Source organism: Oncorhynchus keta, chromosome 24 (genome assembly GCF_023373465.1).
Source record: "Oncorhynchus keta strain PuntledgeMale-10-30-2019 chromosome 24, Oket_V2, whole genome shotgun sequence".
Taxonomy (NCBI): Eukaryota; Metazoa; Chordata; class Actinopteri; order Salmoniformes; family Salmonidae; genus Oncorhynchus; species Oncorhynchus keta.
Window position 1 is genome coordinate 5,491,988 of NC_068444.1, and position 72,089 is coordinate 5,564,076.

Genomic DNA, 72,089 nt, shown 5'->3' on the forward strand with positions numbered 1-72,089 from the left:
GATGTATCCTTACTGTTAGAGGGGTAGAGAATAGGAGGTATTCTTACTGTTAGAGGGGTAGAGAATAGGATGTATCCTTACTGTTAGAGGGGTAGAGAATAGGATGTATCCTTACTGTTAGAGGGGTAGAGAATAGGATGTATCCTTACTGTTAGAGGGGTAGAGAATAGGAGGTATTCTTACTGTTAGAGAGGTAGAGAATAGGAAGTGTCCTTACTGTTAGAGGGGTAGAGAATAGGATGTATCCTTACTGTTAGAGAGGTAGAGAATAGGAAGTGTCCTTACTGTAAGAGGGGTAGAGAATAGGATGTATCCTTACTGTAAGAGGGGTAGAGAATAGGATGTATCCTTACTGTTAGAGGGGTAGAGAATAGGAGGTATTCTTACTGTTAGAGAGGTAGAGAATAGGATGTATCCTTACTGTTAGAGGGATAGAGAATAGGATGTATCCTTACTGTTAGAGGGATAGAGAATAGGATGTATCCTTACTGTTAGAGGGATAGAGAATAGGAGGTATCCTTACTGTTAGAGAGGTAGAGAATAGGATGTATCCTTACTGTAAGAGGGGTAGAGAAGTGTCCTTAATGAAGGACCGACTGTAAGCTTCTAGAACTACTTCCCAGTGACACAGCACAAACATGGATGTTATTCAGCAGAAGAGAAGAGATATTCTCATCTTTTCTTCCTCAAGTCTTCCTTCACTCCTCCATGTTTCTTACACCTGTCCATTCCATGGTATGGAGTCAACAAGTACACACTTCTAAGGTAGAGAATTGGGACTCATTAAAAAGACTTCTATAAGATCCTGGATCAACCTAACCCTTTGGTCTGTTTGTCTGGTCATTAGGCCGATACCCACTAATTATCCAAATCCATAAAAGAGCTGTTAAGTTCTATAACCACCTAAACGGAAGCGATTCCCAAACCTTCCACAACAAAGCCATCACCTACAGAGAGATGAACCTGGAGAAGAGTCCCCTAAGCAAGCTGGTCCTGGGGCTCTGTTCACAAACACACCCTACAGAGTCCCGGGACAGCAGCACAATTAGACCCAACCAAATCATGAGAAAACAAAAAGATAATTACTTGACACATTGGAAAGAATTAACAAAAAAACAGAGCAAACTAGAATGCTATTTGGCCCTACACAGAGAGTACACAGCGGCAGAATACCTGACCACTGTGACTGACCCAAAATTAAGGAAAGCTTTGACTATGTACAGACTCAGTGAGCATAGCCTTGCTATTGAGAAAGGCCGCCATAGGCAGACATGGCTCTCAAGAGAAGACAGGCTATGTGCTCACTGCCCACAAAATGAGGTGGAAACTGAGCTGCACTTCCTAACCTCCTGCCCAATGTATGACCATATTAGAGACACATATTGTCATTGTCATTGTCATTGCCGGAATGCCTTTCTTTGGACTGAAAATGGAAAGCAACGGCTGGTGATCTGTAACCAGTGTGAAACGCTTGCCATATAGGTATGGGTGGAATTTCTTGACGCCCCACACTAGTGCCAGTGCTTCTTTGTCGATTTGTGAGTAGTTTTTCTTTGCATCATTCAATGTTCGTGCAAATGCAACTGGCCTCTCTGCCCATCTTTCAGTTTGTGACCTGCCATAAGGGGACCATCACAAGAAATTTCAGGGCAATGCATCAGAACCTGTTCAGATGTTATGAACAGAAATACATTTTCACATTGCTCTGTCCAATACATGTCCTATTCTTTTCCAGGAGCTGATTTAGAGGCTGGAGTACTGCTGAAAGGTTTGGGAGGAATTTTGTAGTAATTGTTCAGTCCCGTGAAAGATCTCACTTCTGTGATATTTTGTAGTCGTGGTGTGTAAAACTGCCTCGACCTGTGTTTTGTAATCCATATATCTCATGTCCACATAAGACAATCTTGTCTTTGAAGAACTCTTCTTTAAGTTTGCCTGTAGACTATACTCTTTCAGTCTTTTCAGGACCTCTTCCAGGTTAGCCAGGTGCTCTTTGTCAATAAGTGTCTGTTATGATCATGTCATCCAGGATACACTGGGTTCCCCGGGATTCCTTGCAAAATCTGGTCAATAGTTTGTTGCCAAATGGCTGATGCAATAAACACCAGGCAATACCTGATAGACCTTTGTGTGTGTTTATTGTCAGGTACATTTAACTCTCTTCAACTAGCTGCAGGTAAGCCTGTTTCAGATCGATTTTACTGAAGTGTTTCCCACCAGCCAGTGCAGCAAAGATGTCATCCAGGCGTGGTTGGGGGTATTGGTCCACATGCAACATTGGACAGTTACCTTGAAGTCCCCACATTCTAACAGACCCGTCTTTCTTCACAATAAACATCTTCACTTCTGTCCACTAGGATCCCTGTTCCTGCAGGCGATCGATTTCCGCTTCCATTTGGTCTCCGGGAGTATGGAACAGATCTGGCTTTGCAGATATTATCGTCATCTCTCAAGTTTTGCTGTGAAGCCTTTTACTGTTCTCATCTGATCACTGAAAACTGTTTGTATTTATTCAAGTGTTCCAGTGTTTGGTCTGTGCCTTTCTCTTTGGACTGGATGTGGAATTTTCAGCCCAGTTCAATTTTTGAAAGAGACATTTCAGAGATGATGGGGGAGAGAGTTCCAGGCACCACATACAGCTGAGAACTGCTGTGTTTGCCCCCATAATGCACTCTGACCTGCAACGCCCCATTGAGCTCAATCTCTCTCCTGAGTATGTCTTCAGTAACACATTGGTGTTCTTCAGAGATAGCCTTAAAGTGCTCATTGAGACGGTAGTGGAAATTATAGACACTGCAGATCCTGTGTCCAGCTCCATTTTGAGGGTTTGCATGGTTCACCCATATTATGCTACTGCTGGGAGAAGTCACTGGTTTAACTCCATTGTACCAATTAAATCATTCATCTGAATCACATGTTTCAGTGCATTCATAGAGACCCTTTGGCTTTGCATGCTCTTTGAATGGCCCCCTCTACTGCATTTGTGACCAATTTCGAGAAACGGCAGTCCTCTGCTCTGTGACCATCTCTGTCACATGTTGCATTTTCGGACACGGGGCGTTGTCGACTGCGTGGTTGTGCAGAAATTTGACAGGTCGAGAGCAACTCAAAAAAGTATCTTTGTCGATTTCCATAGCAACAGCAATTTCAACAGCCTTTGCAAACGTGAGCTCTGATTCTGTTCATGTTTCAGTCCAGAACAAATCATGGGTTCTCCCAACTGGCAATGTTCAGACAGTTTCTTCAACACTGAGATATGTACTAACACCCTCCCCTCATTCTGTCTCTCTTGTGGAGAAAACGTTCCGCGAGAGGAGAGTTTAGGTGATAGGTGATTTTGCAATATTTACATTTACATTTAGTCATTTAGAGACGATATCTCCACAATCTGTGTGAATGTTTTATTTGAGGGCTTCAGAGGGGCAGTCAGATCTCTTAGCAAACTTTATGTTTTTGAGAGACTCATGGTACTCTTTTTGTTAGAGAGCAATGAGACTGTTCCAGTCGTTCAATGTAAGTTGCCCAGTTTTCTGGTGTCATCAAACACATCTATTTTCCCGATGCTAGCCATTCTCTTTACCTCCGGCTCCACGGGTCTTTGATCTCAGCCTCGAGAGAGTCAGCTCTCCCCACGTCTTCACTGCTTGCCAGACATGGTGCTCAGGGTCAACATCTTCCTCTCTTCCCCTACGAACTCCATCTGTAGAGACACTGGTTCAGAGAGAGCCATTGAGTGTCTTAACACTTAGTACTTATTTATGTAATAAGAAAGACTCTGAATACAAGCAATTGAACTGGAGCTTCACATTTACTCAAACTAGTTAGTACCAGAATAACATAGAACAATACTGCGCATGACCAAGGGCGCTTCATCCTTAAAGGGGACATCAGTAATTAACAGAACATAACATCTACTGTTAATTTTTATTGTTTATTTCACTTTATATATTATCTACCTCACTTGCTTTGGCAATGTTAACACATGTTTCCCATGCCAATAAAGCCCTTGAAATTGAATTGAATTGATAGAGAGAGACATGGTTCAGAGAGAGAGAGAGAGAGAGAGAGAGAGAGAGAGATGGTTCAGAGAGAGAGAGAGAGAAAGCGAGAGAGAGAGAGAGAGAGAGAGACATGGTTCAGAGAGAGAGAGAGACATGGTTCAGAGAGATAGAGAGAGACATGGTTCAGAGAGAGAGAGAGAGAGAGAGAGAGAGAGAGACATGGTTCAGAGAGATAGAGAGAGAGACATGGTTCAGAGAGAGAGAGAGAGAGACATGGTTCAGAGAGAGAGAGAGAGAGACATGGTTCAGAGAGAGAGAGAGAGACATGGTTCAGAGAGAGAGAGAGAGAGACATGGTTCAGAGAGATATAGAGAGAGAGACATGGTTCAGAGAGATAGAGAGAGACATGGTTCAGAGAGAGAGAGAGAGAGACATGGTTCAGAGAGAGAAGAGAGACATGGTTCAGAGAGAGAGAGAGAGAGAGACATGGTTCAGAGAGAGAGAAGAGAGAGATGGTTCAGAGAGAGAGAGAGAGAGAGGTTCAGAGATAGAGAGAGAGAGACATGGTTCAGAGAGATAGAGAGAGAGAGACATGGTTCAGAGAGATAGAGAGAGAGACACGGTTCAGAGAGAGAGAGAGAGAGAGACATGGTTCAGAGAGAGAGAGAGAGAGAGAGAGAGACATGGTTCAGAGAGAGAGAGAGAGACATGGTTCAGAGAGAGAGAGAGAGAGAGACATGGTTCAGAGAGATAGAGAGAGAGAGACATGGTTCAGAGAGATAGAGAGAGAGAGACAACACACAGATACATCACACTGTCTCCACTAATGCTGTTCCTGAATAGATCATTGTTCCGTCTTTTCCGGGCCTTTCTAAAATAAATGGAAGGATAAAGAACTTAAAGGATGAGAACGAAAGGCAAATGATGGACAAACAGAAATGAATGTGGATTGATAGACAGCTCATCAATAAAGAGGACGGAGAGAGAAAGATGGAGGGAGAGATGTAATTATTACACATTATCAGAGCAGATGGACACAGTTGCCATGTAGAGAGGCACGAGTATTCTGTGTTCCGTTTCTGATCAACAGCAATACTGTGTCCTGTGGAGAGAGAGAATGAACGAGGGGATGAATTAGAGGAGCGAAGGGAGGCGAAGAGGTCCAGAGAAGAAAGGGATGAGAAGTTGAGGGTATGAGAGGACGAGTGACAGAGGAAAGGGGGGTTTGTGTGGATGCGTGTTGGTGGGGGGTGTCTTGTCTGGAACCAATCAGGTCAAGGTGAGACAAACTCCTGCTCACACCAAACCCTCATCTATATATACAGACTAGACGTCTATAGGAGGCTCTGGCACCTCACACACAGAGACAGACCGACACACCAAACCCTCATCTATATATACAGACTAGACGTCTATAGGAGGCTCTGGCACCTCACACACAGAGACAGACCGACACACCAAACCCTCATCTATATATACAGACAAGACGTCTATAGGAGGCTCTGGCACCTCACACACAGAGACAGACCGACACACCAAACCCTCATCTATATATACAGACAAGACGTCTATAGGAGGCTCTGGCACCTCACACACAGAGACAGACCGACACACCAAACCCTCATCTATATATACAGACAAGACGTCTATAGGAGGCTCTGCCACCTCACACACAGAGACAGACCGACACACCAAACCCTCATCTATATATACAGACTAGACGTCTATAGGAGGCTCTGCCACCTCACACACAGAGACAGACCGACACACCAAACCCTCATCTATATATACAGACAAGACGTCTATAGGAGGCTCTGCCACCTCACACACAGAGACAGACCGACACACCAAACCCTCATCTATATATACAGACTAGACGTCTATAGGAGGCTCTGCCACCTCACACACAGAGACAGACCGACACACCAAACCCTCATCTATATATACAGACTAGACGTCTATAGGAGGCTCTGCCACCTCACACACAGAGACAGACCGACACACCAAACCCTCATCTATATATACAGACTAGACGTCTATAGGAGGCTCTGGCACCTCAAACACAGAGACAGACCGACACACCAAACCCTCATCTATATATACAGACTAGACGTCTATAGGAGGCTCTGCCACCTCACACACAGAGACAGACCGACACACCAAACCCTCATCTATATATACAGACAAGACGTCTATAGGAGGCTCTGGCACCTCACACACAGAGACAGACCGACACACCAAACCCTCATCTATATATACAGACTAGACGTCTATAGGAGGCTCTGCCACCTCACACACAGAGACAGACCGACACACCAAACCCTCATCTATATATACAGACAAGACGTCTATAGGAGGCTCTGGCACCTCACACACAGAGACAGACCGACACACCAAACCCTCATCTATATATACAGACAAGACGTCTATAGGAGGCTCTGCAAACCTCACACACAGAGACAGACCGACACACCAAACCCTCATCTATATATACAGACAAGACGTCTATAGGAGGCTCTGCACCTCACACACAGAGACAGACTGACACACCAAACCCTCATCTATATATACAGACAAGACGTCTATAGGAGGCTCTGCCACCTCACACACAGAGACAGACCGACACACCAAACCCTCATCTATATATACAGACAAGACGTCTATAGGAGGCTCTGCAACCTCACACACAGAGACAGACCGACACACAAAACCCTCATCTATATATACAGACAAGACGTCTATAGGAGGCTCTGCCACCTCACACACAGAGACAGACCGACACACCAAACCCTCATCTATATATACAGACAAGACGTCTATAGGAGGCTCTGCCACCTCACACACAGAGACAGACCGACACACCAAACCCTCATCTATATATACAGACAAGACGTCTATAGGAGGCTCTGCAAACCTCACACACAGAGACAGACCGACACACCAAACCCTCATCTATATATACAGACTAGACGTCTATAGGAGGCTCTGCCACCTCACACACAGAGACAGACCGACACACCAAACCCTCATCTATATATACAGACTAGACGTCTATAGGAGGCTCTGCCACCTCACACACAGAGACAGACCGACACACCAAACCCTCATCTATATATACAGACTAGACGTCTATAGGAGGCTCTGCCACCTCACACACAGAGACAGACCGACACACCAAACCCTCATCTATATATACAGACAAGACGTCTTTTGGAGGCTCTGCACCTCACACACAGAGACAGACCGACACACCAAACCCTCATCTATATATACAGACAAGACGTCTATAGGAGGCTCTGGCACCTCACACACAGAGACAGACCGACACACAAACCCTCATCTATATATACAGACAAGACGTCTATAGGAGGCTCTGCCACCTCACACACAGAGACAGACCGACACACCAAACCCTCATCTATATATACAGACAAGACGTCTATAGGAGGCTCTGCAAACCTCACACACAGAGACAGACCGACACACCAAACCCTCATCTATATATACAGACTAGACGTCTATAGGAGGCTCTGCCACCTCACACACAGAGACAGACCGACACACCAAACCCTCATCTATATATACAGACAAGGCGTCTATAGGAGGCTCTGCCACCTCACACACAGAGACAGACCGACACACCAAACCCTCATCTATATATACAGACAAGACGTCTATAGGAGGCTCTGGCACCTCACACAGAGACAGACTGACACACCAAACCCTCATCTATATATACAGACTAGACGTCTATAGGAGGCTCTGCCACCTCACACACAGAGACAGACCGACACACCAAACCCTCATCTATTATACAGACAAGACGTCTATAGGAGGCTCTGCAAACCTCACACACAGAGACAGACCGACACACAAAACCCTCATCTATATATACAGACTAGACGTCTATAGGAGGCTCTGCCACCTCACACACAGAGACAGACCGACACACCAAGGGTCATCTATATATACAGACAAGGGTCGTCTATAGGAGGCTCTGGCACCTCACACACAGAGACAGACCGACACACCAAACCCTCATCTATATATACAGACAAGACGTCTATAGGAGGCTCTGCAAACCTCACACACAGAGAGACCGACACACCAAACCCTCATCTATATATACAGACTAGACGTCTATAGGAGGCTCTGCCACCTCACACACAGAGACAGACCGACACACCAAACCCTCATCTATATATACAGACTAGACGTCTATAGGAGGCTCTGCCACCTCACACACAGAGACAGACCGACACACCAAACCCTCATCTATATATACAGACAAGACGTCTATAGGAGGCTCTGCCACCTCACACACAGAGACAGACCGACACACCAAACCCTCATCTATATATACAGACAAGACGTCTATAGGAGGCTCTGGCACCTCACACACAGAGACAGACCGACACACCAAACCCTCATCTATATATACAGACAAGACGTCTATAGGAGGCTCTGCAAACCTCACACACAGAGACAGACCGACACACCAAACCCTCATCTATATATACAGACAAGACGTCTATAGGAGGCTCTGCCACCTCACACACAGAGACAGACCGACACACAAACCCTCATCTATATATACAGACAAGGGTCTATAGGAGGCTCTGCCACCTCACACACAGAGACAGACCGACACACCAAACCCTCATCTATATATACAGACTAGACGTCTATAGGAGGCTCTGCCACCTCACACACAGAGACAGACCGACACACCAAACCCTCATCTATATATACAGACTAGGGTCTATAGGAGGCTCTGCCACCTCACACACAGAGACAGACCGACACACCAAACCCTCATCTATATATACAGACTAGGCGTCTATAGGAGGCTCTGCCACCTCACACAGAGACAGATCGACACACCAAACCCTCATCTATATATAGCGAGGGTCGTACTGTGTGAGACGGAGGGTCGTGGTATGTGAGACGGAGGGTCGTAGTGAAACGGAGGGTCATAGTATGTGAAACGGAGTGTCGTAGTATGTGAGACGGAGGGTCGTGAAACGGAGGGTCGTAGTATGTGAGACGGAGGGTCGTAGGATGTGAGACGGAGGGTTGTAGTATGTGAGACGGAGGGTCGTAGTTTGTGAGACGAAGGGTCGTAGTATGTGAGACGGAGGGTCATAGTATGTGAGACGAAGGGTCGTAGTTTGTGAGACGGAGGGTCGTAGTGTCTGAGACGAAGGGTCGTAGTATGTGAGATGGAGGGTCATAGTATGTGAGACGAAGGGTCGTAGTGTGTGAGACGGAGGGTCGTAGTGTGTGAGAGGAAGGGTCGTAGTGTGTGAGACGGAGGGTCGTGAAACGGAGGGTCGTAGTATGTGAGACGGAGGGTCGTAGTATGTGAGACGGAGGGTCGTAGTATGTGGGACGGAGGGTCGTAGTGTGTGAGACGGAGGGTCGTAGTATGTGAGACGACGAGTATGTGAGACGGGGTCGTAGTATGTGAGACGAAGGGTCGTAGTATGTGAGACGAAGGGTCGTAGTGTGTGAGAGGAAGGGTCGTAGTGTGTGAGACGGAGGGTCGTGAAACGGAGGGTCGTAGTATGTGAGACGGAGGGTCGTAGTATGTGAGACGGAGGGTCGTAGTATGTGAGACGGAGGGTCGTAGTGTGTGAGACGGAGGGTCGTAGTGTGTGAGACGAAGGGTCGTAGTATGTGAGACGAAGGGTCGTAGTGTGTGAGACGGGGGGTCGTGAAACGGAGGGTCGTAGTATGTGAGACGGAGGGTCGTAGTGTGTGAGACGGAGGGTCGTGAAACGGAGGGGTAGTATGTTAGTATGTTAAACGGAGGGTCGTAGTTTGTGAGACGGAGGGTCGTAGTGTGTGAGACGGAGGGTCGTAGTATTTGAGACGGAGGGTCGTAGTGTGTGAGACGAAGGGTCGTAGTATGTGAGACGGAGGGTCGTAGTATGTGAGACGAAGGGTCGTAGTGTGTGAGACGGAGGGTCGTGAAACGGAGGGTCGTAGTATGTGAGACGGAGGGTCGTAGTATGTGAGACGGAGGGTCGTAGTATGTGAGACGGAGGGTCGTAGTGTGTGAGACGGAGGGTCGTTGTATGTGAGACGGAGGGTCATAGTGTGTGAGACAGAGGGTCGTAGTATTTGAGACGGAGGGTCATAGTATGTGAGACGGATGGTCGTAGTGTGTGAAACGGAGGGTCGTGAAACGGAGGGTCGTAGTTTGTGAGACGGAGGGTCGTTGTATGTGAGACGGAGGGTCGTAGTGTGTGAGACAGAGGGTCGTGTAGTATTTGAGACGGAGGGTCATAGTATGTGAGACGGATGGTCGTAGTATGTGAAACGGAGGGTCGTAGGATGTGAGACGGAGGGTCGTAGTGTGTGAGACGGAGGGTCGTAGTGTGTGAGACGGAGGGTGAGACGGAGGGTCGTGGTGTGTGAGACGGAGGGTTGTGGTATGTGAGACGGAGGGTCGTAGTGTGAGACGGAGGGTCGTAGTATTTGAGACGGAGGGTCGTAGGATGTGAGACGGAGGGTCGTAGGATGTGAGACGGAGGGTCGTAGTATGTGAAACGGAGGGAGAGGAAGGGTCGTAGTGTGTGAGACGGAGGGTCGTGAGTGTATGTGAGACGGAGGGTCGTGAAACGGAGGGTCGTAGTATGTGAGACGGAGGGTCGTAGGATGTGAGACGGAGGGTCGTAGTGTGTGAGACGAAGGGTCGTAGTGTGTGAGACGGAGGGTCGTGAAACGGAGGGTCGTAGTATGTGAGACGGAGGGTCGTAGTGTGTGAGACGGAGGGTCGTGAAACGGAGGGTCGTAGTATGTTAAACGGAGGGTCGTGAAACGGAGGGTCGTAGTTTGTGAGACGGAGGGTCGTAGTGTGTGAGACGGAGGGTCGTAGTATTTGAGACGGAGGGTCGTAGTGTGTGAGACGAAGGGTCGTAGTATGTGAGACGGAGGGTCGTAGTATGTGAGACGAAGGGTCGTAGTGTGTGAGACGGAGGGTCGTGAAACGGAGGGTCGTAGTATGTGAGACGGAGGGTCGTAGTATGTGAGACGGAGGGTCGTAGTGTGTGAGACGAAGGGTCGTTGTATGTGAGACGGAGGGTCGTAGTGTGAGACAGAGGGTCGTAGTATTTGAGACGGAGGGTCATAGTATGTGAGACGGATGGTCGTAGTGTGTGAAACGGAGGGTCGTGAAACGGAGGGTCGTAGTTTGTGAGACGGAGGGTCGTTGTATGTGAGACGGAGGGTCGTAGTGTGTGAGACAGAGGGTCGTAGTATTTGAGACGGAGGGTCATAGTATGTGAGACGGATGGTCGTAGGATGTGAGACGGAGGGTCGTAGGATGTGAGACGGAGGGGCGTAGGATGTGAGACGGAGGGTCGTAGTATGTGAGACGGAGGGTCGTGGTGTGTGAGACGGAGGGTCGTGGTGTGTGAGACGGAGGGTCGTGGTATGTGAGACGGAGGGTCGTAGTGTGTGAGACGGAGGGTCGTAGTATTTGAGACGGAGGGTCGTAGGATGTGAGACGGAGGGTCGTAGGATGTGAGACGGAGGGTCGTAGGATGTGAGACGGAGGGTCGTAGTATGTGAAACGGAGGGTCGTAGGATGTGAGACGGAGGGTCGTAGGATGTGAGACGGAGGGTCGTAGTATGTGAAACGGAGGGTCGTAGTGTGTGAAACGGAGGGTCGTAGTGTGTGAGACGGAGGGTCGTAGTGTGTGAGACGGAGGGTCGTAGTGTGTGAGACGGAGGGTCGTAGTGTGTGAGACGGAGGGTCGTAGTGTGTGAGACGGAGGGTCGTAGTATGTGAGACGGAGGGTCGTAGTATGTGAGACGGAGGGTCGTAGTGTGTGAGACGGAGGGTCGTAGTGTCTGAGACGGAGGGTCGTAGTGTGTGAGACGGAGGGTCGTAGTGTGTGAGACGGAGGGTCGTAGTGTGTGAGACGGAGGGTCGTAGTGTGTGACGGAGGGTCGTAGTGTGAGACGGAGGGTCGTAGTGTGTGAAACGGAGGCCACTTCTCTAATGCGTACTCCGTTTGTACATATTTTGAAGCATCAGTGCGTCAACAGGAAGTACGCACAGAAATATGACGCAACTACGTTAAAAATATATATATTTACACACACACACAGATGGACAAACAAACACACACACACACACAGATGGACAAACAAACACACACACACACAGACACAGATGGACAAACAAACACACACACACACAGACCAGAGCCCTATATAATGCACTACTGTTGACCAGAGCCCTATTTTGTGCACTACTGTTGACAAGAGCCCTATATAGTGCACTACTGTTCACCAGAGCCCTATATAGTGCACTACTGTTGACCAGAGCCCTATATAGTGCACTACTGTTGACCAGAGCCCTGTCTCACAGTGCTGTGGTTGACTAGAATCTGGTAAATTCAGACATGTCCATAATTATTGACACCTTTTATAAAGATGAGAGGATAAAATGACTGCATAGTTTAAATAATGCAAACACTCAGCTACAATCAGAAGGTTTTCAGACCTCTTGACTTGTTCCACATTTTGTAAACAGTATAGTTAGTATTTGTTGCTCTTCTTTGTCATGGGTGCCAATACTTCTGGACCTGACTGTACATCCACGTTTACATAGGGTTACATTCCATATAGCACCCTATTCCCTATATAGTGCACTACTTTAGACCAGAGCCCTATTCCTTATATAGTGCATTACTTTAGACCAGAGCCCTATTCCCTATATAGTGCACTACTTTAGACCAGAGCCCTATTCCCTATATTGTGCACTACATTAGACCAGAGCCCTATTCCCTATATAGTGCACTACATTAGACCAGGGCCCTCTAGAACCCTATTCCCTATATAGTGCACTACATTAGACCAGGGCCCTATGGCACCCTATTCCCTAATAGTGCACTACATTAGACCAGAGCCCTATTCCCTATATAGTGCACTACTTTAGACCAGAGCCCTATTCCCTATATAGTGCACTACATTAGACCAGAGCCCTATTACCTATATAGTGCACTACATTAGACCAGGGCCCTATAGAACCCTATTCCCTATATAGTGCACTACATTAGACCAGAGCCCTATTCCCTATATAGTGCACTACATTAGACCAGAGCCCTATTCCCTATATAGTGCACTACATTAGACCAGAGCCCTATTCCCTATATAGTGCACTACTTTAGACCAGAGCCCTATTCCCTATATAGTGCACTACTTTAGACCAGAGCCCTATTCCCTATATAGTGCACTACTTTAGACCAGAGCACTATTCCCTACATAGTGCACTACTTTAGACCAGAGTCCTATTCCCTATATAGTGCACTACTTTAGACCAGAGCCCTATTCCCTATATAGTGCACTACATTAGAACAGGACCCATAGGGAATAGGGATCCCTTTAGGACATATGTCTATATTTGAGCCGATTTGCCCTCCAGCACAATCTGCTCACCGTTAAAGTGATTGGCAGTTCTCTTAGAAATCGTTAGAGGAGTCGAGTGCTGCAGTTTTCACCGTGTCACTCGTACCTCAAGACGATTCATTCAGTAGTAGGTCAGCGAGTGTTGCAGGAGGCATTTTGTCACCCCGGATATAATATAAATAAATATATAATAATAATATATGCCATTTAGCAGACGCTTTTATCCAAAGCGACTTACAGTCATGTGTGCATACATTCTACGTATGGGTGGTCCCAGGAATCGAACCCACTACCCTGGCGTTACAAGCGCCATGCTCTACCAACTGAGCTACAGAAGGACTGATGACTTGCTTACAGATTCATGTATATTTATGAAAGTGGTTTATAGTTCATATTTCACGCCCATGTACTGGTGTGTAAGTGTTTGTATATAAGAGGGAGATTGATAACAAACATAGTGTCATTTACACTACCAACAAATGGAGCGCAAGCCTGGATCCCATCTGTTTTTGCTCTATTTGCCAACTCCTTAGGGAATGGTCATGACTGGCTGGCTAATTTCATAAGGAGTTGACAAGAGATCAGCCAATCATTAACAACATACTGTAGAATCAGCCAATCATTAACATCATACTGTAGAATCAGCCAATCATTAACAACATACTGTAGAATCAGCCAATCATTAACAACATACTGTAGAATCAGCCAATCATTAACAACATACTGTAGAATCAGCCAATCATTAACATCATACTGTAGAATCAGCCAATCATTAACAACATACTGTAGAATCAGCCAATCATTAACAACATACTGTAGAATCAGCCAATCATTAACAACATACTGTAGAATCAGCCAATCATTAACAACATACTGTAGAATCAGCCAATCATTAACAACATACTGTAGAATCAGCCAATCATTAACATCATACTGTAGAATCAGCCAATCATTAACAACATACTGTAGAATCAGCCAATCATTAACATCATACTGTAGAATCAGCCAATCATTAACATCATACTGTAGAATCAGCCAATCATTAACAACATACTGTAGAATCAGCCAATCATTAACATCATACTGTAGAATCAGCCAATCATTAACAACATACTGTAGAATCAGCCAATCATTAACATCATACTGTAGAATCAGCCAATCATTAACAACATACTGTAGAATCAGCCAATCATTAACAACATACTGTAGAATCAGCCAATCATTAACAACATACTGTAGAATCAGCCAATCATTAACATACATCAGCCAATCATTAACAACATACTGTAGAATCAGCCAATCATTAACAACATACTGTAGAATCAGCCAATCATTAACAACATACTGTAGAATCAGCCAATCATTAACAATACATACTAACAACAGAATCAGCCAATCATTAACAACATACTGTAGAATCAGCCAATCATTAACAACATACTGTAGAATCAGCCAATCATTAACATCATACTGTAGAATCAGCCAATCATTAACATCATACTGTAGAATCAGCCAATCATTAACAACATACTGTAGAATCAGCATCAATCAATTAACAACATACTGTAGAATCAGCCAATCATTAACAAATCATACTGTAGAATCAGCCAATCATTAACATCATTAACAACATACTGTAGAATCAGCATACAATCATTAACATCATACTGTAGAATCAGCCAATCATTAACATCATACTGTAGAATCAGCCAATCATTAACATCATACTGTAGAATCAGCCAATCATTAACAACATACTGTAGAATCAGCCAATCATTAACAACATACTGTAGAATCAGCCAATCATTAACATCATACTGTAGAATCAGCCAATCATTAACAACATACTGTAGAATCAGCCAATCATTAACAACATACTGTAGAATCAGCCAATCATTAACAACATACTGTAGAATCAGCCAATCATTAACAACATACTGTAGAATCAGCCAATCATTAACAACATACTGTAGAATCAGCCAATCATTAACATCATACTGTAGAATCAGCCAATCATTAACAACATACTGTAGAATCAGCCAATCATTAACATCATACTGTAGAATCAGCCAATCATTAACATCATACTGTAGTTTTTAAAAACTCATGTTTGTGTTGATGGGTTATTTGACCCGGCCCACAAGTGGCACCCTATTCCCTACCTAGTGCACTACTTACGACCCGAGCCCCAGGGGCCTTGGTGAACAGTAGTGCACTTTATTCGGAATAGGGTGCCATTTGCGACGCAGTTTTGTTTTCACACAACATGCAGAACAAAGAGCCGCATTAGCAGGTACATTAGGAAGAAATGACGCTGTAAATTAGCAGGTACATTAGGAAGAAATGACGCTGTAAATTAGCAGGTACATTAGGAAGAAATGACGCTGTAAATTAGCAGGTACATTAGGAAGAAATGACGCTGTAAATTAGCAGGTACATTAGGAAGAAATGACGCAGTAAATTAGCAGGACTGAAAGAAAGGTCCTCTCTCCAGCAACATTTTTGTTTGAGGTATGTTAATTAAATAACAACACAATTATATATATGAATGGGCATAGTATTTTTCTGAACCTATATTTGAAAGATAAATTGATAAAGATATCTAAGAGCAAGAGAAATAGGTAGTAGTTAAACACATTTAGAGTGACATGATATTACGTACTGTTTATATTTTAAATAAACCTTTTATATATTAACCACAAACTCCATGTTTATGTTTTCCTTTTCAAATGGAAAATTATTTTAAGTAATTTAAGCACTGAGTACATTATATTTTCATTTTGTCCAAGTTTTGTGAAACTTTTATTTTTCTGAGTTTATGAAGTCTCACTGTATGTTTTTTTGGGGGGGGGGTATTTTATTAGGATCCCCATTGGCTGTTGGTATTTTATAAGGATCCCCATTGGCTGTTGGTATTTCATTAGAATCCCCATTGGCTGTTGGTATTTTATTAGGATCCCCATTGGCTGTTGGTATTTTATTAGGATCCCCATTGGCTGTTGGTATTTTATTAGGATCCCCATTGGCTGTTGGTATTTTATTAGGATCCCCATTGGCTGTTGGTATTTTATTAGGATCCTCATTGGCTGTTGGTATTTTATTAGGATCCCCATTGATTGTTGCTATTTTATTAGGATCCTCATTGGCTGTTGGTATTTTATTAGGATCCCCATTGGCTGTTGGTATTTTTATTAGGATCCCCATTGGCTGTTGGTATTTCATTAGGATCCCCATTGGCTGTTGGTATTTTATTAGGATCCCCATTGGCTGTTGGTATTTTATTAGGATCCCCATTGGCTGTTGGTATTTTATTAGGATCCCCATTGGCTGTTGGTATTTTATTAGGATCCCCATTGGCTGTTGGTATTTTATTAGGATCCCCATTGGCTGTTGGTATTTTATTAGGATCCCCATTGGCTGTTGGTATTTTATTAGGATCCCCATTGGCTGTTGGTATTTTATTAGGATCCTCATTGGCTGTTGGTATTTTATTAGGATCCCCATTGGCTGTTGGTATTTTATTAGGATCCCCATTGGCTGTTGGTATTTTATTAGGATCCCCATTGGCTGTTGGTATTTTATTAGGATCCCCATTGGCTGTTGCTATTTTATTAGGATCCCCATTGATTGTTGATATTTTATTAGGATCCTCATTGGCTGTTGGTATTTTATTAGGATCCCCATTGGCTGTTGGTATTTTATTAGGATCCGCATTGGCTGTTGCAAAAGCAGCAACTACTCTTCCTGGAGTCCACGTGAAACATGACCTAATACAGAACATTAATAGACAAGAACAGCTCAAGGACAGAACTACATACATTTAAAACAAGAAAAATATAACTAAAATGTTCTGTACTGACTCAATACTGAGGAAAAAAACACAGAGAGACCAAGTATTCTAGTCCTGCATTTATCATTTACAGTTTAATATATGACATATAAATTCAGTAGCATCTATCAGTACATACACATATTTAGGTTAAATAGGGGAGAGGCATTGCGTTTCTTAAAGGTTTGCTGTTCACCTGAGCAATCTGAAATGAAAGGGATAACCATTTCCAATCATGGCTCTATATAATACTGTACGTTTTCTTGAATTCATTGGGGGATTTGGGGACTGTGAAAAGACCCCTGGTGGCATGTCTGGTGTGATAAGTGTGTGTGTCAGAGCTGTGTGTAAGTTGAGTACAGCAAACAACTTGGTAGATTCAACACCTCTTTGGGCTCTACTCAACATCTTCATAACGGTTATTTTGATGGTGTCCGAGGTGGAACTGAGCTGTTAAATCCACAAGTGGCTCCCGGCATTATAACTAAAGCGGACATTGCCATTGGCCGCATGGAGTTGCATTAACCGAAATCCCATGCAGATTTGTTAACAAGTGGGAACACTGCAGTGTGATATGTAATCTACACCTTGATAATAGAAATCCTTATTATTTTGTTTAATGCGTAATTATTTCTATGTCGCCTACACATTCTGAACTTCTAACGCAAGTGAGGAGGGTGTGGCTTCGAGAGGGGAGGGTGTGGCTTCGAGTAGGGAGGGTGTGGCTTCTAGTGGGGAGGGTGTGGCTTCTGGTGAGGCGGGTGTTGCTTCATGACAATGATTGCATGTGCAGCTGCTCACCGATTTGACGGCTCCAATGCAGTTCCACCTCAGATACCGCCGAAACAGCCGCTATGCATGTGTCTGCTATCGTTGGTTAACGATTGATCTGACTGAATCTAGGCTTAAATCAAGGACTGACCTCTCCCCATCTTTACAACCATTGAATGAATAGGTTTTGACCATGACAGTTTACAATCCAAGGTAATGCCAAGTAATTTAGTCTCTGCATCTTGCTCAACAGCCAAATGATTCATTATCAGACTCAGCTGAGGTTTTGAACTTAGGGAATCATTTGTACCAAATACAATGCCTTTAGTTGTAGAGATACTCAGGACTAATGTATTACTGGCCACCCATTCGAAAACTGACTGCAACTCTTTGTTAAGTGTTGCAGTAATTTCATTGGCCGTGGTTGCTGACATGTATAATGTTGAATCATCAGCATACATAGATAGACACACATGCTTTACTTAAAACTCGTGGTCGGTCATTTAGTCTGGGTTTCTGTATAGCACTTTGTGACATCTGTTGATGTAAAAGGGGCTTTATAAATACATTTGATTGATTAGTAAAAATAAAAAAAATTGTAGAGGGCCAAGAGAGCTGCCCTGCGGTACACCACATTTGACATGTTTGACATTAGAGAACCTTCCATTAAAGAAAACCCTTTGTGTTCTATTAGATTGATCACTCTGAATCCATGATATGACAGAGGTTGAAAATGGTTTATCTTGTGCTGGGTAGTGTAGTGTCCCAGGTTGGTCTAGTGCTGGGTAGTGTAGTGTCCAAGGTTTATCTAGTGCTGGGTAGTGTAGTGTCCCAGGTTGGTCTAGTGCTGGGTAGTGTAGTGTAGTGTCCCAGGTTGGTCTAGTGCTGGGTAGTGTAGTGTAGTGTCCCAGGTTGGTCTAGTGCTGGGTAGTGTAGTGTCCAATGTTTATCTAGTGCTGGGTAGTGTAGTGTCCCAGGTTGGTCTAGTGCTGGGTAGTGTAGTGTAGTGTCCCAGGTTGGTCTAGTGCTGGGTAGTGTAGTGTCCAAGGTTTATCTAATGCTGGGTAGTGTAGTGTAGTGTCCCAGCCTGGTCCTCTACAGCTCGTCCCTCTCCTCCCAGCTTTCTCTCGTGTTGAGTAGTGTAATGCCCCAGGTTGGTCTCGTGCTGGGTAGTGTAGTGTCCCAGGTTGGTCTAGTGCTGGGTAGTGTAGTGTCCCATTCTGGTCTAGTGTTGGGTAGTGTTGTGTAGTGTAGTGCTGGGTAGTGTTGCGTAGTGTAGTGTAGTGTAGTGCTGGGTAGTGTAGTGTAGTGTCCCAGGTTGGTCTAGTGCTGGGTAGTGTAGTGTAGTGTCCCAGGTTGGTCTAGTGCTGGGTAGTGTAGTGTCCCAGGTTGGTCTAGTGCTGGGTAGTCTAGTGTCCCAGGTTGGTCTAGTGCTGGGTAGTATAGTGTCCCATTCTGGTCTAGTGTTGGGTAGTGTTGTGTAGTGTTGTGTAGTGTAGTGCTGGGTAGTGTAGAGTAGTGTCCCAGCCTGGTCCTCTATAGCTCATCCCTCTCCTCCCAGCTTTCTCTCGTGTTGAGTAGTGTAGTGTCCCAGCCTGGTCCTCTACAGCTCGTCCCTCTCCTCCCAGCTTTCTCTCGTGTTGAGTCGTGTAGTGTCTCAGGTTGGTCTAGGGCTGGGAGGTGTAGTGTAGTGTCCCAGGTTGGTCTAGGGCTGGGAGGTGTTGTGTAGTGTCCCAGCCTGGTCCTCTACAGCTCGTCCCTCTCCTCCCAGCCTGGTCCTCTACAGCTCATCCCTCTCCTCCCAGCCTGGTCCTCTACAGCTCATCCCTCTCCTCTCCCTCACAGTGACATGCTTCCCTCTGGCTGTTCATGAAGGATCTGCAGCCCAGCGTCCACACTGTGTTGTACAGAGTATCTGCTACGGTCTCACAGGCTGGGAGGGGGAGAGAGAGAGACAGAGGGTTAGGGTTGAGGGAGGGAGGGTGGGTGGGGTTGGGGGGGGAGGGAGGGAGACAGAGGGTTAGGGTTGTGGGAGGGAGGGAGGGAGACAGAGGGTTAGGGTTGAGGGAGGGAGGGAGGGAGGGTGGTGGTGTGGGGGAGAGAGAGAGAGAGAGAGAGAGAGAGAGAGAGAGAGAGAATAAATGTAGATAAACTTGGATTCCTTAAGACTCGCTTACCTAAAACCTTTTGGACTAAATTGCCTGAATGGATTCTTACTTCCAAGGAATATAAAGAAATTGATAGGGGGAGGGAGAGGAACACACACATGGAACAGCTAACAGCAGTGAAGGAGGAGGGAGAGGAACACATGGAACAGCTAACAGCACTGAAGGAGGAGGGAGAGGAACACATGGAACAGCTAACAGCAGTGAAGGAGGAGGGAGAGGAACACACACATGGAACAGCTAACAGCACTGAAGGAGGAGGGAGAGGAACACATGGAACAGCTAACAGCACTGAAGGAGGAGGGAGAGGAACACACACATGGAACAGCTAACAGCACTGAAGGAGGAGGGAGAGGAACACATGGAACAGCTAACAGCACTGAAGGAGGAGGGAGAGGAACACACACATGGAACAGCTAACAGCACTGAAGGAGGAGGGAGAGGAACACACACATGGAACAGCTAACAGCACTGAAGGAGGAGGGAGAGGAACACATGGAACAGCTAACAGCAGTGAAGGAGGAGGGAGAGGAACACATGGAACAGCTAACAGCAGTGAAGGAGGAGGGAGAGGAACACATGGAACAGCTAACAGCACTGAAGGAGGAGGGAGAGGAACACATGGAACAGCTAACAGCAGTGAAGGACGAGGTCAGAAAGCTGAGGTTTGACAGAGAGCAGGACTCTCCCCCAGACAAGCCAGCAGAACAGCCCACCTCAGACCCGGACCACAACCTCAACACCACAATGGGACAGACAACACAGGACCCACCAACCCAACAGACCCCTCACCCTCCTAACAGACCCCACCCCCTACTAACAGACCCCACCCCCTCCTAACAGACCCCACCCCCTCATAACAGACCCCACCCCTCCTATCAGACCCCACCCCTCCTAACAGACCCCACCCCCCTCCCCCTAACAGACCCCACCCTCCTAACAGACCCCACCCCCTCCTAACAGACCCCACCCCCTCCTAACAGACCCCACCCCCCTCCTAACAGACCCAACCCCTCCTAACAGACCCCACCCCTCCTAACAGACCCCACCCCCTCCCAACAGCCCACCTCAGACCCGGACCACAACCTCAACACCGCAATGGGACAGACAACACAGGACCCACCAACCAAACAGACCCCACCCCTCCTAACAGACCCCACCCCTCCTAACAGACCCTACCCCTTCCTAACAGACCCCACCCCCTCCTAACAGACCCCACCCCTCCTATCAGACCCCACCCCCTCCTAACAGACCCCACCCCTCCTAACAGACCCCACCCACTCCTAACAGACCCCACCCCCTAACAGAACCCACCCCTCCTAACAGACTCCACCACCTCCTAACAGACCCCACCCCTCCTTAACAGACCCCACCCCTCCTAACAGACCCCACCCCTCCGATCAGACGCCACCCCCTCCTATCAGAACCCACCCCTCCTAACAGACCCCACCCCTCCTATCAGACCCCCACCCCCTCCTAACAGACCCCACCCCCTCCTAACAGACCCCACCCACTCCTAACAGACCCTACCCCCTAACAGACCCCACCCGTCCTAACAGACCCCATCCCCTCCTAACAGACTCCACCACCTCCTAACAGACCCCACCCCTCCTTAACAGACCCCACCCCTCCTAACAGACCCCACCCCTCCTATCAGACCCCACCCCTCCTAACAGACCCCACTCCCTCCTAACAGACCCCACCCACTCCTAACAGACCCCACCCCTCCTTAACAGACCCCACCCCTCCTAACAGACCCCACCCCCTCCCAACAGCCCACCTCAGACCCGGACCACAACCTCAACACCGCAATGGGACAGACAACACAGGACCCACCAACCCAACAGACCCCACCCCCTCCTAACAGACCCCACCCCCTCCTAACAGACCCTACCCCTTCCTAACAGACCCCACCCCCTCCTAACAGACCCCACCCCATCCTATCAGACCCCACCCCTCCTAACAGACCCCACCCACTCCTAACAGACCCCAGCTCCTCCTAACAGACTCCACCACCTCCTAACAGACCCCACCCCTCCTTAACAGACCCCACCCCTCCTAACAGACCCCACCCCTCCTATCAGACCCCACCCCTCCTATCAGACCCCACCCCTCCTAACAGCCCCCACCCCTCCTATCAGACCCCACCCCCTCCTAACAGACCCCACCCACTCCTAACAGACCCCAGCTCCTCCTAACAGACTCCACCACCTCCTAACAGACCCCACCCCTCCTTAACAGACCCCACCCCTCCTAACAGACCCCACCCCCTCCTATCAGACCCCACCCCTCCTATCAGACCCCACCCCCTCCTAACAGACCCCACCCCCTCCTAACAGACCCCACCCCCCCCTAACAGACCCCAACCCCTCCTAACAGACCCCAACCACTCCTAACAGACCCCACCCCCTAACAGACCCCACCCCTCCTAACAGACCCCAGCCCCTCCTAACAGACTCCACCACCTCCTAACAGACCCCACCCCTCCTTAACAGACCCCACCCCTCCTAACAGACCCCACCCCCTCCTATCAGACCCCACCCCCTCCTAACAGACCCCACCCCCTCCTAACAGACCCCACCCCCTCCTAACAGACCCCACCCCCCTAACAGACCCCACCCCTCCTAACAGACCCCACCCCCTCCTAACAGACCCCACCCCCTCCTAACAGACCCCACCCCTCCTAACAGACCCCCCTAACAGACCCCACCCCTCCTAACAGACCTAAACTAAACGTTTGCCTAAACACAGTGGCTAAACTCTGGTGCCCAAACACTAGGCATGTCCTGGAGCTGTTGTCAGAGGACAAACACTAGGCATATCCTGGAGCTGTTGTCAGAGGACAAACACTAGGCATATCCTGGAGCTGTTGTCAGAGGACAAACACTAGGCATATCCTGGAGCTGTTGTCAGAGGACAAACACTAGGCATATCCTGGAGCTGTTGTCAGAGGACAAACACTAGGCATATCCTGGAGCTGTTGTCAGAGGACAAACACTAGGCATATCCTGGAGCTGTTGTCAGAGGACAAACACTAGGCATATCCTGGAGCTGTTGTCAGAGGACAAACACTAGGCATATCCTGGAGCTGTTGTCAGAGGACAAACACTAGGCATATCCTGGAGCTGTTGTCAGAGGACAAACACTAGGCATATCCTGGAGCTGTTGTCAGAGGACAGACTAGGGACCCCCGGACACATCATCATTCACATGGGCACAAATGATCTGAGGGCACAGCAGGAAAGGCTATCAACAGCACTCAAGAGAGTGATTGAAACAGCTTCTTCCACTTTCCCCAACGCACAAGTGGTTACCTCCACCCTGCTAACATACAAGTGGTTACCTCCACCCTGCTACCATACAAGTGGTTACCTCCACCCTGCTACCATACAAGTGGTTACCTCCACCCTGCTACCACCAATAGACTATCATTCTGTCACAATACAGCGGGTGAATCCAAGTATTTCCCGAGACTGTGCCTCAAAACCTAATGTCTACCTGGCCCACCCACTCCACCCTGAACTTGAGCAGCCTTTACCCTAACTAGAAATGAGTCAGGAAATAATCTCAACAGAGACAAATGGCCACCTATATCTATATCCCCCTAATTTAACAGCTTCTCCATCCTAGATCGGGAGATCAACCATATTCAGGCCCAGGGACATGTACTAGTTTGTGGCGAACTAAATTCTAGAACTGGACAAGAACCTGACACCTTCAGCACACAGGGGGACAAACACCTACCTGGAGGTAACAGCATTCCCTCCGCCATATGCCCCCCATAGGCACAACTACGACAACATAACAAACAAAAACTTTATCACTGACCTCAACCCAGAGTCTCTCAGAGCGTTCACAGTCAGCCCACTGACCTCAACCCAGAGTCTCTCAGAGCGTTCACAGTCAGCCCACTGACCACAACCCAGAGTCTCTCAGACCTCAACGCAGGGTCTCTCAGAGAGTTCACAGTCAGCCCACTGACCTCAACCCAGTCTCTCAGAGCGTTCACAGTCAGCCCACTGACCTCAACCCAGAGTCTCTCAGAGCCTTCACAGTCAGCCCACTGACCTCAACCCAGAGTCTCTCAGAGAGTTCACAGTCAGCCCACTGACCTCAACCCAGAGTCTCTCAGACCTCAACCCAGAGTCTCTCAGAGAGTTCACAGTCAGCCCACTGACCTCAACCCAGAGTCTCTCAGAGCATCAGAGCCCACTGCCCTCAACCCAGAGTCTCTCAGAGCCTTCACAGTCAGCCCACTGACCTCAACCCAGAGTCTCTCAGAGAGTTCACAGTCAGCCCACTGACCTCAACCCAGAGTCTCTCAGAGAGTTCACAGTCAGCCCACTGACCTCAACCCAGAGTCTCTCAGAGCGTTCACAGTCAGCCCACTGACCTCAACCCAGAGTCTCTCAGAGCCTTCACAGTCAGCCCACTGACCTCAACCCAGAGTCTCTCAGAGCGTTCACAGTCAGCCCACTGACAACCCAGAGTCTCTCAGAGAGTTCAGTCAGTCCACTGACCTCAACCCAGAGTCTCTCAGAGCGTTCACAGTCAGCCCACTGACCTCAACCCAGAGTCTCTCAGAGCCTTCACAGTCAGCCCACTGACCTCAACCCAGAGTCTCTCAGAGCGTTCACAGTCAGCCCACTGACCTCAACCCAGAGTCTCTCAGAGCGTTCACAGTCAGCCCACTGACCTCAACCCAGAGTCTCTCAGAGCGTTCACAGTCAGCCCACTTGGCAGTAGAAAGCCTAACAGTATATTTGACCTTTCAGCTTCCCTTTCAAATCTAAAAATGTCAAGCAGACAATCGAAAAAAATGAACAACAATGACAAATGGTTTGATGAAGAATACAACAAGCTAAGAAAGAAATTGAGAAACCTGTCCAACCAACAACATAGAGACCCAGAAAACCTGAGTCTACGCCTTCACTACGGTGAATCACTAAAACAATACAGAAATTCACTACGGAAAAAGAAGGAACAGCACGTCAGAAATCAGCTCAATGTCATTGAAGAATCCATAGACTAACAACTTCTGGGAAAATTGGAAAACACTAAACAAACAACAACACGAATAATTATCTATCCAAAATGGAGATGTAGGGTAAACTACTTCTCTAATCTTTTTGGTTCTATAACAAAGAACAAAGAGCAAAAACATATACATGATCAAATACAGATCAAATACAGATCTTAGAATCAACTATTAAAGACGACCAGAACCCACTGGATTCCAGAACCCACTGGATTCCAGAACAAACTGGATTCCAGAACCCACTGGATTCCAGAACAAACTGGATTCCAGAACAAACTGGATTCCAGAACCCACTGGATTCCAGAACAAACTGGATTCCAGAACCCACTGGATTCCAGAACAAACTGGATTCCAGAACAAACTGGATTCCAGAACCCACTGGATTCCAGAACAAACTGGATTCCAGAACAAACTGGATTCCAGAACAAACTGGATTCCAGAACCCACTGGATTCTCCAATTACATTGAATGAGTTACAGGACAAAATAAAAACCCTCCAACCCAAAAAGGCCTGTGGTGTTGATGGTATCCTCAATGAAATGATCAAATATACAGACAACAAATTCCAATTGGCTATACTAAAACTCTTTAACATCATACTTAGCTCTGGCATCTTCCCCAATATTTGGAACCAAGGACTGATCACCCCAATCCACAAAAGTGGAGACAAATTTGACCCCAATAACTACCGTGGAATATGTGTCAACAGTAACCTTGGGAAAATCCTCTGCATTATTATTAACAGCAGACTCGTACATTTCCTCAATGAAAACAATGTACTGAGCAAATGTCAAATTGGCTTTAGTGAATCACTAAAACAATACACTACAAACAATACGCTACGGGAAAAGATGGAACAGCACGTCAGAAATCAGCTCAATTTCATCGATTCTAACCACTTCTGGGAAACAATAAGACACTAAACAAACAACAACACTAAGAGTTTATTTTTTACCTTTATTTAACCAGGCAAGTCAGGTAAGAACAAATTCTTATTTTCAATGACGGCCTAGGAACAGTGAGGGGGGGCAGAGGGGGGGGTTAACTGCCTTGCTGTTCTGGTGGTGGAGTTCAGATCATTGTAGCCTCGTTAGAGTGGTGGACTAGTAACCAGAAGGTTGCAAGTTCAAATCCCTGAGCTGACAAGGTACAATTCTGCCCCCCTGAACAGGTAGCTAAGAACAAATTATTTTCAATGACGGCCTAGGATTTGTTCTAAACTGCCTGTTCAGGGGCAGAATGACAGAATTGTACCTTGTCAGCTCAGGGATTTGAACTTGCAACCTTCTGGTTACTAGTCCACCACTCTAGCCACTAGGCTACAATGCCACCCCAGTTATCTGTCCAAATAGGAGATGGATAAACCACTTCTGCCAGGATATGTATATAATTGGTAACATTGGAAAAAAAAAAAAAATTGAAAACATTTGAACACTTTGAAGTTTGTAGAAATGTTAAAATAATGTAGGAGAATACAACACTATAGATATGGTAGGAGAAAATCCAATGGAAAACCAACCAGAATGTATTTTTTTGAGAGAGATCATCCTCTTAGAAATGCAAGAGATAGGTCATATTGAAAATTATCTCCCTGGATGCAATTCCACAGGGTGTCAGCAGTGTTCTAGGTTTCAGGCTTGTAACTTCAAAAACAAATAAGAAATATCAGTTTTAGTAGAAGGACACAGTCTTGGAAATGTGTATTTGCGCGTGCCATGAAGACATCACGCTAAAATTGGTTTCCTATTGAACATACTTCTTTCTGATATAAATATTATTTTTGATTACATTTTAGGGTGTCTGAGGAGTAAATACAAATGTATGTAAATGTATGTAAATGTAAATGTAAATGTATTTTGACTTGTTGAAACAAAGTGTAGAGGTGTAGAGATTTTCAAATTCCTTTGTCTGCATGTTGAACGAGTGGATTACTGAAATCGATGGCGCCAACTAAACTGACTTTTTGGGATGTAAAGAAGGATTTTATCTAACAAAACGACACTACATGTTATAGCTGGGACCCTTTGGATGACAAATCAGAGGAAGATTTTCAAAAAGTAAGTGAATATTTAATCGTTATATATGAATGTATGTGCCGGTTGATGTGGGGCGCCGTCCTCAAACAATCACATATTTTCGCTGTAATTGCTACTGTAAATCGGACATGCAGTTAGATTAACAAGAATTTAAGCTTTCAGCCGATATAAGACACTTATATGTACCTAAATGTTTAATATCTGTAATATTTATGACTATTTATTTGAATTGCGCGCCCTCCAGTATCACCAGAAGTTAATCCCGATGACGGGACGCCGATCCTTAAGAAGTTTTTTTAAAGACGACCAGAACCCACTGGATTTTCCAATTACATTGAATGAACTACAGGACAAAATGCAAACCCTCCAACCCTAAAAGGCCTGTGGTGTTGATGGTATCCTCAATGAAATTATCAAATATACAGACAACAAATTCCAATTGGCTATACTTAAACTCTTTAACATCATCCTCAGCTCTGAATGATAACCCCAATCCACAAAAGTGGAATTTGACCCCAATAACTACCGTGGAATATGTGTCAACAGCAATGTTGGGAAAATCCCAACGACTCACTTTCACTTTACTTTGAAGAATCTAAAACATATTTTTCCATATGTGTTATTTCATGGTTTTGATGTCCACTATTATTCTACAATGTAGAAAACAGTAAAAAAATATATTTAAAAAAACCTTGAATGAGTAGGTGTGTCCAAACTTTCGACTGGTACTGTACGTATTTAAGAAATATTAAAATACCCGTGACTTGTCGCAGAATTACAGGTTGATGTTGAAATATGGTTGGACAGGAAGTCAACATACATTCCAATTATTAAATGTCAGTGTACTTTCTGTTTTGACTGAATTAAACTGGAATTAACATCGACCAGGGTGTCTCAGTGAAATAATGTCATACTGTCCTAGCTAACTACATAGAGAACAGGACAGGTGAGGAGTTATACTGTCCTAGTTAGCTACATAGAGAACAGGACAGGTGAAGAGTTATACTGTCCTAGTTAGCTACATAGAGGACAGGACAGGTGGAGAGTTATACTGTCCTAGCTAGCTACATAGAGAACAGGACAGGTGAAGAGTTATACTGTCCTAGTTAGCTACATAGAGGACAGGACAGGTGGAGAGTTATACTGTCCTAGTTAGCTACATAGAGGACAGGACAGGTGAAGAGTTATACTGTCCTAGTTAGCTACATAGAGGACAGGACAGGTGAAGAGTTATACTGTCCTAGTTAGCTACAAAGAGGACAGGACAGGTGGGGAGTTATACTGTCCTAGTTAGCTACATAGAGGACAGGACAGGTGAAGAGTTATACTGTCCTAGCTAACTACATAGAGAACAGGACAGGTGAAGAGTTATACTGTCCTAGTTAGCTACATAGAGGACAGGACAGGTGGAGAGTTATACTGTCCTAGTTAGCTACAAAGAGGACAGGACAGGTGGGGAGTTATACTGTCCTAGTTAGCTACATAGAGGACAGGACAGGTGAAGAGTTATACTGTCCTAGCTAGCTACATAGAGGACAGTAGGGGGAGTGTTATACTGTCCTAGTTAGCTACAAAGAGGACAGTAGAGGGGAGAGTGGAGGACACATATACTGTCCTAGTTAGCTACAAAGAGGACAGTAGAGGGGAGAGTGGAGGACACATATACTGTCCTAGTTAGCTACAAAGAGGACAGGACAGGTGAAGAGTGGAGGACACTTATACTGTCCTAGTTAGCTACAAAGAGGACAGGACAGGTGAGAGAGAGGACAGGTCAGGAGTTATACTGTCCTAGTTAGCTACAAAGAGGACAGGTGGAGAGTTATACTGTCCTAGCTAGAGTTATACTGTCCTAGTTAGAGAACAGGACAGGTGGGGAGTTATACTGTCCTAGTTAGCTACATAGCTACATAGAGACAGTAGAGGGGGTCCTTGTTAGCTACATAGAGGACAGAGAGTGGAGGACACTTATACTGTCCTAGTTAGCTCCAAAGAGGACAGGAAGGGGAGAGTGGAGTCTGAGCCTACTCCTGTCGTCTTACCTTTTTTTTTTGCTTCATTTTTTATGCTTCATTACAAGACATTATAAAGGTTCATACAAGCTTATAACAAGTCAAAAGAGCATAACAACCTATGCGGTGCTTAATTTGTAAATCGGGAGGTGCCAGAACAAAAAGTGAGCGCGAGAGGGGGGTGACCTGGGGAGCTCTGAGGTACCAGAACATGCAAATCACCTTTATAATAAACCATCAACTCACCTTTATAATAAACCATCAACTCACCTTTATAATAAACAATCAACTCACCTTTATAATAAACCATCAACTCACCTTTATAATAAACCATCAACTCACCTTTATAATAAACCATCAACTCACCTTTATAATAAACCATCAACTCACCTTTATAATAAACCATCAACTCACCTTTATAATAAACCATCAACTCACCTTTATAATAAACCATCAACTCACCTTTATAATAAACCATCAACTCACCTTTATAATAAACCATCAACTCACCTTTATAATAAAGCATCAACTCACCTTTATAATAAACCATCAACTCACCTTTATAATAAACCATCAACTCACCATTATAATAAACCATCAACTCACCTTTATAATAAACCATCAACTCACCTTTATAATAAAGCATCCCCTGCATTATCATCGCATTTGTGGAATGGCATAGAGCAGTAGAGTAGAGGCACTTGCACATGGGGAACATTTTATTAGCTCCGGGAAAATTTTGACACTTTATAAACGTATTTCATGCAATTCTACATCATTTTACATGACTGGAGGCTTTGGCAGAATAAAAGAAAAAAAGAATACTGCACATATGATCAAACTGACAGGCTACTATGACAAGCTGAGAATCTGAGATACATAAAAACCACTTGTCTTGAATCCATCAATAGCCTACCTAGGCCAAGGTGTGTGGAGACACATATTGTAGGCTACGGTATATGAGGAGGAAATTATAGTCCTGAAAAATAATTATACGCAGCTCACTCGCCGGCGCGTTCTTGCCAAACTCCTACATCTCACTCTTGTTTTACTTTGTGCAATTTTTTGTTAGCCTATAGCAGACAGATTCGACTCTTCTCTTTTCAGCAGAAGCCATTCGGTTTCCAACCTGTGTTTTCCCGCAGTTGTATTTGAAATATTGCGAAACGCCTGTTTTTTTTTGTCTGCATACTGTTCATTGACAGATTAGCGGCACGTTCCCGACTGTAGACTATGCCTGGGTATTGGCATACACACAAATCCACAGCTAGGTCATTTAGTTGTTGTTGTTAAAACCTGTTGTAACAAGCCATCCCGGATCCGGGAGCGTAATCATCAACGGAAAACTACGTCACAATGCTGTAGACACCTTGGGGAATACGGAGAAAAGGGAATCTGGTTGATAGCCCATTCACTGCTCAATAGGGACGCATTGGAACGCAGAGCTTTCAAAAGATGAGTCACTTCCGGATTGGATTTTTCTCAGGCTTTCGCCTGCGATATCAGTTCTGTTATACTCACAGACAATATTTTTACAGTTTTGGAAACTTTAGAGTGTTTTCTATCCTAAGCTGTCAATTATATGCATATTATAGCATCTTGTCCTGACAAAATATCCTGTTTACTTTGGGAATGTTATTTTTCCAAAAATGAAAATTCTGCCCCCTAGTCACAAGAGGTTTTAAGAAGCTGTGGTAGGATCCGGCTCAAAGGAAGCACTGCGTCTACGGTCAAGTGTTACAGAGTATAATTCAGTAGCTATCTCACCTTTGACCTTTGACACAAGCCCCAGGCTCTTCTTCAGGTCAGAGCAAATAGCGTGGAGACACAAGCGGTACTTGGAGTCACAGCGGTTTTTGTCGGAGCCGCAGGTGTCATAGCAATTGTCCAGCTGGTTACAGCACTGAGTCATGGCTGGGATGCCCATGTCAAACTGTGTTGGGACAATAACAAAAATACAGAAAGATATACAGGTCATAGGTTAACATAACATCGGATTTATATACACTCACACAAAAAAGGTGCTTTCTAGAACCTAAAATAACTTCAGCTGTCTCAATAGGAGAACCCTTTGAAAAACACTATTTGGTTCCAGGTAGAACCCTTTTGAGTTCCGTGTAGAACCCTTTTGGTTCCAGGTAGAACCATTTTGAGTTCCATGTAGAACTATTTTGGTTCCAGGTAGAACCCTTTTGGGTTCAGTGTAGAACCCTCTCCACAGAGGGGGCTATATAAGGGCCCTTTAAGTATAGTATGTATTGTATGAGAAAACAGTCTGCGGTTTAGGTGTCGGGTATTAGTACATTATCATACGCTGTCTACAGTTAGCGATAGTTAAAACATACACTATCTGGTACCTGGAATCCTAGGAGGTCGGAGCTGCAACCATTGGGCTCTGGGGTCACATAACCAATGCGATGCACAGGTGTCTTACCTGAGAAGGAAAGGTGAACAACTCTAATTCAGTTAATTATGTAGGTTGACACAGATTGATCAATAGGTTGTTATCAATCAGCACAAATTGAACATTCAACACCCTATTGTGAAGTTCATTGACAAGAACCGAAACTGAAAAAAAGGTGCTATCTAGAACCTAACATGTTTTTTCTGCCCTTTGGAGAACCCTTTATGGTTCCAGGTAGAACCCTTTATGGTTCCAGGTAGAACCCCTTTGGGTTTCATGTAGGACCCCTTCCACAGAGGGTTCCAATGCACATGGAACCCATGTGGTTCTCCCTGGAACCAAAAAGGGTTCTACCTGGAATCATAAAGGCCTAGCCAGTCTCCAGATCTCAACCCCATAGAGAATCTTTGGAGGGAGTTGAAAGTCCGTGTTGCCCAACAACAGCCCCAAAACATCACTGCTCTAGAGGAGATCTGCATGGAGGAATGGGCTAAAATACCAGCAACAGTGTGTGAAAACCTTGTGAAGACTTACAGAAAACATTTGACCTCTGTCATTGCCAACAAAGGGTATTTAACAAAGTATTGAGATAAACTTTTGTTATTGACCAAATACGTATTTTCCACAATAATTTGCAAATAAATTCATTAAAAATCCTACAATGAGATTTTCTGGATTTTTTTTCTCATTTTGTCTGTCATAGTTGAAGTGTACCTATGATGAAAATTACAGGCCTCTCTCATCTTTTTAAGTGGGACAACTTGAACAATTGGTGGCTAACTAAATACTTTTTTGCCCCACTGTTTATAAAGAACATGACAGGGAACTCGGAGTGGCTCCTGTATAGATCCATAGGTTTTCGCTGTTCCAGTGTCCATGCAATCATATGGTACTACTGTACTAAGTATGGAGCAATATACTGGGCTTGTGTGGAAACTGGAATGTAATACGGTTGTGGTGTCATTATATATGAGCACATACCTTCACTGGGGTATGCTGGTGTGGATATAACTTTACTGGGGTATGCTGGTGTGGATATAACTTCACTGGGGTATGCTGGTGTGGATATAACTTTACTGGGGTATGCTGGTGTGGATATAACTTTACTGGGGTATGCTGGTGTGGATATACCTTCACTGGGGTATGCTAGTGTGAATATACATTCACTGTGGTATGCTAGTGTGGATAAACAATCAGTGTGGTATGCTAGTGTGGATATACCTTCACTGGGGTATGCTGGTGTGGATATACTTCACTGGGGTATGCTGGTGTGGATATACCTTCACTGTGGTAACCTAGTGTGGACATAGCTTCACTGTGGTATGCTGGTGTATATATTGGAATGTACCCTGTAAGCCATATTGTAATAACTATGATGTATTTGTACTGTATCTCAGGTTGATCTATATCACTGAGACTTTATAATGTTATGTTAACACTGACCCCAGTTGTAATTAGCCTGGTTCAGTTTATCAACCAGCTAATTATTATAATCAGGTGACTTCAGGGTTGGAGTTAAAACCTACAGGAGAGTATCTCTACAGGAACAGGAGTTAAAAACCTCGGAGAGCCCTGGAACAGGGTGTTAAAAACCTACAGGAGGGTTTCTGTCCAGGAACAGGGTTTGAGTTAAAACCTACAGAGGGTTTCTCCCAGGAACAGGGTTTGAAAACCTACAGGAGGGTATCTCTCCAGGAACAGGGTTTGGGAGAGCCCTGATAAAACCTACAGGAGGGTATCTCTCCAGGAACAGGGTTGGAGTTAAAACCTACAGGAGTCCTGGAACAGGGTTTGAAAAACCTACAGGAGGGTATCTGTCCAGGAACAGGGTTGGAGTTAAAACCTACAGGAGAGCCCTGATGTAAACCTACAGGAGGGTATCTCTCCAGGAACAGGGTTGGAGTTAAAACCTACAGGAGGGTCTCTCTCCAGGAACAGGGTTGGAGTTAAAAACCTACAGGAGGGTTTCTCTCCAGGAACAGGGTTGGTTAAAACCTACAGGAGCTCTCCAGGAACAGGGTTGTAAAACCTACAGGAGGGTTTCTCTCCAGGAACAGGGTTGGAGTTAAAACCTACAGGAGGGTTTCTCTCTCCAGGAACAGGGTTGGAGTTAAAACCAGGAGGGTTTCTCTGAACAGGGTTGTTAAAACCTACAGGAGGGTTTCTCTCCAGGAACAGGGTTGGAGTTAAAACCTACAGGAGGGTTTCTCTCCAGGAACAGGGTTGGAGTTAAAACCTCAGGAGGTTTCTCTGGAACAGGGTTGTTAAAACCTACAGGAGGGTTTCTCTCCAGGAACAGGGTTGGAGTTAAAACCTACAGGAGGGTTTCTCTCCAGGAACAGGGTTGGAGTTAAAACCTACAGGAGGGTTTCTCTCCAGGAACAGGGTTGGAGTTAAAACCTACAGGGGTATCTCTCTAGTTGGATCTCTCTAGGAACAGGGTTGGAGTTAAAACCTACAGGAGGGTATCTCTCTAGGAACAGGGTTGGAGTTAAAACCTACAGGACGGTATCTCTCTAGGAACAGGGTTGGAGTTAAAACCTACAGGAGGGTTTCTCTCTAGGAACAGGGTTGGAGTTAAAACCTACAGGAGGGTATCTCTCTAGGAACAGGGTTGGAGTTAAAACCTACAGGACGGTATCTCTCTAGGAACAGGGTTGGAGTTAAAACCTACAGGAGGGTATCTCTCTAGGAACAGGGTTGGAGTTAAAACCTACAGGACGGTATCTCTCTAGGAACAGGGTTGGAGTTAAAACCTACAGGACGGTATCTCTCTAGGAACAGGGTTGGAGTTAAAACCTACAGGACGGTATCTCTCCAGGAACAGGGTTGGAGTTAAAACCTACAGGACGGTATCTCTCCAGGAACAGGGTTGGAGTTAAAACCTACAGGAGGGTATCTCTCCAGGAACAGGGTTGGAGTTAAAAACCTACAGGACGGTATCTCTCTAGGAACAGGGTTGGAGTTAAAACCTACAGGAGGGTTTCTCTCTAGGAACAGGGTTGGAGTTAAAACCTACAGGAGGGTTTCTCTCTAGGAACAGGGTTGGAGTTAAAAACCTACAGGACGGTATCTCTCTAGGAACAGGGTTGGAGTTAAAACCTACAGGAGGGTTTCTCTCTAGGAACAGGGTTGGAGTTAAAACCTACAGGAGGGTATCTCTCCAGGAACAGGGTTGGAGTTAAAACCTACAGGAGGGTTCTCTCCAGGAACAGGGTTGGAGTTAAAACCTACCTACAGGAGGGTCTCTCTCCAGGAACAGGGTTGGAGTTAAAACCTACAGGACGGTATCTCTCCAGGAACAGGGTTGGAGTTAAAACCTACAGGAGGGTTTCTCTCCAGGAACAGGGTTGGAGTTAAAACCTACAGGAGGGTTTCTCTCCAGGAACAGGGTTGGAGTTAAAACCTACAGGAGGGTTTCTATCTCTCTAGGAACAGGGTTGGAGTTAAAACCTACAGGAGGGTATCTCTCTAGGAACAGGGTTGGAGTTAAAACCTACAGGACGGTATCTCTCTAGGAACAGGGTTGGAGTTAAAACCTACAGGACGGTATCTCTCTAGGAACAGGGTTGGAGTTAAAACCTACAGGACGGTATCTCTCCAGGAACAGGGTTGGAGTTAAAACCTACAGGACGGTATCTCTCTAGGAACAGGGTTGGAGTTAAAACCTACAGGACGGTATCTCTCCAGGAACAGGGTTGGAGTTAAAACCTACAGGATGGTATCTCTCCAGGAACAGGGTTGGAGTTAAAACCTACAGGAGGGTCACTCTCCAGGAACAGGATCGCAGAGCCCTGATGTAAAATCTACAGGACGGTATCTCTCCAGGAACAAGGTTGGAGTTAAAACCTACAGGAGGGTATCTTTCCAGGAACCAGATCGGAGAGCCCTGATGTAAAACCTACAGGACGGTATCTCTCCAGGAACAGGGTTGGAGTTAAAACCTACAGGAGGGTATCTTTCCAGGAACCAGATCGGAGAGCCCTGATGTAAAACCTACAGGATGGTATCTCTCCAGGAACAGGGTTGGAGTTAAAAACCTACAGGACGGCATCTTTCCAGGAACAGGGTTGGAGTTAAAACCTGCAGGACGGTATCTTTCCAGGAACAGGATCGGAGAGCCCTGATGTAAACCTACAGGACGGTATCTCTCCAGGAACAGGATCGGAGAGCCCTGATGTAAACCTACAGGACGGTATCTCTCCAGGAACAGAGTTGGAGAGCCTTGATGTAAACCTACAGGACGGTATCTCTCCAGGAACAGGGTTGGAGAGCCTTGATGTAAACCTACAGGACGGTATCTCTCCAGGAACAGGATCGGAGAGCCCTGATGTAAACCTACAGGGCGGAATCTCTCCGAGGAACAGGATCGGAGAGCCCTGACCTAACCGATGGTGTTTGTGTAAGATCCTAAAGTATCAGTATCTAGATTCTGTTACATTCAGGATAACACTCAGTATCTTTGTTATGTTACATTCAGGATAACACTCAGTATCTAGGTTCTGTTACATTCAGGATAACACTCAGTATCTAGGTTCTGTTTACATTCAGGATAACACTCAGTATCTAGGTTCTGTTACATTCAGGATAACAGTCAGTATCTAGGTTATGTTACATTCAGGATAACACTCAGTATCTAGGTTCTGTTACATTCAGGATAACACTCAGTATCTAGGTTCTGTTACATTCAGGATAACACACAGTATCAAGGTTCTGTTACGTTCAGGATAACACTCAGTATCAAGGTTCTGTTACATTCAGGATAACACTCAGTATCTAGGTTCTGTTACGTTCAGGATAACACTCAGTATCTAGGTTCTGTTACATTCAGGATAACACTCAGTATCTAGGTTCTGTTACATTCAGGATAACACTCAGTATCTAGGTTCTGTTACATTCAGGATAACACTCAGTATCTAGGTTCTGTTACATTCAGGATAACACTCAGTATCTAGGTTCTGTTACATTCAGGATAACACTCAGTATCTAGGTTCTGTTACATTCAGGATAACACTCAGTATCTTGGTTCCGTTACATTCAAGATAACACTCAGTATCTAGGTTCTGTTACATTCAGGATAACACTCAGTATCTAGGTTCCGTTACGTTCAGGATAACACTCAGTATCTAGGTTCTGTTACATTCAGGATAACACTCAGTATCTAGGTTCTGTTACGTTCAGGATAACACTCAGTATCTAGGTTCTGTTACATTCAGGATAACACTCAGTATCTAGGTTCTGTTACATTCAGGATAACACTCAGTATCTAGGTTCTGTTACATTCAGGATAACACTCAGTATCTAGGTTCTGTTACATTCAGGATAACACTCAGTATCTAGGTTCTGTTACATTCAGGATAACACTCAGTATCTAGGTTCTGTTACATTCAGGATAACACTCAGTATCTAGGTTCTGTTACATTCAGGATAACACTCAGTATCTAGGTTCTGTTACATTCAGGATAACACTCAGTATCTAGGTTCTGTTACATTCAGGATAACACTCAGTATCTAGGTTCTGTTACATTCAGGATAACACTCAGTATCTAGGTTCTGTTACATTCAGGATAACACTCAGTATCTAGGTTCTGTTACATTCAGGATAACACTCAGTATCTAGGTTCTGTTACATTCAGGATAACACTCAGTATCTAGGTTCTGTTACATTCAGGATAACACTCAGTATCAGGTTCTGTTAATTCAGGATAACACTCAGTATCTAGGTTCTGTTACATTCAGGATAACACTCAGTATCTAGGTTCTGTTACATTCAGGATAACACTCAGTATCTAGGTTCTGTTACATTCAGGATAACACTCAGTATCTAGGTTCTGTTACATTCAGGATAACACTCAGTATCAAGGTTCTGTTACATTCAGGATAACACTCAGTATCTAGGTTCTGTTACATTCAGGATAACACTCAGTATCTAGGTTCTGTTACATTCAGGATAACACTCAGTATCTAGGTTCTGTTACAGGATAACACTCAGTTATAACACTCAGTATCTAGGTTCTGTTACGTTCAGGATAACACTCAGTATCTAGGTTCTGTTACATTCAGGATAACACTCAGTATCTAGGTTCCGTTACGTTCAGGATAACACTCAGTATCTAGGTTATGTTACGTTCTGGATAACACTCAGTATCTAGGTTCTGTTACATTCAGGATAACACTCAGTATCTTGGTTCCGTTACGTTCAGAGCTCGATTCAGTATCTAGGTTCCGTTACGTTCAGAGCTCGATTCAGTATCTAGGTTCCGTTACGTTCAGAGCTCGATTCAGTATCTAGGTTCCGTTACGTTCAGGATAACACTCAGTATCTAGGTTCTGTTACGTTCAGGCTAACACTTCAGTATCTAGGTTCTGTTACATTCAGGATAACACTCAGTATCTAGGTTCTGTTACAGAGCTTCAGTATCTAGGTTCCGTAACATTCAGTATCTAGGTTCCGTTACGTTCAGGATTCAGTATCTAGGTTCCGTTACTTCAGTATCAGTATCTAGGTTCCGTTACGTTCAGAGCTCGATAGTATCTAGGTTCCGTTACTTCAGAGCTATCTAGGTTCCGTTACGTTCAGAGCTCGATTCAACACTCAGGTTCCGTTACGTTCAGAGCTCGATTCAGTATCTAGGTTCTGTTACGTTCAGAGCTCGATTCAGTATCTAGGTTCCGTTACTTCAGAGCTCGATTCAGTATCTAGGTTCCGTTACGTTCAGAGCTCGATTCAGTATCTAGGTTCCGTTACGTTCAGAGCTCGATTCAGTATCTAGGTTCCGTTACGTTCAGAGCTCGATTCAGTATCTAGGTTCCGTTACGTTCAGAGCTCGATTCAGTATCTAGGTTCCGTTACGTTCAGAGCTCGATTCAGTATCTAGGTTCCGTTACGTTCAGGATAACACTCAGTATCTAGGTTCTGTTACGTTCAGAGCTTGATTCAGTATCTAGGTTCCGTTACGTTCAGGATAACACTCAGTATCTAGGTTCCGTTACGTTCAGAGCTCGATTCAGTATCTAGGTTCCGTTACGTTCAGAGCTCGATTCAGTATCTAGGTTCCGTTACGTTCAGAGCTCGATTCAGTATCTAGGTTCCGTTACGTTCAGAGCTCGATTCAGTATCTAGGTTCCTTTACGTTCAGAGCTCGATTCAGTATCTAGGTTCCGTTACGTTCAGAGCTCGATTCAGTATCTAGGTTCCGTTACGTTCAGAGCTCGATTCAGTATCTAGGTTCCGTTACGTTCAGAGCTCGATTCAGTATCTAGGTTCCGTTACGTTCAGAGCTCGATTCAGTATCTAGGTTCCGTTACGTTCAGAGCTCGATTCAGTATCTAGGTTCCGTTACGTTCAGAGCTCGATTCAGTATCTAGGTTCCGTTACGTTCAGAGCTCGATTCAGTATCTAGGTTCCGTTACGTTCAGAGCTCGATTCAGTCCACATCGTGGAAGTTCAGTGGTATAGCTGTCGCGGAGACTGTAAAGGCTGCACACGTCGGCTCAATCGGAAATGATCTTTAAAATCTAGAACGCGTCATAGCCCTGAACTTCCGCAAATACGGTTTGAATCGAGCCCTAGGTGTCTATAGCCAGGCTTGACGTGGCAACACCATGGAGTCATGCTGACACGTTACTGTAATCACTGATAGACACACCCAACTCCTGTCCCATCCTTACCGTATTTGCATTTGTACTGACACAATCCGTTGCGTCCCCCCATCAACTCCACCAGGGAGTCAAAGTATCCATTGGCTGCCTGGAGGCTCTCTTTGATGGAAACCAAGCCCCAGTCAGAGTCCTCTTCCTGGGCTTCGACGACAGGTACCACAGGGCTGGCTGTATCCTCTGCTGGAGCTTCTGCCTCTGCTGCCTCTTCAATGGCCTCTGTCGCTTTTTCTAGTGCCTCCTGGTCAGCCAAATCTTTCAAGATGGCGTCCTGAATCTCAGTCTCTTTAGCGAAGTCTTCCTCCTCCACCTGGGCAGACAACTCTTTAATCATGGCTTCTGTTATCAGGGCCTCTTTAACAAGGGTCTCCAGATCCATGTAAGCAGGGTCTTCCACCACTGGCATGTCCGCCACGAGGGCCTCTGTGTCTGGGACTTCATCTGCCATGACAGGGGCGTTTACTAGCGGAGCATCAGCAACAGGGGAGTCCGCAACTGCTTCCTTGACTACAAATGCCCCAGCTACAACGGTATCTGCAACAGGCTTGTCGGCCACCAGGTCTTCGGCCACTGGGGTGTCTTCTACAGGTTCCTCCACTGCAGGCGTATCATCAACAACCAGGCTATCTGCCCCCTCGGTATCACCCTCCACCCTGATATCTACAGCAGTAGGCATATCATCAACAACCAGGCTATCTGCCCCCACGGTATCACCCTCCACCCTGATATCTACAGCAGTAGGCTTATCATCAACAACCAGGCTATCTACCCCCACGGTATCACCCTCCACCCTGATATCTACAGCAGTAGACTTATCATCAACAACCAGGCTATCTGCCCCCACGGTATCACCCTCCACCCTGATATCTACAGCAGTAGGCTTATCATCAACAACCAGGCTATCTGCCCCCACGGTATCACCCTCCACCCTGATATCTACAGCAGTAGGCTTATCATCAACAACCAGGCTATCTACCCCCACGGTATCACCCTCCACCCTGATATCTACAGCAGTAGGCTTATCATCAACAACCAGGCTATCTGCCCCCACGGTATCACCCTCCACCCTGATATCTACAGCAGTAGACGTTATCATCAACAACCAGGCTATCTGCCCTCTCGGTATCACCCTCCACCCTGATATCTACAGCAGTAGACGTATCATCAACAACCAGGCTATCTGCCCCCACGGTATCACCCTCCACCCTGATATCTACAGCAGTAGGCTTATCATCAACAACCAGGCTATCTACCCCCACGGTATCACCCTCCACCCTGATATCTACAGCAGTAGACTTATCATCAACAACCAGGCTATCTGCCCCCACGGTATCACCCTCCACCCTGATATCTACAGCAGTAGGCTTATCATCAACAACCAGGCTATCTACCCCCACGGTATCACCCTCCACCCTGATATCTACAGCAGTAGGCTTATCATCAACAACCAGGCTATCTGCCCCCACGGTATCACCCACGGTATCACCCTCCACCCTGATATCTACAGCAGTAGGCATATCATCAACAACCAGGCTATCTGCCCCCACGGTATCACCCTCCACCCTGATATCTACAGCAGTAGGCTTATCATCAACAACCAGGCTATCTACCCCCACGGTATCACCCACGGTATCATCCTCAGTATCACCCACGGTATCACCCACGGTGTCACCCTCGGTATCACCCTCGGTATCACCCACGGTATCACCCACGGTATCACCCTCGGTATCACCCACGGTATCACCCTCGGTATCACCCACGGTATCACCCTCGGTATCACCCTCGGTAGCAGCAGCAACGGTGTCATCCCCGAACATGGTTTCTGCTTCTGGGACTTCCTCTTCAGGAGTGATGTTCCTGACCAGAGAAGCAGACATCCCCCAGGAGAGGCAGAGAGAGAGCAGAAGGAAGGCTGAGGTGCGCAGCAGCATGGTGGCGAGACAGACAGAGAGGAAGTCACAGCACGGGGGGGGGGGGTCTAGACGGGTAGGTCTAAGAGGAAGACATCCACGTTTGGATCCAGGCAGACGGAGTCGAAGCAGAAGGGGGGTAGGCAGAGAAAGACGTCCACACTCCGCTGGAGGTCTGGGACAGCTGGACAGGAGAGGACCAGGGTGCCTGTTGTTGACAAGGTGTGAGAACGAGAGGCACTTGGGATCAATAGAGTACTGACTGAGACTGTATAAGAGGCAGAGAGGACTTTGGCTGCTGACTAGGCCAGGGAGACACCGAGGCACGGAGTATCGACACCGGGATCAAAGGTCTGTTGATAAGGAAAGGCCTGCCTGGACGGACTGTAGTGGGCTGGAATTGTGGGCTGTCCTGCATAACTGCATAGCCTAGACACTATGGTTTTTCCAGGTCTTTTTTATTCTTTATCTATACAGTATATTTTTACCCAGCAAGTTTGCGATGTGCATATCACCTTTTTTCATGTTTAGTCGTGTTCTCTCCCGTTGAGAGAGAGAACGTTCATGCTCACCATAGCTCTTGTCTCTGTCACATCCTCTCTTCTCCTCTGCTGGGAAACCTCTCTCCTCTCACCAAGTGCTCGCTCCATCTCATAAAAAAATTATTGAATTAATATAATCCCAGTACTCCTCCATCACTTAAACTTCATCAGAGGGAACTAAATTAAGATTCACATGTTTAGCTTTATCAGTGCTAAAAATCACATTTGTTATAAGGTGACCTCAGATCAGCTGAGCAGCTAATCATAACGTCTTTGAGAACATAGAGGTAGAATGACGAGATTATACACCGAGTGGACAAAACATTAGGAACACCTGCTCTTTCCATGACACAGACTGACCAGGTGAATCCAGGTGAAAGCTATGATCCCTTATTGATGTCACTTGTTAAATCCACTTTAATCAGTGTAGATGAAGGGGAGGAGACGGGTTAAAGAAGGATTTATAAGCCCTGAGACGATTGAGACATGTATTGTGTATGTGTGTTGTTCAGAGGGTTAATGGGCAAGACAACATATATAAGTGTCGTTGAACGAGGTACGGTAGTAGGTACCAGACGCACCGGTTTGTGTCCAGAACTGAAACGCTGCTGGGATTTTCACACTCAACAGTTTCCTGAGTGTATCAAGAATGGTCCACAATCCCAAAGGACTTCCAGCCATTTTGGCACAACTGTGGGAAACATTGGAGTCAACATGGGCCAGCATCCCCTGTGGAATGCTTTCGACACTGACGAATTGGGACTGTCCTGAGGGCAACTCGGTATCAGCAAGGTGTTTCTAAATGGTTTGGTAAACTCTGTGTATTTCTATGTTGAAGACACAGTCCTTCACTGCATTTGGTTTCAGCCATTCTGCAAACACGTGTTTTATTCTGTATTATATATACTTAGTATATAGTATAGTATATTATAGCATAGTATAGTATATAGTATAGTATAGCATAGTATAGTGCATAGCATAGTATAGTATATAGTATAGTATAGCATAGTATAGTATATAGTATTGTATATAGTATAGTATAGTATATAGTATAATATATAGTATAGCATATGGTATAGTATAGTATATATTATAGTATAGTACAGTATATCGTATTGTGTATAGTATAGTATAGTATATAGTATAATATATGGTATAGTATAGTGTATAGTACATAGTATAGTATATAGTATATAGAATAGTATAGTACAGTATAGTATATAGTATAGTATATAGTACATAGTATATTATAGTATATAGTATAGTGTATAGTATAGTATAGTATATAGAATAGTATAGCATAGTGTAATATAGTATAGAGTATATAGTATATAGTATGGTATAATATAGTATAGTATAGTATACAGTATATAGTATATCGTATAGTATATATTATAGTATATAGTATAGGATAGTATGTAGTATAGTATAGTATGGTATATCATAGTATAGTATAGTATACAGTATAGTATATATCATAGTATGGGATGGTATAGTATAGCATAGTATAGTATAGTGTATAGTATATAGTATATAGTATAGTATAGTAAATAGAATAGTATAGCATAGTGTAATATAGTATATAGTATAATATATAGTATAGTATAGTACATAGTATAGTATATAGTGTAGTATATAGTATAGTGTATAGTATAGTATAGTATGTGGCTTAGTATAGTATAGTATGGTATATCATGGTATCGTATACAGTATAGTATAGTATAGTATAGTATAGTATATAGTATAGTAGCGTGTATTATAGTATAGTATATGGTGTAGTATGGTATAGTATGGTATAGCATAGTATCGTATATGGTATAGTATATAGCATAGTATGGTATAGTATAGTATATATTATAGTATAGTATAGTATAGTATACTGTATAGTATAGTATAGTGTAGTATATTGTATAATATATAGTATAGTATACAGTATAGTATATATTATAGTATATGGTATAGTATTGTATAGTATAGTATAGTATATAGTATATAGTATGGTATGGTATAGTATATATTATAGTATATAGTATAGTACAGTATATAGTATAGAATAGTATATAATATAGTATTGTGTTGTATTGTATAGTATATAGTATATTATATAGTATAGCATAGTATAGTATATGGTATAGTTCGGTATGTAGTACAGTATAGTATAGTATATGGTATAGTATAGTACATACTATAGTATTGTATAGTATAGTATAGTATTGTATAGTATATAGTATAGTATAGTATATAGTATAGTATAGGGTATAGTATATAGTAGAGTATAGTATATAGTATAGTATATAGTATATAGTATAGTATATAGTATAGTATACAGTATATAGTATAGTATATAGTACAGTATAGTATATAGTATAGTATGTAGTATAGTATAGGGTATAGTATATAGTATAGTATGTAGTATAGTATGCAGTACAGTATAGGGTATAGTATATGGTATAGTATAGTATATAGTATAGTATGTAGTATAGTATAGGGTATAGTATAGTATATAGTATGTAGTATAGTATAGGGTATAGTATAGTATATAGTATAGTATGTAGTATAGTATAGGGTATAGTATAGTATATAGTATAGTATGTAGTATAGTATAGGGTATAGTATAGTATATAGTATAGTATAGGGTATAGTATAGTATGTAGTATAGTATATAGTATATATACTTTCTACTCCCCTTATGTATTATTTAACAAATGATTTGTAATTCCTTTGTAATTCCTACATTCTACAAGCAGCTTCCTTGGTGACAGAGCGTCAGATAGCAAACCTTTGACAACAGTACAGTATATCAAGATGCTGCTCCTGTGGAGAAAGATATGATATGGGAGGGTAAAGTCTGGGTGTGTGTGTGTGTTGTGTACAGTAGTAGGTTGCAGGTAATGATAAGTGTGGTGACGTGGACAGGTCAGTTCTGGAAGACAGACTGTGGTCGGAGCCAAGGAAGAGGATCTACTTTCTATATTAAAAGGAGAAACAGTCAAATCACATCAAATAAATTCAAGGCAGCCATTTTGTATATAAATATCAAATCATTTCTGGGTAACAAAGTACATTATCGTAATTGATTTCTATTTAAATTGGTAAAAGTAGAGACAAAAAAAAACGACTTCTCAAACAAGATCTTAGCTGGGACTGTCTGGGAGTGGTCTGAGTGAGGAGGGGATAACCGGAAACTAGCTGTTATTGGCCGAGAGAGGTTTGGAGCTGGAACTTTCTTATTGGTCTCTTAACCATGTTGACATCGCCATGGAAAGTCCTATGTAGACTGCATTTTCAACCAGCTGTCACGGTTTTCATAAGGTGAAGGAGAGTCGGACCAAACTGCAGCATGTATATTGTGATCCACGTAACGAACGTAACACAAATCCAAAACACAAACTCTACAAAACAATAAACGTAATGAAAACTGAAACAGCCTAAACTGGTGCAAACTAACACAGAATAAGGACGTCAAGACACTCAGGACAATCACCCACAATACAACCAAAGAATATGGCTGCCTAAATATGGTTCCCAATCAGAGACAACGATAAACACCTGCCTCTGATTGAGAACCACTCCAGACAGCCATAGACTAACCTAGATAACCCCACTAGCTACAATCCCAAATACATACACACCAAAACCCCAAGACAAAACACACCACAATACAAAAACTCCATGCCACACCCTGGCCTGACCCAATACACAAAATACTTAGACCAGGGCATGACACCAGCAGCTATCAGGAAATTACACTGATCAAATGATTTCACAATTTTACGGTGTTAGTTTCATCATATGATCTAAAACAAGGGAAAAACTGAATTTTGTTGTCCTGAATTTTGACTGCTCTGGGCCTTTAATGTGCCTCAATCCATATTTGGACTTCTGGTTGCTTATATTATAATCCTCACCATATTTAACAAATGCCGTGTTTATATCTTCATTATCACAACACTGGTAAATATTCGGATTAGTCAAATAAGATATTTAAATTATGTCATACAGCATAATTGACTCTTGGACGGGCTACGTTACATTTTAATGTGTGGTTGTTGCTGGTGTAACTAATGTCGTTGCACTTCTGTTACCATCAGAGGAATTAAAATGTCAGATTGAATAACAATGATTTAGACTTTAGAGTGATGACGTGCATCTTGGATAATGCTCATCATCCCGTCTTCCAGCATGAATGGAAGACGGGCTCCCGAGCGGCGCATGAATGGAAGACGGGCTCCCGAGCGGCGCAGCATCACAATGCAAGAGGCGTCACTACAGTCCCTGGTTCAAATCCAGGCTGCATCACATCCCACCGTGATTGGGAGTCCCGAAGGGCGGCTCGCGATTGGCCCTGCGTCGCCCGGGTAGGCCGTCGTTATAAATAGGAATTTGTTCTTAAACTGACTTAGTTAAATAAATATTATAATGTGTAGTAGTGGTCTTCAGATAAACTTGTCAGAGAGCACACCCTAGTGGACAAAAGGCAGAACTGTTCCAAAAATGACTTGTGTTGTAGGGTGTATATATATAAAATATATATCCAGATTTTGTCCCATCACCTCCATGTGAATAGAACCAGATCACAGAACAACAGTGAGAGACTGGCTCTGCTAATCATTTAGAACATTTTTAAAAATGTATTTATTTAACCAAGATAGTCTCAAGTAGAGACAATAAAGGTATTTGAGATACCTGGGCCGTATCCACAAAGCGTCTTTAGAGTGGGATCGTAATGAACAAGATTATCACCTCCTATACTGAGACGCTCTGTGAATACAGGCCAAGACAGCAACAGGTAGCGTATACAGTGCATTCCGATATTATTCACACCATTTGGCTGTTTCCACATTTTTTGTTACGCTTCAGCCTTATTCTAAAAAAGGATTCAAATGTTTTTTTCCCTCCACATCAATCTACACACAATACCCCATAATGACAAAGCAAAAACAGTTTTTTAAAAACATTTTTGTAACAAAAAAATAATAATAAATGAAATATGACATTTACATAACTATTCAGACCCTTTTCTCAGCATTTTGTTGAAGCACCTTTGGCAGCGATTACAGCCTTCAGTCTTGGGTATGACACTACAAGCTTGGCACACCTGTATTTGGGGAGCTTCTCTCATTCTTCTCTGCAGAGCCTCTCAAGCTCTGTCAGGTTCGATGGGGAGCGTTGCTGCACAGTTATTTTCAGGTCTCTCCAGAGATGTTCTATCGAGTTCAAGTCTGGGCTCTGACTGTGCCACTCAAGGACATTCAGAGACTTGTCCCAAAGCCACTCCTGTGTTGTCTTGGCTGTGTGCTTAAGGTTGTTGTCCTGTTGGAAGGTGAACCTTCACCCCAGTCTGAGGTCCTGAGCGCTCTGGAGCAGGTTTTCATCAAGGATCTCTCTGTACTTTGCTCCGTTCATCTTTCCCTCAAAGTTGTCTCGACTCCCAGTCCCTGCCGCTGAAAAACATCCTCACAGCATGATGCTGCCACCACCATGCTTCACCGTAGGGATGGTGCCACCACCATGCTTCACCGTAGGGATGGTGCCAGGTTTCCTCCAGACGTGACGCTTGGCATTCAGGCTAAAGGGTTCAATCTTGATTTCATCAGACCAGAGAATCTTGTTTCTCATGGTTTGAGAGTCTCTTAGGTGCCTTTTTAGCAAACTCCAGTTTTCTCTTAGTCATTATGGGGTATTGTGATGTCATTATGGGCTATTGTGATGTCATTATGGGGTATTGTGATGTCATTATGGGCTATTGTGAACACCCCTTTAAGATGATTGCAATCTTTCTGCAAAAGTGACTAGCATATAAAAGTAAATATTGCCTACTCAGGATATCTAGCCTATAACTTGCACATATTCCATTCATTGACCTTAGGGAGCGGTCGAAATTGACACAATTGTTACCTGGAGGAAAATGGGGGAGGGTCATGCTTTTTCAATTTCAGTCAAGGGGAGGGTTTAGTCTTTTTTTTGTATTCGGTTAAGGGGATGGTCATGTAAATTTGTAAACGATTAAATGCCATTACGCCCGGTGTTTGAAAAATTAGTTGCTTATTATATATGCCCCAATGCTGCCCCTCATCCCTGATTCTCTGCTGGGCGTGCAATATCAAGTGTGCCTAGTGTGGTCTCAATCATATGATCCATGGCCTGTACTATAGGCTATACCAATGTCCTGTTCAGATTGAGAGGGAGATGAGAAGGAGGAATATGCTTGCTACTGCTATATTTAATAAAACATATAGATGTTTTATTGCCCATTAATGAAGCTATTTATCAGTTATTGACAATAAGTCATATTCAAATCATTTCCATAACTTACATCACTATAAAGTGGTAGCCGCCGAGACGAGGGGCGTATGGGTGCTGAAAGTTAGCAAATTCGAGAAGGACTAATTAATGAATTAAACAGTCTTCATTTTTTATTTTACATTAGGCTACTAACAACAAGAGGGCTTTGTGTTGGTTCTTACTTCTTCCTGTTCAAGAAATAAGAGGTAGGACTTCCTGTTTGACAGACAGAATTAATATCCGTAGATTTAGTCTGCCAATTCCTTCAGTCACCAGCCACTCCTTAAATATCTCATTGTCAGTGAAGGGCTTGTTGTGAGGTTGTAATTTGAGGGTATGCGACTACTACTGTGGCTTTTGTTAAAGATAATGGCTAAATGCTTAGGCCTACCGTACCCTTTGTTAGCTTAAATGGATCAGACCTGGGTTCGATCCCAGGCTGTGTCACAACAGGCCGTGATCGGAAACTTGGTTCGTCGCGCTCTAGCGACTCCTTGTGGTGGGCCAAGCACCTGCAGGCTGACCTCGGTCGTCAGGTGAACGGTGTTTCCTCCGACACATTGGAGTGGCTTGCTTCCGGTGTTAAAAAGCACGGTTTGGCAGGTCATGTTTCAGAGGACGCATTACTCAACCTTCGCCCCGAGCCCATTGGGAAGTTGCAACGATGAAATTTGGCAGAAAAAGGGTCTAAAATAAAAAAATAAAAATAATAATAATAATAATAATATAATATATGTATTTTTTTTGCCCAATTTTTTTTTTTTTTGGGGGACAAATAAAAGCAACCGCAGGCCAAATTCGGCATGCTGGCCGACAGTTGGGAACCCTGCAATAAATAACTGTTTAATTTGAGAAACAATTGTTGCTGAATTCAGATATGTACTGTACCTATAGATGCACGTTATTGTACGCTAATGCTAAAAATACTTTTAAAGTATTTTTAATATAATAATAATAATAATATAATATATGCCATTTAGCAGATGCTTTTATCCAAAGCGACTTACAGTCATGTGTGCATACATTCTACGTATGGGTGGTCCCGGGAGCTGACAAGGTACAAATCTGTCGTTCTGCCCCTGAACAGGCAGTTAACCCACTGTTCCCAGGCTGTCATTGAAAATAAGAATGTGTTCTTAACTTACTTGCCTGGTTAAATAAAGGTAAAAAAAAAAAAATCCCCATTCTGTTATCCTGACACCCCATTCTGTTCTCCCGTGAACCTCATTTTGTCATCCTGTGAACCCCATTCTGTTGTCCTGTGAACCTGTGAACCCCATTCTGTTTTCCTGTGAACCCCATTCTGTTGTCCTGTGAACCTCATTCTGTTATCCTGTGAACCCCATTCTGTTGTCCTGTGAACCTCATTCTGTTATCCTGTGAACCCCATTCTGTTATCCTGTGGACCCCATTCTGTTATCCTGTGAACCCCATTCTGTTGTCCTGTGAACCCCATTCTGTTGTCCTGTGAACCTCATTCTGTTATCCTGTGAACCCCATTCTGTTATCCTGTGAACCCCATTCTGTTGTCCCGTGAACCTCATTTTGTCATCCTGTGAACCCCATTCTGTTATCCTGTGAACCCCATTCTGTTATCCTGTGAACCCCATTCTGTTATCCTGTGAACCCCATTCTGTTGTCCTGTGAACCCCATTCTGTTGTCCTGTGAACCCCATTCTGTTGTCCTGTGAACCCCATTCTGTTGTCCTGTGAACCCCATTCTGTTGTCCTGTGAACCTCATTCTGTTATCCTGTGAACCCCATTCTGTTATCCTGTGGACCCCATTCTGTTATCCTGTGAACCCCATTCTGTTGTCCTGTGAACCCCATTCTGTCGTCCTGTGAACCCCATTCTATCATCCTGTGAACCCCATTCTGTTATCCTGTGAACCCCATTCTGTTATCCTGTGGACCCCATTCTGTTATCCTGTGAACCCCATTCTGTTGTCCTGTGAACCCCATTCTGTCGTCCTGTGAACCCCATTCTATCATCCTGTGAACCCCATTCTGTTATCCTGTGAACCCCATTCTGTTGTCCCGTGAACCTCATTTTGTCATCCTGTGAACCCCATTCTGTTATCCTGTGAACCCCATTCTGTTATCCTGTGAACCCCATTCTGTTGTCCTGTGAACCCCATTCTGTTATCCTGTGAACCCCATTCTGTTGTCCTGTGAACCTGTGAACCCCATTCTGTTGTCCTGTGAACCCCATTCTGTTGTCCTGTGAACCTCATTCTGTTATCCTGTGAACCCCATTCTGTTATCCTGTGAACCCCATTCTGTTGTCCCGTGAACCTCATTTTGTCATCCTGTGAACCCCATTCTGTTATCCTGTGAACCCCATTCTGTTATCCTGTGAACCCCATTCTGTTATCCTGTGAACCCCATTCTGTTGTCCTGTGAACCCCATTCTGTTGTCCTGTGAACCTCATTCTGTTATCCTGTGAACCCCATTCTGTTATCCTGTGAACCCCATTCTGTTGTCCCGTGAACCTCATTTTGTCATCCTGTGAACCCCATTCTGTTATCCTGTGAACCCCATTCTGTTATCCTGTGAACCCCATTCTGTTATCCTGTGAACCCCATTCTGTTGTCCTGTGAACCTGTGAACCCCATTCTGTTGTCCTGTGAACCCCATTCTGTTGTCCTGTGAACCTCATTCTGTTATCCTGTGAACCCCATTCTGTTATCCTTGTGGACCCCATTCTGTTATCCTGTGAACCCCATTCTGTTGTCCTGTGAACCCCATTCTGTTGTCCTGTGAACCTCATTCTGTTACACTGTGAACCCCATTCTGTTATCCTGTGAACCCCATTCTGTTATCCTGTGAACCCCATTCTGTCATCCTGTGAACCCCATTCTGTCATCCTGTGAACCCCATTCTATTATCCTGTGAACCCCATTCTGTTATCCTGTGAACCCCATTCTGTTATCCTGTGAACCCCATTCTGTTGTCATGTGACCCTCATTCTGTTATCCTGTGAACCCCATTCTGTTATCCTGTGAACCCCATTCTGTTATCCTGTGAAACCCATTCTGTTATCCTGTGAACCCCATTCTGTTGTCCTGTGAACCCCATTCTGTTATCCTGTGAACCCCATTCTGTTATCCTGTGAACCCCATTCTGTTATCCTGTGAACCCCATTCTGTCATCCTGTGAACCCCATTATGTTATCCTGTGAACCCCATTCTGTTAAACCCCATTCTGTTGTCCTGTGAACCCCATTCTGTTGTCCTGTGAACCTCATTCTGTTATCCTGTGAACCCCATTCTGTTATCCTGTGAACCCCATTTGTTGTCCCTGAACAATTTTGTCATCCTGTGAACCCCATTCTGTTATCCTGTGAACCCCATTCTGTTATCCTGTGAACCCCATTCTGTTATCCTGTGAACCCCATTCTGTTATCCTGTGAAACCCATTCTGTTATCCTGTGAACCTGTGAACCCCATTCTGTTGTCCTGTGAACCCCATTCTATCATCCTGTGAACCCCATTCTGTCATCCTGTGAACCCCATTCTGTTATCCTGTGAACCCCATTCTGTTGTCCTGTGAACCCCATTCTGTTGTCCTGTGAACCTCATTCTGTTACACTGTGAACCCCATTCTGTTATCCTGTGAACCCCATTCTGTTATCCTGTGAACCCCATTCTGTCATCCTGTGAACCCCCATTCTGTCATCCTGTGAACCCCATTCTATTATCCTGTGAACCCCATTCTGTTATCCTGTGAACCCCATTCTGTTATCCTGTGAACCCCATTCTGTTGTCATGTGACCCTCATTCTGTTATCCTGTGAACCCCATTCTGTTATCCTGTGAACCCCATTCTGTTGTCCTGTGAACCCCATTCTGTTGTCCTGTGAACCCCATTCTGTTGTCCTGTGAACCTCATTCTGTTATCCTGTGAACCCCATTCTGTTATCCTTGTGGACCCCATTCTGTTATCCTGTGAACCCCATTCTGTTGTCCTGTGAACCCCATTCTGTTATCCTGTGAACCTCATTCTGTTACACTGTGAACCCCATTCTGTTATCCTGTGAACCCCATTCTGTTATCCTGTGAACCCCATTCTGTCATCCTGTGAACCCCCATTCTGTCATCCTGTGAACCCCATTCTATTATCCTGTGAACCCCATTCTGTTATCCTGTGAACCCCATTCTGTTATCCTGTGAACCCCATTCTGTTATCCTGCCCCATTCTATTATCCTGTGAACCCCATTCTGTTATCCTGTTCACCCCCATTCTGTCATCCTGTGAACCCCATTCTGTTATCCTGTGAACACCCATTCTGTCATCCTGTGAACCCCATTCTGTTATCCTGTGAACCCCCATTCTGTCATCCTGTGAACCCCATTCTATTATCCTGTGAACCCCATTCTGTTATCCTGTGAACCCCATTCTGTTATCCTGTGAACCCCATTCTGTTACACTGTGAACCCCATTCTATTATCCTGTGAACCCCATTCTGTTATCCTGTGTTCTGTCATCCTGAACCCCCATTCTGTCATCCTGTAACCCCATTCTATTATCCTGTGAACCCCATTCTGTTATCCTGTGAACCCCATTCTGTTATCCTGTGAACCCCATTCTGTTATCCTGTGAAACCCATTCTGTTATCCTGTGAACCCCATTCTGTTGTCCTGTGAACCCCATTCTGTTGTCCTGTGAACCCCATTCTGTTATCCTGTGAACCCCATTCTGTTATCCTGTGAACCCCATTCTGTCATCCTGTGAACCCCATTCTGTCATCCTGTGAACCCCATTCTGTTATCCTGTGAACCCCATTCTGTTATCCTGTGAACCCCATTCTGTTGTCCTGTGAACCCCATTCTGTTATCCTGTGAACCTCATTCTGTTATCCTGTGAACCCCATTCTGTTATCCTGTGAACCCCATTCTGTTGTCCCGTTCATTTTGTCATCCTGAACCCCATTCTGTTATCCTGTGAACCCCATTCTGTTATCCTGTGAACCCCATTCTGTTATCCTGTGAACCCCATTCTGTTATCCTGTGAACCCCATTCTGTTGTCCTGTGAACCTGTGAACCCCATTCTGTTGTCCTGTGAACCCCATTCTGTTGTCCTGTGAACTCATTCTGTTATCCTGTGAACCCCATTCTGTTATCCTTGTGGACCCCATTCTGTTATTTAACCCCATTCTGTTGTCAACCCCATTCTGTTGTCCTGTGAACCTCATTCTGTTACACTGTGAACCCCATTCTGTTATCCTGTGAACCCCATTCTGTTATCCTGTGAACCCCATTCTGTTACACTGTGAACCCCATTCTATTATCCTGTGAACCCCATTCTGTTATCCTGTGAACCCCATTCTGTCATCCTGTGAACCCCCATTCTGTCATCCTGTGAACCCCATTCTAAATCCTGTGAACCCCATTCTGTTTCCTGTGAACCCCATTCTGTTATCCTGTGAACCCCATTCTGTTATCCTGTGAAACCCATTCTATTATCCTGTGAACCCCATTCTGTTATCCTGTGAACCCCATTCTGTTATCCTGTGAACCCCATTCTGTTACACTGTGAACCCCATTCTATTATCCTGTGAACCCCATTCTGTTATCCTGCTGAACCCCATTCTGTCATCCTGTGAACCCCCATTCTGTCATCCTGTGAACCCCATTCTATTATCCTGCCCCATTTGTTATCCTGTGAACCCCATTCTGTTATCCTGTGAACCCCATTCTGTTATCCTGTAAACCCATTCTGTTATCCTAAAACCCATTCTGACCTGTGAACCCCATTCTGTTGTCCTGTGAACCCCATTCTGTTATCCTGTGAACCCCATTCTGTTATCCTGTGAACCCCATTCTGTCATCCTGTGAACCCCATTCTGTCATCCTGTGAACCCCATTCTGTTATCCTGTGAACCCCATTCTGTTATCCTGTGAACCCCATTCTGTTGTCCTGTGAACCCCATTCTGTTGTCCTGTGAACCTCATTCTGTTATCCTGTGAACCCCATTCTGTTATCCTGTGAACCCCATTCTGTTGTCCCGTGAACCTCATTTTGTCATCCTGTGAACCCCATTCTGTTATCCTGTGAACCCCATTCTGTTATCCTGTGAACCCCATTCTGTTATCCTGTGAACCCCATTCTGTTATCCTGTGAACCCCATTCTGTTGTCCTGTGAACCTGTGAACCCCATTCTGTTGTCCTGTGAACCCCATTCTGTTGTCCTGTGAACCTCATTCTGTTATCCTGTGAACCCCATTCTGTTATCCTTGTGGACCCCATTCTGTTATCCTGTGAACCCCATTCTGTTGTCCTGTGAACCCCATTCTGTTGTCCTGTGAACCTCATTCTGTTACACTGTGAACCCCATTCTGTTATCCTGTGAACCCCATTCTGTTATCCTGTGAACCCCCATTCTGTCATCCTGTGAACCCCATTCTATTATCCTGTGAACCCCATTCTGTTATCCTGTGAACCCCATTCTGTTATCCTGTGAACCCCATTCTGTTGTCATGTGACCCTCATTCTGTTATCCTGTGAACCCCATTCTGTTATCCTGTGAACCCCATTCTGTTATCCTGTGAAACCCATTCTGTTATCCTGTGAACCCCATTCTGTTGTCCTGTGAACCCCATTCTATCATCCTGTGAACCCCATTCTGTCATCCTGTGAACCCCATTCTGTTATCCTGTGAACCCCATTCTGTTGTCCTGTGAACCCCATTCTGTTGTCCTGTTGCTCTGTTCTGTCCAGGGAGTGAGGGTAAACTGCATATCTCAGGCTCTGGTCTGTGAGGGTAAACAGTATGCATGTTCTCTGCTATCCACTTGATGTTTGGGGTATAGGGGAGGGTCACTTTTTCTTTCCAAAGCATTCAGGGCGCGTCGGGTAAAACTATATTTTACTGAAAGGGAATACCATCCATTTTCATTTCAGAGAGTCAGGATTTCTTCCAGGTATCCCTAATTAAAAATAACGTAGCCTAACTTATTGAAAGCTCTACGTAGAAACATTATTATCATTTTGCTCTGACAATAAATCCAGTATCTTTCATGGTAGATGTTGCACCATGTGTATATTACTGTCCAGCACAGTAATTCAGGACATGTCAAATGTATTTGAGTTCACATCATTTAGCTACATTCTGACCATGTGGGTACAACTCTTTTACGCGTACGCTATCGTATAATCGTGTGTTTACTATTTTATTTGTGTGTCAATAATAAACGTTTCGAGAGATGATATGAACCCTGTAATTCACTAGAAATAGCCACACTGTCACGCCCTGACCTTAGTTCTGATCTTCGTTTTCTGTATTGTTTTGGTCGGGTCAGGGTGTGACGAGGGTGGGTATGTGTGTTTTCACCTTGTCTAGGGTTTTTTGTGTATTGTTTTGGTCGGGTCAGGGTGTGACGAGGGTGGGTATGTGTGTTTTCACCTTGTCTAGGGTTTTTTGTGTATCTATAGGGGTTTGGAATTGTCTAGGTAAATGTAGGTCTATGGTGGCCTGAATTGGTTCCCAATCAGAGGCAGCTGTTTATCGTTGTCTCTGATTGGGGATCCTATTTAGGTTGCCATTTCCCATGTTGGTTTTGGTGGGTTATTGTCTATGTGTAGTTGCATGTCAGCACTCGTGTTTATAGCTTCACGTTCACTTTGTTAGTTTGTTTCGTTTAAATAAAGAAGAATGTATTCATATCGCGCTGTGTCTCCTCGTTATGACGACCGTGACAGCTCTATGAAACAGATGGTTCTCAGAACGTTATGTGCTCGCTGGGTGGTTCTCAGAACGTTATGTGCTCGCTGGGTGGTTCTCAGAACGTTATGTGCTCGCTGGGTGGTTCTCAGAACGTTATGTGCTCGCTGGGTGGTTCTCAGAACGTTATGTGCTCGCTGGGTGGTTCTCAGAACGTTATGTGCTCGCTGGGTGGTTCTCAGAACGTTATGTGCTCGCTGGGTGGTTCTCAGAACGTTATGTGCTCGCTGGGTGGTTCTCAGAACGTTATGTGCTCGCTGGGTAAACTTTAACTTTAAAGAAAATCTATTTTCTTCCCTCCAGATGGGTGTCAGGGGACACCGTGCGTCAACAGACGGAGGCGGGAGGAACCCAATGCAACAAACTAGACAACAACAACACTTCCTCACACTAAGGTTTACACAACTATTGATTTGGCAGAGGATAAACTATTATTTATAATCAAGAAGTCAAATTATTGATATGATACTTAATGATGTCTTTCTGTATTTGTTCCTGGCAAACATAGAAAGAAATATTCCCCGACCCAAAAAGAGCAGCACCGTGATAAGCAATTCTGAAAATATAGATTTTTTTCTCTATTAGGCTACAATCAGCTTTTAGTAGCTAAAACAGACATACCGTGTCTACAATCAGCTTTTAGTATCAAAAACAGACATACCGTGTCTACAATCAGCTTTTAGTATCAAAAACAGACATACCGTGTCTACAATCAGCTTTTAGTAGCAAAAACAGACATACCGTGTCTACAATCAGCTTTTAGTAGCAAAAACAGACATACCGTGTCTACAATCAGCTTTTAGTAGCAAAAACAGACATACCGTGTCTACAATCAGCTTTTAGTAGCAAAAACAGACATACCGTGTCTACAATCAGCTTTTAGTAGCAAAAACAGACATACCGTGTCTACAATCAGCTTTTAGTAGCTAAAACAGACATACCGTGTCTACAATCAGCTTTTAGTAGCTAAAACAGACATACCGTGTCTACAATCAGCTTTTAGTAGCAAAAACAGACATACCGTGTCTACAATCAGCTTTTAGTAGCTAAAACAGACATACCGTGTCTACAATCAGCTTTTAGTAGCTAAAACAGACATACCGTGTCTACAATCAGCTTTTAGTAGCTAAAACAGACATACCGTGTCTACAATCAGCTTTTAGTAGCAAAAACAGACATACCGTGTCTATAATCAGCTTTTAGTAGCTAAAACAGACATACCGTGTCTACAATCAGCTTTTAGTAGCTAAAACAGACATACCGTGTCTACAATCAGCTTTTAGTAGCTAAAACAGACATACCGTGTCTACAATCAGCTTTTAGTAGCTAAAACAGACATACCGTGTCTATAATCAGCTTTTAGTAGCTAAAACAGACATACCGTGTCGAAACACTGTGACACAGTCATGGCAGCTCACACAGGTAGAATACATTGGTGTTTTTCAGGAATATTTTATAAAACTCATCATCATTAATACTCTCTTACATTTACATTTGAGACATTCCTCCGGTTATACCACGTCTAAGACCATTCGTATAACAGTTATACCACGTCTAAGACCATTCGTATAACAGTTATACCACGTCTAAGACCATTCGTATAACAGTTATACCACGTCTAAGACCATTCGTATAACAGTTATAACACGTCTAAGACCATTCGTATAACAGTTATACCACGTCTAAGACCATTCGTATAACAGTTATACCACGTCTAAGACCATTCGTATAACAGTTATACCACGTCTAAGACCATTCGTATAACAGTTATAACACGTCTAAGACCATTCGTATAACAGTTATACCACGTCTAAGACCATTCGTATAACAGTTATACCACGTCTAAGACCATTCGTATAACAGTTATACCACGTCTAAGACCATTCGTATAACAGTTATACCACGTCTAAGACCATTCGTATAACAGTTATAACACATCTAAGACCATTCTAATAACAGTTATGACGTGTCTAAGACCATTCTGCTTCTCTTCATGTTCACGTTGTACAAAACCGAAAAGGCCCGACATTTAAAACAATTTATTTGTATACAAAAATATAAATTAGTTGACATGTTTAACTCTAAGAAAAAGAACAGTCATAATAACAATAGCAATAATAATATAATAACATTGATAATAATGTTGTTTTAAAAAAAGAAACTGAACAGAAATAGGCTGTATCCCAAATGGAACACTATTCCCTACATAGTGCCCTACATTTGACCAGAGCCCTATGGGATAGGGTGTCATTTGGGACACACAGCCGAGGGTAGATGATGGTGCTGGGAAGCAAGGAGTCACAGTGCAGTGTAGTGAGGCCTCACCAACTTACAAAAAATGGGGGTGGAGGGAGGGAGTGAGGGAGTGTGGGAGGGAGTGTGGGAGGGAGAGAGGGAGTGTGTGAGGGAGTGTGTGAGGGAGTGAGTGAGGGAGAGAGGGAGGGAGTGTGGGGTGGGGGGCAGTCAAAAGCTAAAAACACACTTTTTCATGCACGCATGCTCACACACACACATGCTCATACACACACAAGCTCACACACACACACACACATGCTCACACACACACACGCTCACACACACACGCTCACACACACACACACACACACATGCTCACACACACACACACGCTCACACACACACACGCTCACACACACACATGCTCACACACACACATGCTCACACACACACACACACATGCTCACACACACACATGCTCACACACACACATGCTCACACACACACACATGCTCACACACACACACGCTCACACACACACACGCTCACACACACACACGCTCACACACACACACGCTCACACACACACATGCTCATACACACACACATGCTCACACACACAGACACGCTCACACACACACACGCTCACACACACACATGCTCACACACACACACATGCTCACACACACACACACACACATGCTCACACACACACACTCATGCTCACACACACACACACGCTCACACACACACATGCTCACACACACACACACGCTCACACACACACACACGCTCACACACACACATGCTCACACACACACATGCTCACACACACACACATGCTCATACACACACACATGCTCACACACACACATGCTCACACACACACATGCTCACACACACAAACACGCTCATACACACACACATGCTCACACACACACACATGCTCACACACACACACATGCTCACACACACATGCTCACACACACATGCTCACACACACACACATGCTCATACACACACATGCTCACACACACATGCTCACACACACACATGCTCACACACACACACACACGCGCTCACACACACACACATGCTCATACACACACATGCTCACACACACACACATGCTCACACACACACATGCTCACACACACACATGCTCATACACACACATGCTCACACACACATGCTCACACACACACATGCTCACACACACACACGCGCTCACACACACACATGCTCATACACACACATGCTCACACACACACATGCTCACACACACACACATGCTCACACACACACACATGCTCACACACACACACATGCTCACACACACACACACACGTGTACACAGAGTCAGAAAGTGCATGACCGCCGTTGTAAGTTAGCACCATATAGAGCATACAGCGGATTTGTTCCTAATTTAATTCTAGCATGTATGCATTATCATCATTTATACACGGATCACTGTGTAAAATCATTATCATTATACACGTATTACTGTGTAAAATCATTATCATTATACACGTATTACTGTGTAAAATCATTATCATTCTACACGTATTACTGCGTAAAATCATTATCATTATACACATATTACTGTGTAAATGTAAAATCAGATCAATAACAGGCCTGGGGTCAATTCCAAATGCAATTGCAGTCAATTCAGAATTTAAACAAACTTCCAATTCCCAAATGTTTCTATTTGAATAGCATTGAAAGACAATTGGAATTGACATTTCAGTTTGCTTCTTAAATTGACTGGATTTCAAATGGACTCGACCCCAACTCTGACAAATCAGTAGGAGTTCAGTTTATGTCTACTGGTGTGGATCTTCTTGGTTGAAAGGTACTGGAAGTAGTTCTGAAAGGTAACGCAGCTAACCTGGTTCCAGATCAGTTTTTGTTGTGTTCTTTTGTTGTAGCTCTTATCAATTCCACAAACTCATTGTCACATGACAACGAGTGACCAGGAGTTGGAATGATAGCACACACACACACAAAAAAAAAGACTGGCACAGACTGGCACTCAGGCTATAAACGCAGCAGGTTTCTGTAGTTGATGGGTGTCTTACCCCCTATTGCACATAGCCTGGTCCCAGATCTGTTTGTGCTGGTGTGACAACGGGAGAAAAAACGATTGGAGTAGGTAAGACAGCATAGCCGGTGAACGGATCTGGGATCAGGATATATAGACCACCTGGAATCATCGTAATAACATTCATTACAATGTACATTCAGTCACAGCTTTGGGTCAACAGTAGTACTAGTCTTTCCATGAGTACGTTAGCAGGTATTTCAGGGTTTCTGGAAGATGTACATATAGGAGGAACAGAACAGTGGCAACTGACTGGACACATAGTACTGACCTCCGCTTGTTTTCTTTCTTGGATTACCTGACATTTAGGGGCCTCCCTTCTACTGCCCCCATCTCAGCTCAACAGTCAAATTGTCCCCATCTCAGCTCAACAGTCAAATTGTCCCCATCTCAGCTCAACAGAGTCAAATTGCCGTCATCTCAGCTCAACAGAGTCAAATTTCCCTCATCTCAGCTCAACAGAGTCAAATTGCCCTCATCTCAGCTCAACATAGTCAAATTGTCCCCATCTCAGCTCAACAGAGTCAAATTGCCCTCATCTCAGCTCAACAGACTGAAATTGCCCTCATCTCAGCTCAACAGAGTCAAATTGCCCTCATCTCAGCTCAACAGAGAGTTAAATTGCCCTGATCTCAGCTCAACATAGTCAAATTGCCCTCATCTCAGCTCAACAGAGTCAAATTGTCCCCATCTCAGCTCAACAGTCAAATTGTCCCCATCTCAGCTCAACAGAGTCAAATTGCCGTCATCTCAGCTCAACAGAGTCAAATTTCCCTCATCTCAGCTCAACAGAGTCAAATTGCCCTCATCTCAGCTCAACATAGTCAAATTGCCCTCATCTCAGCTCAACAGAGAGTTAAATTGCCCTGATCTCAGCTCAACAGAGTCAAATTGCCCTCATCTCATTTCAACAGAGTCAAATTGCCCTGATCTCAGCTCAACAGAGTCAAATTGCCCTCATCTCAGCTCAACATAGTCAAATTGCCCTCATCTCAGCTCAACAGAGTCAAATTGCCCTCATCTCAGCTCAACAGAGTCAAATTGCCCTCATCTCAGCTCAACATAGTCAAATTGCCCTCATCTCAGCTCAGCAGAGAGTTAAATTGCCCTGATCTCAGCTCAACAGAGTCAAATTGCCCTCATCTCAGTTCAACAGAGTCAAATTGCCCTGATCTCAGCTCAACAGAGTCAAATTGCCCTCATCTCAGCTCAACATAGTCAAATTGCCCTCATCTCAGCTCAACAGAGTCAAATTGCCCTCATCTCAGCTCAACAGAGTCAAATTGCCCTCATCTCAGCTCAACATAGTCAAATTGCCCTCATCTCAGCTCAGCAGAGAGTTAAATTGCCCTGATCTCAGCTCAACAGAGTCAAATTGCCCTCATCTCAGTTCAACAGAGTCAAATTGCCCTGATCTCAGCTCAACAGACTGAAATTGCCCTCATCTCAGCTCAACAGAGTCAAATTGCCCTCATCTCAGCTCAACAGAGAGTTAAATTGCCCTCATCTCAGCTCAACAGAGTCAAATTGCCCTCATCTCAGCTCAACATAGTCAAATTGCCCTCATCTCAGCTCAACAGAGTCAAATTGCCCTCATCTCAGCTCAACATAGTCAAATTGCCCTCATCTCAGCTCAACAGAGTCAAATTGCCCTCATCTCAGCTCAACAGAGTCAAATTGCCCTCATCTCAGCTCAACAGAGTCAAATTGCCCTAATCTCAGCTCAACAGAGTCAAATTGCCCTCATCTCAGCTCAACAGAGTCAAATTGCCCTCATCTCAGCTCAACAGAGTCAAATTGCCCTCATCTCAGCTCAACAGAGTCAAATTGCCCTCATCTCAGCTCAACAGAGTCAAATTGCCCTGATCTCAGCTCAACAGAGTCAAAAAGTTCCTTACAGAACATTGATATCACTGTGATTCTACGTGAAGTTAATGTGATAACATGTGAAGCAACACGTGATAACATACAAACTACAGGTGATCACGTGTGAAAGCATGATCTCATGTTAAATACACGTGAAATAAATACGACAACGTGGAGCTTGCAAAATTTGAACACGTGATACCATGCCACTACACATGACAACATTAGAGCACGTCGAAACGCAGGGGTCAAATGTCATTTAGGATATTTTACCGTGAAAGTCACCATTTAAGTTATTTGAGTTTAAAGGTCCTGACCCGGCATTTTGAAAAGTACCTTTTTCTCTCACGACTAACTCCCAGGAATTTTTCAAAGACAGGCTGAGTGGGCGGGGAGCTCGTCTTGACTGACAGCTCAACTTAAAGCCACAGTGACCAGTGTTACAGTAAAATCATCTCAAACTAACTGTGCCAACTGGGTTCATATATTTTGTACAGTGCGTGAGTGCAGAGTTGGATGGTGAGACGGGCATTGCATGACGTGCAATCTTGTGTCGTTCTTATCAGAATAAAGCTACATGATTGGTGCTACATATTGGAGTTCCGTGTCGATGACTGATGTACACAACGCCAGAAGAGTACTGTTACAGTGAATTGGTTCTCTCAATTGGTTGAGAGAATGCCAATAGTGTGCAAAGCTGTCATCAAGGCAAAGGGTGGCTACTTTGAAGAATCTCAAATAACAAAATACATTTAGATTTGTTTAACACTTTTTTTGGGTCACTACATAATTCCATATGTGTTATCTCATAGTTTTGATGTTTTCACTATTATTCTACAATGTAGAAAATAGTCAAAATAAAGAAAAACCCTTGAATGAGTAGGTGTGTCCAAACTGTTGACGGGTACTGTCTATAACTTGAAGGTGGCGTTTCTATAAAACGCTATAAACTGCTGTCATTCTGATTCAAGTACTGTAAAATCTTCCGCTGTGACAACAATTGGCACTCAGCCTAAAATGGGAGCTAAAACCACCAGATTTATGAGCGAGAAAGTGATATGGCCATAGAAAAACTGCTAAAAGCTAAAAATGGACATTTCTGCACTGCTAAAAAGCTGCCCAGAATCAAGTAAATCATTGTCCAATTCAGGACACTTGATCACGTGTAGGTAGGGCGTTGCCATACCTCCATAATCATTTTGTTATCGCGCCTCCTTCGAAGGTCAGGAGAATTTTGTTTTGCAAAAACAGTTTAAATAGGCTGCTGGCTCCCAGAGGCAAGATTTTGATTGGATGATACTCTTCAAGAACCCTCGCCCCCACACTCCCGTAGAAGGGGTGCTGTGTTTCATGTGCGCCACTGTTTTGCGTCAGGGTAGTTGTTGCCTATGCTGGTTTCAAGTGCTCGTTTTCAATTTTATCAAGTGTGGTCGACAGTCTGCATTTTTTTTTATTTAATACAATTTAAAGTGGATTACGCTGGTGAAGTCAAACGTCTCAACTTGTTTTAAACCACTCTGGTGACAAACATACTTTTCTTAATTTGTCCACATGGCTGCTGGCTGCACTTTGCTACCACCAAAAATATTCTGAATATTACACGTAATTTTGTTTTTTGTAAGGACCCCAAAAAAACAGAGGCAGTTATTATTAGCCAGCTAGCTTGTTGGCTACAGTAGGCCACTTTGTAGGCAAACTGAGCTGCTAGCTAGCTAGATAACTTTAGTAGTGATGGTGGTAGTGGTGGTGGTAGTAGTGATGGTGGTGGTGGTGGTAGTGATGGTGGTGGTGGTAGTAGTGATGGTGGTGGTGATGTGGTGATGGTGGTGGTGGTAGTAGTGATGGTGGTGGTAGTAATGCTGGTGGTGGTAGTGATGGTAGTAGTGATGGTGATGGTGGTGGTAGTAGTGATGGTGGTGGTAGTAGTGATGGTGGTGGTGGTAGTAGTGATGGTGGTGGTGGTAGTAGTGGTGGTGGTAGTAGTGATGGTGGTGGTGGTGGTAGTGATGGTGGTGGTGATGGTAGTAGTGATGGTGGTGGTGGTAGTAGTGATGGTGGTGGTGGTAGTAGTGGTGGTGGTAGTAGTGATGGTGGTGGTGGTAGTAGTGATGGTGGTGGTGGTAGTGATAGTGTGATGGTGGTGGTGGTAGTAGTGATGGTGGTGGTGTAGTGAGTAGTGGTGGTGGTAGTAGTGATGGTGGTGGTGGTAGTAGTGATGGTGGTGGTGGTAGTAGTAGTGATGGTGGTGGTGATGGTAGTAGTGGTGGTGGTAGTAGTGGTGGTGGTGGTGGTAGTAGTGGTGGTGGTAGTAGTGATGGTGGTGGTGGTAGTAGTGGTGGTGGTGGTGGTAGTAGTGATGGTGGTGGTGATGGTAGTAGTGATGGTGGTGATGGTAGTGGTGGTGGTAGTAGTGATAGTGGTGGTGATGGTAGTAGTGATGGTGGTGATGGTAGTAGTGATGGTGGGAGTGATAGTGGTAGTGGTGATGGTAGTAGTATTGATGGTAGTAGTGATGGTGGTAGTAGTGATGGTGATGGTAGTAATGTTGGTAGTAGTGATGTGGTAGTGATGGTGATGGTAGTAGTGGCAGTAGTATTGATGGTAGTAGTGATGATGGTGGTAGTGATGGTGGTAGTAGTGATGTAGTAGTGATGGTAGTAGTATTGATGGTGGTAGTGATGGTGGTAGTAGTGATGGTGGTGATGGTAGTAGTAGTGATGGTAATAATGATTGTGGTGGTGGTGATGGTGGTAGTAGTGATGGTGGTAGTAGTGATGGTGGTGATGGTATGAGTGGTGGTGATGGTAGTAGTTATGGTGGTAGTGATGGTGGTGGTGGTGATGGTAGTAGTGATAGTGGTGATGGTAGTAGTGATGGGGGTAGTGATGGTAGAAGTGATTGTGGTAGTGATGTTGGTAGTGATGGTAGTAGTAGTGATGGTGGTAGTGATGGTGGTAGTAGCGATGGTGGTAGTGTTGATGATAGTAGTGATGGTAGTAGTGATGGTGGTAGTAGTGATGGTGGTAGTATTGATGATAGTAGTGATGATAGTAGTGATGGTAGTAGTGATGGTGGTGGTGGTAGTAGTGATGTGGTATTGATGGTAGTAGTATTGATGGTAGTATTGATGATCACTACTTGATGGTAGTAGTGATGGTAGTATTGATGGTAGTAGTGATGGTGGTAGTAGTAGCAATGGTGGTGGTGGTGGTCATAGTGATGGTGGTAGTGATGATGGTATCAGTGATGGTGGTAGTGATGGTAGTAGTGATGGTGGTGATGGTAGTGATGGTGGTGGTAGTAATGCTGGTGGTGGTAGTGATGGTAGTAGTGATGGTATTGATGGTAGTAGTATTGATGGTAGTAGTGATGGTGGTAGTGATGGTAGTAGTAGTGATGGTAGTAGTGGTGGTGGTGGTGGTGGTAGTGATGATGGTAGTAGTGATGGTGGTAGTGATGGTGGTGGTGGTAGTAGTGATGTGGTAGTGATGTTGGTAGTGATGTAAGTAATAGTAGTGATGGTGGTAGTGATGGTGGTGGTAGTAATGCTGGTGGTGGTAGTGATGGTAGTAGTGATGGTATTGATGGTAGTAGTATTGATGGTAGTAGTGATGGTGGTAGTGATGGTAGTAGTAGTGATGGTAGTAGTGGTGGTGGTGGTGGTGGTAGTGATGATGGTAGTAGTGATGGTGGTAGTGATGGTGGTGGTGGTAGTAGTGATGTGGTAGTGATGTTGGTAGTGATGTAAGTAGTAGTGATGGTGGTAGTGATGGTGGTAGTAGTGATGTGGTAGTGATGGTAGCAGTATTGATGGTAGTAGTGATGGTGGTAGTAGTGATGGTGATAGTATTGATGGTAGTATTGATGGTAGTAGTGATGGTGGTAGTAGTGTTGGTAGTAGTGATGTTGGAGGTTGTGATGGTGGTAGTGAAGGTGGTGGTAGTGATGGTAGTAGTGATGGTGGTGATGGTAGTAGTGATGGTGATGGTAGTAGCGATGGTGGTGGTGGTGGTAGTAGTGATGGTGGTAGTAGTGATGATGGTAGTGATGATGGTAGTGATTATGGTAGTGATGATGGTAGTGATTATGGTAGTGATGATGGTAGTGATGGTGGTGGTAATGCACCTATTTTGCTTCAAATCATCCCCTCAATATTTAATGGTCAATTACCATTTGTGATCAAGTAGCCTACCAATTATGTTTTTAAAGGCGCAATCTGTAATTGATACATCCATTTTTGGACATTTAAAATATTGATATGCAGCGCATTCAGACATTATTCAGACCCCTTTACTTTTTCCACATTTTGTTACGTTACAACCTTATTCTAAAATGTATCAAATTGTTTTTTCCCCTCATCAATCTACACACAATACCTCATAATGACATCACAATACCCCATAATGACATCACAATACCCCACAATGACATCACAATACCCCATAATGACATCACAATACCCCATAATGACCCATTTTTTTGTTGCTAATTTAAGTATATAGAAAAATGAAATATCACATTTACATAAGTATTCAGAACCTTTACTCAGTGCCTTGTTAAAAGCGATTACAGCCTTGAGTCTTCTTGGATATGACACTACAAGCTTGGCACACCTGTATTTGGAGAGTTTCTCCCCATTCTTCTCTGCAGAACCTCTCAAGCTCTGTCAGGTTGGATGGGGAGCGTTGCTGCACAGCTATTTTCAGGTCTCTCCAGAGATGTTCGATCGGGTTCTGGAGCAGGTTTTCATCAAGGATCTCTCTGTACTTTGCTCCGTTCATCTTTCCCTCGATCCCGACTAGTCTCCCAGTCCCTGCCGCTGAAAAACATTCCCCACAACATTTTATTTTATTTTTTACCTTTAACCAGGCAAGTCAGTTAAGAACATATTCTTATTTTCAATGACGGCCTGGGAACAGTGGGTTAACTGCCTGTTCAGGGGCAGAACGACAGATTTGTACCTTGTCAGCTCGGGGGTTTGAACTCGCAACCTTCCGGTTACTAGTCCAACGCTCTAACCACTAGGCTACCCTGCCGCCTCTACATGGATCTGCCACCACCATGCTTCACCGTAGGGATGGTGCCTGGTTTCCTCCAGACATGATGCTGCCACCACCATGCTTCACCGTAGGGATGGTGCCTGGTTTCCTCCAGACATGATGCTGCCACCACCATGCTTCACCGTAGGGATGGTGCCTGGTTTCCTCCAGACATGATGCTGCCACCACCATGCTTCACCGTAGGGATGGTGCCTGGTTTCCTCCAGAAGTGATGCTTGGCATTCAGGCCAAAGACTTCAATTTTGGTTTCATCAGACCAAAGAATCTTGTTTCTTATGGTCTGAGAGTCTTTAGGTGCCTTTGGCAAACTCCAAGTGGGCTATTATGTGCCTTTTACTGAGGAGTGGCTTCCGTCTGGCCACTCTACTATAAAGTCCTGATTGGTGGAGTGCTGCAGAGATGGTTGTGCTTCTGGAAGGTTCTCCCATCTCCACAGAGGAACTCTAGAGCTCTGTCAGAGTGACCATCGGGTTCTTGGGCACCTCCCTGACCAAGGCCCTTCTCCCCCGATTGCTCAGTTTGGCCGGGCCGCCAGCTCTAGGAAGAGACTTGGTGGTTCCAAAATTCTTCCATTTAAGAACGATGGAGGCCACTGTGTTCTTGGGAACCTTCAATGCTGCAGAAATGTTTTGGTACCCTTCCCCAGATATGTGCCTTGACACAATCATGTCCCTCATGGCTTGGTTTTTATTCTGACATGCACTGTCAACTGTGGGACCTAACAGTATAGACAGGTTTGTGCCTTTCCAAATCATGTCCAATCAATTGAATTTACCACAGGTGGACTCCAATCAAGTTGTATAAACATCTCAAGGATGATCAATGGAAACAGGATGCACCTGAGCTCAATGTTGAGTATCATAGCGAAGGGTCTGAATACTTATATAAATAAGGTATCTGTTTTTATTATTGATACATTTTCAAAAATGTTTTTTTTTTAAGTTTTGGGTTTTCATTATAGACTATTGTGTGTCGATTGCTGACAATTTGCTTTAATTTAATACATTTTAGAATAAGGCTGTAACATATCAAAATGTGGAAAAAGTTAAGGGGTCTGAATACTTTCCGAAGCGACTGTATATGCATTGATCCTTTACGAATATTACTTGTAAATGGCTCATGAGCTTAGTTCAACTGTAAGTACCCTTATCAGAACCAACATTTTAGCTTATCTTACTGTATAGCCTCAAAACATGGCTAATGCTATCCTTTTGATATCATGGGTGGTCAGTCCCTTGCATATATAGCTGTCTTTGCTTATATTGAGAGTGGTTTCATTTCTACAGACCCATCCCTCAGCTCTTCACAAAAACAGTTTGAATTGCAGAGAATTGCAAACAACTTTGCAAAAAAAAGTGGGTAAAAAATCACATCTTGACATTTTATCCACTGGGGTAAATCATATTAAATATTAAATCATATTAAATCATATTAATTTACTGTATCTCAACGGCTTTATGAATACAACAGGAAGTAGTCAGGGAAATATCAAAGAACATGACTGTCGATCTCAGGTTATTGAGGTATATACTATTTTTCACAAAATATTTGTTTTCAAGTTATAAATGATACCTGTATGTGAATGGCATAATGGGTAAAGCAATGAAAAGAAAGATCGCACTCCTTATGTCGGCCATCTTGACAATGTTCTGGCTATCAATCGATATCTATAGATTTTTTATAAATACTGTATCAATGTGTGTCTGTCCTGCTCCTCCTGTGTGTTAAGAACTCTGTGCAGAGAACAGCCATTGGACTTGACTCAGGAGCTGTTCTAGTTGGTAAGATAGTGCAAACAGATCTGGGACCAGGCTACAAGGAAAGCCTAAAAACAGACTAAAACTGATTGCCCATGGTTCTGTGTTCTAGAACCTAAAGACTGATTGCCCATGGTTCTGTGTTCTAGAATCTAAAAGACTGATTGTCCATGGTTCTGTGTTCTAGAACCTAAAAGACCAATTGCCCAAAGTTCTGTGTTCTAGAACCTAAAAGACTGATTGCCCATGGTTCTGTGTTCTAGAACCTAAAGACTGATTGCCCATGGCTCTGGGTTCCACTAATCAGACAAAAGACTGACTTGTAGTCAGTTGCAGGTTCCTGTGGCAACACCCGTGGCTGATAGCACGGTGGTGGGGTGCAGACCTGGGTTCAAATACTATTTGAAATCTTTCAAATACTTTTAGTGATTGCTTTAGTCTGCATAGATGGGCGGGGTTTAAACTTGCAACTCCTCAATTTATTCCATTATGCCAGGCAAGCTCAATCAAGCCCAGATAAAATATTTGAAATTATTTGAAATGTTGTTTGAACCCAGGTCTAGGGGCCAATTCTGCATGGAACATTGTGACTTTCGTGTGACACGGCCAGCTAAGTGTTAACATTATCTAACTCAGCCCCGCTGGGTCACATTTAGTCTGTCTGTGCTTTGATAATAAGACCCCGTGAGGGGATTTCTGCTCTGTTTTTCCATCTCTGAATAGAATAATATGTCTGTTCTGTATGTCTTCATTCAAGTACTCCAAAAACATTATTTTTTTGCTCAAAGTGACAAAAAACATTCTAGAAGACATTCTGGAGGCTTCTTTTCGACAACATGATAAACATTCTAGAAGACATTCTAGAGGATTCTTTTCGACAACATGATAAACATTCTAGAAGACATTCTAGACGATTCTTTTCGACAACATGATAAACATTCTAGAAGACATTCTAGAGGATTCTTTTCGACAACATGATAAACATTCTTTCTTGTCTCTCTTTTTTTTAAACCTCCTTCCAAGTAGTTTGGTATGGAATAAATCATTCAGTCTACCAGAGCAAGCAAACAAACAGTACCATTTCAATAGGCTGCGACCCCAACTGGTATCATATCTCCTCCAGAGTGCACTACCTTTGACCAGGTCCTACAGGGAGATCATTTGTCCAGAAGTGAACAGGAATTTGTATTAGTTATGTTGGGCCCTGGTCAAAAGTAGTGCTTTATGAGATAGGCTACTGTTTCATAAAGTCAGAACCAACAAACACAACAGTCCACATTTCACCTCTTGCCTTTTTATATAAAGGTCTAGAGTGTAAAGACTAAGGCCTCTGCATATCCAGAACATAAAACAAACCAGCCAAAATAAACAATCAAATTGGATTAACATTAAAATCAAATCAAAACAAACAAAAACGCAGACATACAGATCGATTCAGAAAGATCTGGACTGGTTCCCAAGAAGTGGAGTGGATCAGGTGACTGGTTCCCAAGAAGTGGAGTGGATCAGGTGGTTGCTGGATCAGGTGGTTGGTGGATCAGGTGGTTGCTGGATCAGGTGGTTGGTGGATCAGGTGGTTGGTGGATCAGGTGGTTGGTGGATCAGGTGGTTGGTGGATCAGGTGGTTGGTGGATCAGGTGGTTGGTGGATCAGGTGGTTGGTGGATCTGGTGACTGGTGGATCTGGTGACTGGTGGATCCGGTGACTGGTCGATCCGGTGATTGATGGATCAGGTGGTTGGTGGATCAGGTGGTTGGTGGATCAGGTGGTTGGTGGATCAGGTGGATGGTGGATCAGGTGGATCCGGTGACTGGTCGATCCGGTGATTGATGGATCAGGTGGTTGGTGGATCAGGTGGTTGGTGGATCAGGTGGTTGGTGGATCAGGTGGATGGTGGATCAGGTGGATGGTGGATCCAGTGATTGGTGCCGAATCCCCACTCGGCTGTATTCATCAGTGCAAAACATTTTGCAACGGAAATCGTAAAACAACTGTTTCTTATTGGACCGGTCCAGGTAGTCTCTCCCTGTTTCGGGCAGTTTGTTTGCGTTTGGTGCCTAATGAACACACCCCTGCGGTCCTCCGTCCGTGTCTACGGGAGTGGTGACAACGTCTGTGTTACCTCCTCTCCTCCCTCACCCAATGAGGTAACTGTGTGTTTCTGAAAAGAATCCCCTTGTCAGTAAATCCACCAATCATCTTCCCTCGTCCCTACGCATGTTTCCCGCCCCTTCCTGTTGCAGAAGGAATTGAGTCGCTGACACAGGAAGTCCAGACAGGAAGTACACATACCTGCTGGCAGGGGACATTGTGAGGGCGTGTGGTAGTGAGGGCGTGTGGTAGTGAGGGCGTGTGGTAGTGAGGGCGTATTGACTTGCGTGGTAGTGAGGGCGAGCAGTGGCTTCACTACTAGTCAGTTGTCCACCTTTACAGGGCCTGAGTCAGAGTTAGATGGTTCCTCCATGCTGGGCTCTACAATGGGGTCAACAGGCTCTACAATGGGGTCAACAGGCTCTATCCTGGGGTCAACAGGCTCTACAATGGGGTCAACAGGCTCTACAATGGGGTCAACAGGCTCTACCCTGGGGTCAACAGGCTCTGCCCTGGGGTCAACGGACTCTGCCCTGGGGTCAACAGGCTCTACCCTGGGGTCAACAGGCTCTGCCCTGGGGTCAACGGGCTCTGCCCTGGGGTCAACAGGATCTATCCTGGGGTCAACAGGCTCTGCCCTGGGGTCAACGGGCTCTACCCTGGGGTCAACAGGCTCTGCCCTGGGGTCAACAGGCTCTGCCCTGGGGTCAACGGGCTCTGCCCTGGGGTCAACAGGATCTATCCTGGGGTCAACAGGCTCTGCCCTGGGGTCAACGGGCTCTACCCTGGGGTCAACAGGCTCTGCCCTGGGGTCAACAGGCTCTGCCCTGGGGTCAACGGGCTCTGCCCTGGGGTCAACAGGATCTATCCTGGGGTCAACAGGCTCTATCCTGGGGTCAACAGGCTCTGCCCTGGGGTCAACAGGCTCTGCCCTGGGGTCAACAGGATCTATCCTGGGGTCAACAGGCTCTGACGGAGCCCACACTCCTCTCACTCCACTGTCCTCCTCCTCTCCATTCACTATCTTCTCCCACTGGCCAAGGTTCTCCCTGTGGAAAAACAATCATACTAGGATCAAAAGGCCAGTAGGAAGACTGTGTGTGTGTGTGTGTGTGTGTGTGTGTGTGTGTGTGTGTGTGTGTGTGTGTGTGTGTGTGTGTGTGTGTGTGTGTGTGTGTGTGTG

At 44.4% G+C, this 72,089-nt stretch overlaps 2 protein-coding genes and 5 long non-coding RNA genes across 13 annotated transcripts in view; 2 read left to right on the top strand and 5 right to left on the bottom strand.

Moving 5' to 3' along the window:
• Positions 1–16,730: 16,730 nt before the first annotated feature.
• On the bottom strand, positions 16,731–41,516 carry LOC118379188 (serine-aspartate repeat-containing protein I-like). Of its 2 annotated transcripts, none has more exons than XM_052477543.1 (5): positions 40,424–41,516; positions 39,348–40,353; positions 31,630–31,706; positions 31,040–31,205; positions 16,731–19,957 (listed from the first exon to the last, which is right to left on the bottom strand). In XM_052477543.1, the coding sequence occupies exons 1-5, from the start codon at positions 41,264–41,266 to the stop codon at positions 19,839–19,841; spliced, it is 2,211 nt and encodes a 736-aa protein (XP_052333503.1). In that variant the 5' UTR covers positions 41,267–41,516; the 3' UTR covers positions 16,731–19,838. The 2 variants fall into 2 exon arrangements, with proteins under 2 accessions (XP_052333503.1, XP_052333502.1); XM_052477542.1 differs by having other exon boundaries at positions 31,618–31,706.
• Positions 23,777–24,891, bottom strand: LOC127911323 (uncharacterized). Of its 2 annotated transcripts, XR_008077857.1 has the most exons (4): positions 24,710–24,891; positions 24,258–24,367; positions 24,172–24,213; positions 23,777–24,017 (listed from the first exon to the last, which is right to left on the bottom strand). It is a non-coding gene; the product is annotated as an uncharacterized LOC127911323 (long non-coding RNA). The 2 variants fall into 2 exon arrangements; XR_008077858.1 differs by having other exon boundaries at positions 24,172–24,367.
• Positions 27,399–28,828, top strand: LOC127911324 (uncharacterized). Of its 3 annotated transcripts, none has more exons than XR_008077859.1 (3): positions 27,399–28,255; positions 28,302–28,393; positions 28,716–28,828. It is a non-coding gene; the product is annotated as an uncharacterized LOC127911324 (long non-coding RNA). The 3 variants fall into 3 exon arrangements; XR_008077861.1 differs by lacking the exon at positions 28,716–28,828 and adding an exon at positions 28,532–28,600; XR_008077860.1 differs by lacking the exon at positions 28,716–28,828 and adding an exon at positions 28,440–28,507.
• LOC127911321 (uncharacterized) lies at positions 29,220–30,788 on the bottom strand. Of its 3 annotated transcripts, none has more exons than XR_008077854.1 (3): positions 29,879–30,788; positions 29,567–29,782; positions 29,220–29,494 (listed from the first exon to the last, which is right to left on the bottom strand). It is a non-coding gene; the product is annotated as an uncharacterized LOC127911321 (long non-coding RNA). The 3 variants fall into 3 exon arrangements; XR_008077853.1 differs by having other exon boundaries at positions 29,220–29,518; XR_008077855.1 differs by having other exon boundaries at positions 29,220–29,518; positions 29,567–29,758; positions 29,807–30,788.
• On the bottom strand, positions 33,611–34,871 carry LOC127911322 (uncharacterized). Its single transcript, XR_008077856.1, has 4 exons — positions 34,822–34,871; positions 34,132–34,605; positions 33,948–34,076; positions 33,611–33,630 (listed from the first exon to the last, which is right to left on the bottom strand). It is a non-coding gene; the product is annotated as an uncharacterized LOC127911322 (long non-coding RNA).
• Positions 41,517–69,998: 28,482 nt separating the features above from the next.
• LOC127911326 (uncharacterized) lies at positions 69,999–70,728 on the top strand. Its single transcript, XR_008077862.1, has 3 exons — positions 69,999–70,468; positions 70,549–70,596; positions 70,654–70,728. It is a non-coding gene; the product is annotated as an uncharacterized LOC127911326 (long non-coding RNA).
• Positions 70,729–71,220: 492 nt separating this feature from the next.
• The window catches only part of LOC127911325 (cAMP and cAMP-inhibited cGMP 3',5'-cyclic phosphodiesterase 10A-like), a 279,068-nt gene continuing 278,199 nt past the window's right edge, over positions 71,221–72,089 (bottom strand). The window contains 1 exon segment of the mRNA XM_052477545.1: positions 71,221–71,955. Coding sequence (XP_052333505.1) covers positions 71,229–71,955 — 727 coding nt within the window. The 3' untranslated portion in view covers positions 71,221–71,228.

Bases quoted from the DNA above. Each gene is read 5' to 3' on its own strand.
- LOC118379188 (XM_052477542.1), bottom strand. From the start codon at position 41,266: ATGCTGCTGCGCACCTCAGCCTTCCTTCTGCTCTCTCTCTGCCTCTCC. The intron at 40,354-40,423 runs GTCTACTGCTGT...GTTGATGATAAG, and splicing joins GCCTGGTTGTTGATGATAAC to CCTACTGCTGTAGATATCAG. The intron at 31,206-31,617 runs GTATGTTTTAAC...GTCCCAACACAG, and splicing joins GATTCCAGGTACCAGATAGT to TTTGACATGGGCATCCCAGC.